This window comes from Sciurus carolinensis, chromosome X (assembly GCF_902686445.1).
Source record: "Sciurus carolinensis chromosome X, mSciCar1.2, whole genome shotgun sequence".
NCBI classification, from domain to species: Eukaryota; Metazoa; Chordata; class Mammalia; order Rodentia; family Sciuridae; genus Sciurus; species Sciurus carolinensis.
Window position 1 is genome coordinate 91,686,110 of NC_062232.1, and position 72,089 is coordinate 91,758,198.

Below are 72,089 nucleotides of genomic sequence, written 5' to 3' on the forward strand. Positions count from 1 at the left end.
TAAGTCTATTGAGCAGAATAGCATTAGGCATAGTTATTGGAGCCATTTGTGGGGAAACAAGAACTGAAAAAGCTGGGACATGTGCCTTTCCCTGCAACAGCTATCTGAAAGTAAAAGAAAAAAAACCCAGTAAGGATAGCAGGACTTGTGGAAAAAGGGAAACCATGAGATGCAGGAGGTGGGGTGACAGGTTGGGAAGAAGGAGAGAAAAGAGAGAGCGAGAGAACCTCAAAAAGTTGGCCCTTATATTTTTCCTTTAAAAGTGGAGGAAAATGTTTATTTGGATTAACCAAGAAAACAAAGGGAAATCTAATAAACACTGTAAGTTCTGCTCCCAAACTGTTTGTGTCAAATGTCTCCTTTGTCTGTGGTGTAGTATTAAGGAGACGAAAGAAAAAATCCTGGTGTTGTTTATTTGAAAAAAAAATGAAAAGAAAATTCCAATTCCAAGGGAAATATGCTTAATTTAATCATCTGGGGAAAACAATTGCATGAAGTAACTTTTCCTACTCTGCTGCGAAAGCCCCTTCTGACTCACCAGAGGGTCTATGATTCCAGCATGTCGCAAAAGGAGAATGTCAGATGGATTTTACACACACATGAATCCATTTAAGGGCAGATTGATAGGCAGTATTGTCCTTGGGGTGAGAAGCTCTGCCAGCCATCTAGCTAATCTTGGAAATTGAAATAACTGTGTTTGATCATTTCTTCCTCTGCTACCCCCACCACCCCACGGTTCCCAAGAAGGCATTTTCAAGAGCTTTGGCACTGACTCAACATCAGCCTTGATGATTTCCAGGAAAGGGACTGTTTTTCAAGTTCAAGAACAAGAAGAGAGAGATAAGATCCTTATCTTTTTGAAGAGATTAGTTATTATAGTCAAGTTCCCCTCTTTATTTTTATACTGGTATATGTCCCTTTGCTGAGAAATTGCTGATCAGCACCTGAAAGGAAGCTAATGGGGTGAAAAGACCTAGGAAATGATGTGAACCAGTCCTAAATGGAATTCCCAGACATACCCTTTACTGAGTATTTGATGAGGCAAGTTGCTTTACCTATCTGAGCTTCTTTCTTTCTTTCTTTCTTTCTTTCTTTTTGGAACAATTAGGCTAATGATAAACAGTACCCATCTCACATGACTATTATGATGTTTAAATGCTATTGGAGTATAAACGTTCAGCTATAATAATTAAAAAATAGCTAGGTTTAAAAATAAATCTATGTAATCTTACATGTCAGCAAGGCCTAAATAATTGAAGAGACATAGTTTGTTCATGGATCAGAGGACTTAGCATAGAAAATGTCAGTTCTCTTCAAATTTATCTGTAGGTTTTTTTTTTTTTTTTTTGTGGTGCTGGAGATTGAACTAAGGGTCTTGTGCTTGGGAGGCAAGCACTCTACCAACTGAGCTATATCCCCAACCCCACTATATGTAGGTTTAATGCAATTCATATAAAATCCCAGAAAGATATATTGCAGACACAGAAAAGCTTATTCTAAAATTTATGATGATGAAGATTCTAAATGACCAGTAGAGGCCCAAGCACAGGTCAGCTCCTCTACAAGATAGAATCAAACAATTGGAAAACAGTTGACTCTTGGTAGGTTACTGTGAGAGAACATTGAAGTTTAATACTGGACAGATGCTCGAGGAGCACAAAGACTCGGAAAAGTGGAACAGAGGGTGAAACAGAACTGATCACATGGTAGCATGGTAGAGGGCAGGGGTAGAGGTGAAAGAGGAAGAATCCAAGTGAGTAGTACTAGCACAGAAAACAGCACCTTTAAGATAATAAAGTTTGGATCTGCTTAGCAAACTGACTCGGGAGAAATGCTCTGCACTTTCCAGCTTATTCTCATGGTGCTGTAACAGGAGTCATATTGAGAAGGTCATGTCTGAGCTTACTGCTCTAGGAGTCAAAGGTATTTTCCTGCCTCCAGATTCCTGGTACAATATTATTACACTGGCAGAACAGGCAGCTGCCTTGATACTCAGTTTGTCCCCAGGAGAGAGCCTCTTACGCAAACCTGCTGACCATTCTATGCAGTGGGAAACCAGACTACAACAAGTAAGGGAAGAAAAGATCCTTCCCCTTTAAACCTGTGATTCAGGAAGCCTGATACAAGAGTCCAGGGGAATGACCAGTCACATGTGATTTCATGTGGAAGCTGTCTTAGAACACCAGTGTAGGAGATAGATAATTATATAATAATATATAATATATAATTATTATGGGGTTCCCAACCTCCAGCATAGAGAGTTGTGACTTCATAGCTTCTCCTGTCCTCAAAGTGTGTTGCACAAAGGTGCTGGAGTCTTTGACACCCTGCAGTGCCTGGTATCAGCCCTGCCCTTCAAATTAACAGCACGAAGAAGCCCAAAGGGAATATGTGCTAGATAAGTTCTGTATGTGTTAGTTTGATGATACATTTCAGTGTCATTGAAATGTATCGCCACTGTCAGAATATGAAGGCAAAATAACCCACGAGTAAATCTTTGCCTGGGGAGTTCTGAGTTCCACCTTAGCTTGGTCTGGCATGTAGGACAGCTAAGAGGTAGTCCAACTGGCTCCAACCACAAACCACTCCTGTTTGTTGCCTGGTGAGTACCACAAAGGAAGGAGAAAGGGGGTGAACATTTTGCTCTCTCCAAGGGATGCATGACCAAAGAAGATAGGTGTTAGTCAACTTTTCATTGCTATGACTAAAATACCTGACAAGAGTAACTTAGAAAAGATTTATATCTGTTCATGATTTCAGAGGTTTGAGTCTATGGTTGGCTGACTCCATTGATATGAGCCTGAGTTGAGGCAGGAGAACAACATGGCATAAGGGTGTGAAGAATAAAACTGCTCAGCTCATGGCAGCTGGGAAGCAGGGAGCAGGGGTGGGGCCAGAGACAAGATAAACCCTTATAGTGCACACCACCAGTGACCTACTTCCTCCAACTAGGCCCCACTTCCCAGTAGTCCTTTCAACCATTAATAGATTAATCCACTGATGAGGTCAGAACTAATCACTTCCCAAAAGCCCCACCTCTGAACACATGGGACTTCAGAGAGCATTCCAGATCTAAACCATAACAATATGGAAAGAATTTCTGATCAGCATAGGCTGTGAACATTCACTCTTGCATGCACAATCAAGCACCTCAGCAGAGAGAATACCTTTAATTTTTATGAAGGTTTTGTTATTGCTGCTTTTTGTTTGTTTATGTATATTTTTTCCTCCCTCTTATTATCTCTTAATATCTTTTCTTCTCTTAAATTTTCCTCTTTTTACTTTTTGATCATTTTCTTGCTTTCCCACTTTCTTTTTTAGTTAAAAAATCTCTGCTTTTCCATTTTTAAAAAGTTAACATTATTTTTTATTATTTTAAAAACTTTTGAGTTTATTCTATATTATTTTTCCCCTTTCTGCTATTTGGTGTTGTAATTGTGATTGCTTTTATTTTATCCTAATTCAAGATATAATATATATATATATATATATATATATATTGGTGTTAATGTTGTTAATGTTTGTTTTCTTCTTTCCTTGTGATTCTGGGCATCAAGCCTGTCACTTTGAGCATGTTGGGTGGGTGCTCTGCCAGTGAGGTACACCCCAGCTCAGCTCAGAGAAACTGCACCTTACTCTGGTTCATAATCTAACCCTGCTCAAAACTTGATGGATGTTTAAACTTGAAGAACGAGGGAGGGGGGCTGGGGACATAGCTCAGTTGGTAGACTGCTTGCCTTGCAAGCACAAGGCCCTGGGTTCAATCCCCAGCACTGCAAAAAAAAAAAAAAAAAAAAAAAAAAAAAGAATGAGGGAGAAAAAAGCCCCTTCCCACTGACAAGCCCCCATAGCTAGAGGGCCTGACATTCTGCTTTTAGACATTCACCCTCACAGCAACAGCAGAAAAATAACTCAATGGCTGTGGACACTATATGTAAGAGGAAACTCAACATAGGTCACCCCTATATCCTCTGGGTTCACACATTAATGACAAGACTAGAGTAGTATACACAGAGGATGCAACCCTTATATTCTGCTGTCTACATCACATTTGCCTGAACTAACAAAGGCAGCCCACTCTTGTGAGATCCACAGATGAAGAGGTTCTCTCAGGCTCAGGCACAGTACACATTGTATGAAAACCTATTAATCATAGCCAAAGAAGTCACAGAGAAATTAAACTATGAAGTCCAATTGGAATTAAACTCAATGCTTTTTACTGTTTAAATATAAAGTATTCCCAAAAAGTTCATGTGTGAGACAACAAAGGAATTTTCAGAGGTGAAATGATTAGATTATGAGAGTCAAAACCTAATCAGTGGGTTAATACACTTTATGGGTTAACTGAGTGGTAACTATAGGCAGGTAAGTTGTGGCTGGGGGAAGTGTGTCCTAGAAGGCTTGGCTACTGCTCAAGATGATGACAGACATTTGCATCAACCACGTGGTACAGGTCCTGCAAGAATTTAGGACATTGGAGTTAGGGAGTCGTAGAGGCTTCCACCAATATTTCAAAGGAAGGTCTGGAAAAGTGTAGCAGGATCAGAGTCCATTTGGGCTGCTCCTGAGAGGATGACGCATGATGATGTGGTCAGGAAACTGAAGCTTTGTTGGGAACCCCCAAAATTAAGAGATGCCAGTAATATGGGATATCTACTGAGAAAAGTCACAGAAATTGAGCATAAACAAGCCAAGATAGGCCATGTGGGCAAAGCTATAGGGGCAGAGCTGCATAAACCTGTGGAGGAAACATCACAATGGCACATACCCCAGATGTTGGACATGGAGTTATAGAAATTGTTTGCTCGCTTGAATTTTGGTCTTACTTTGGTCCCATGCCTTATTTATCCCTTGTGAAATGAAAATGTTTACTCTGTACCATTATATATTGGATATAAGTAACTTGATTTTGATCTTTTACTCTCACAGCTAAAAATTTCCTTGAGTCTCAGATGAAACTTGAACTTGAACTTTTGGGCAACACTGGAATTGTTAAGACCATGGGTACTCTTGGAAATGGACTAAAAGTAATTTGCATTGACCAATGGAATTTTGGGGGCTAGTGGTGGAATGTTATGTTTTATATATTAGATATCACCCCAAATCTCATGTGTGAGAAAACTCAAGAATTTTCAGAGGTGAAATTATTAGATTATGAGTGGTAAGCTAATTAGGGGATTAATCCACTAATATTGATCAACTAGGCAGTAACTGTAGGTATGCAGGTTGTGACTGGAGGAAGTAGGTTACTGGGGGTGTGTCTTTGGGGTTTATATTGGCAGGAGGAGCTATTTCTAATACCTGGTTACCATGTTCTGAGCTGCTTTCCTCCATCATGGCCTTCTACCGTGATGTTCCACCTCACTTTGGACCCAAAGCTATGGTGTCAGTCAAACATGGACTGAACCTCTGAAACATGAGCCAAAATAAACTTTTCTTCCTCTAAGTACTTTTTTCCAGGCATTTGGTTAACAACAAAGAAAAACTAACTAAAACAACACTATACAACAAACCAATATCCTAGGGCACATCATCAAAAGATGGTCACTTACTAGGAAAGCATTCACATAAAAATTAGAGAGATATTCATCTGAATAACTGCACAGATCATAACATAGAAACACAGAAATGTGAGAAAAAGTGGTAACATGATATCTCTTAAAGTCAATACTTCTCAAGCAACTGATTTCAAAGATATCAAAGTAGAGGAGAAGTTGGACAAATGATTCAAAATAAGTATCTTTAAAAAACTCAAAGAATTCTAAGAGTACACAAATAAACAGCTGAGTAAATTAAGGAGGACAATTCAGGACATGAATGAGCAATAAAATAAAGATATAGAGATTCCAAAAAGAACCAAACAAATATCCTGGAAATTTAAAGTTCAATAAGTCAAATTAAAAACTTAGTTGAAGATCTTATCAGCAGACTACAACAAGTGAAAGAACAAATATAGGTTGAAGAATTATTACATCTAGGTAGTAGTGAGTAAAAAATAAGAAGGAATCAACAGAACATAGACGATCTCTAGGACACATTAAAAGACCAAATACATGCATGCTCATAGTAGATGAGGAATAAGGGCTGTAAGTTGAAGGCATAGAAAACCTATTCAGTGAAATAATAGTGAAAACTTCCCAAGTCTTGGATAAGGCATGTACATCAAGATGTAGGATGCATATAGAACTACAAACAGACATGGCAGGAAAATAATGTCTCCACATTATAGTCAAACTGCTGAAAGTAAGTAAAAAAGAAAGAATAATAAAAGTTTCAAGGGAGAAAACAAATATCACATTTAAAAGCAAACTCTTCAGGATAAGAGCAGATTTCTCAAAAGAAACCACAAAGTTTAGAAGAGGATGGAAAGTTGTTTTTCAAGTTCTGAAAGAAAATAACTGCCAAAACCAAGATTACTATACCCAGAAAAGTTATCTTTCAGAATTGAAGAAGAAATAAAGACCTTCCATGATAAACATAAACCACTAAATCAGCACAAAATAAGATACTTATGGAAATCCTATACCCAGAAGAGGAAAGAAAAAATAAACATGAGAAAATAGGGAAGGATAAATCTCACTAGAAGAATAGATAAGCAAATGAGAATTAGGAAAGAAGTTAACATTAATAGAGAAAGTCATCAAAGTTCTGAGATCAATAAGAGAGAAAGAAGAAAACAGAACATCCAAAGCAACCAGAAGAAAAACAACAAAATGGAGGAACAAGTACATACCTTTTAATAATAACTCTGAATGTAAATGGTCTTAATTCTCCAATTAAAAGATGCATTTGGACTTATTGGATTAAAAGACGTACCATGTAAATCCTGCAAGAAACTAAAGAACAATACAAAAGATCAATGAAATGAAGAGTTGGTTCTTTGAAAACATAAATAGACAAAAGAAAGGGAGTTGAATAAATAAAATTAGAAATGAAAAATAGTAATGTTACAATGGATAGCACTGAAATTCATAGGAACCTTAGGGAATATTTTGAAAAACTATAATTGAACCAAGAGGATTTTAAAAAACAAACAGATCAATGATAAGCAATGAAATTGAATCAGTGATAAAGTCTTCAGTATAGAAAAGCCCATGGATAAATGGATTCACGACTGAATTTTACCAGATGTTTAAAGAAGAACTAATATCAATTCTCCTCAAACTATTCTATAAAATATATATGGAGGGAACTCTTCCAAAGTCATTCAACAAAGCAAGTATTACCCCACTACCCCAACCTGATAAGGAAGGACACAACAAGAAAAAAGAGTTAGCTATAGACCAATATGCTTGATGAACATAGATGCAAAAATCTTCAATAAATACTTGAATAAAATTCAACTACACATTAAAAATATCATGTGCTATAATCAAGTTGGTTTCATTCTGGGGATGCAAGGATAATCTTCAAATATGCAAATCAGTAAATGTAATACAGTACATAAGTAGAATGAAATACAAAAATCACATGATTATCTCAAGATGTAGAAAAAGATTTCAATAAAATTCGACACACTTTCATGATAAAATTCCTGAAAAAATTAGGCATGAAAGGATAACACCCAGACATAATAGAGGTCACAGATGAGTAACACATAGCCAACATCATGATGAATGGGGGAAAATGAAAGCATTTCTTTTAAAATCAAAAATAAGACAAGGGTGTCCAATTTTATTCAAGATGCTAATTGAAACATTGGCCAGAGTCATTAGGCAAAGCAAAGAATTAAAAGGGATACAAATAGGAAAGTAGGAAGTAAAAGTATCCCTGTTTACAGAAGGTATGAGTCTACATTTAGAAAATACTCAAGAGCCCAACAAAACAAATTCAACAAATTAACAGGATAAAAAAACATGAAAATTAGCAGCTTTTCTATATACCAGTAATGAATTACCTGAGAAAGAAATAAGGAAAGGAATCCCATTAACAATAGCCTCAAATATAAAGTACCTAGGAATAAATTTAACCAAGGAGGTGAAAGACTTTTACAATTAAAATTACAAAACATTGGAAAACAGAATTGAAAGAAGATACTAGAGGTTGGGTGAATCTCCCATGTTCATGATTTGGTAAAATATTGTTAAAATGGACATATTACTGAAATTGATCTATAGAGGTTTACCAAAACACCACTGACATTCTTTACATAAAAGAAAAAATAATCCTAAAATTCATATGGAAACACGGGAAGACCCCTAATAACTAGCAATTCTGAACAGAAAGAGCAATGCTGTAGGCATCAGTATAACTGATTTCTAAATGTACTGCAGAGCTATAGTACCAAAACAGCATGATATTAGCATAAAAACAGACATACAAACCAAAAGTACAGAATAGAGGACCCAGAAATAAACCCACAGCTCTACAGTCATCTGATTCCCAACAAAGCTGCCCAAAACATAAATTAGAGAAAATACAGTCTCTTGAAACAAATGGTACCAGGAAAATTGGATATCTACAAGAAAAAAATTGAAACTAGACTCCTGTCTTTCATCCTGTACAAAAAAAATCAAATCAAAATGTATGAATATCTTCCTGTAAGAACTGCACATTTAAAAGTACCAGAAGAAACCAAAGGGAAAACATTTGAAGATACTGGCACAGATAATGATTTTTTTTTTTTTTTTTGGTACTGGGGATTGAGCCCAGGGGTGCTCAACATGAGCCACATTCCGTCCTTTTTAATATTTTATTTAGAGACAGGTTCTCACTGAGTTGCTTAGGGACTTGCTAAGTTGGTGAGGCTAGCTTTAATCTTTCAATCCTCCTGCCTCAGTCTCCCAAGTTGCTGGGATTACAGGTGATCAGCATTGCCCCTGGCTAATGATTTCTTAAATAGGACTCTAAAAGCAAGAAATAACAATCAGATGTTATCAAAAAATGAACAAAGCAAAAACCCCCTCTGCACAGCAAAGGAAATAATACACAGAGTGAAAATGCAACCTCCAAAATGGGAGAAAAACTTTACCAGCTATTTGCCTCACAGAATATTAGCATCAAGAATACATAAGAATCTCAAAAAATTTAAGAACAGAAGAACAACTAATCCAATAAAAAATGGGCAAATGATCTCAACAGATACTTCTCAAAAGAAGAAGTAAAATGACCAATAAATGTATGAAAAATGATCAGTATCTTTATCAATCAGGAAAATGAGAATCAAAACTATATTGAAAGTTTATCTCACCCCCATCAGAATGGCTATAATAAAAACAAATTAACAAATATCGGCAAGGATATGGTGAAAAAGGAGCATTTATATACTGTTGGTTGAAATGTAAATTAGTGTAGCTTCTATGCAGAACAATATGGACATTCCTGAAAAAGCTAAAAATAGAATTACCATATGATTCATCTATACCACTCCTGGGTATTTGACAAAAGGTAATGAAGTCAGCATGAGAAAAGATACCCACATACTTATGTTTATTTTGGCACTATTCACAATAGCCAAGATATGAAATCAGCATAGGTGTCTATTAAAAGATGAATGGATAAATTAAATATGGCATATATACACAATGGCATATTACTTATACCCCCCAAAGAATGAAGTCATGTCATCTGAAGAATAATGGATGGAACTGGAGGACACCATGTTAAGTAAAATAAGTTTTCTGTCATATAAGGAACTAAAAAAGAAAGACAGAAAGAAAGAAAGAAAGAAAGAAAGGAAGGAAGGAAGGAAGAAAGAAAGAAAGAAAAAATAAAGAAAAGAAAAAAGAAAAGAAGAAAAGGAAAGGAATAGAAAAAGAAAAAGAAAAGATGACCTGGAAGTAGAAGGGGGGGCTATTAGGTAAGAATGAGGAGACAGGGACATTAGGGAGAGAGGAAACAAGGGAGGATTGAAGGGAGGGTGAGCATGATCAAAGCATGCTATTTGCATGTATGAAAATGTCACCATGAAACTCATTAATTTGTATGATTAATATGCATTAATAATTATATTTTTTAAATGAAAAAATAAAATTTATATGGAAAGCCATAGACCCTAGAATAGCTAAAATGATCTTGTAAAAGAGAATAAAGTGGGAAGAATTACTCTATCCTCTATTCAGATCGACTAAAGTTAAAGTAATCAAGACAGTATGGTATTAGACCATTTGACCCACTCCTCAGTATATACTCAAAGGACTTAAAATTAGCATACTACATTGACACAGCTATATCAAGGTTTATAGCAGATCAATTCATAGTAGCTAAACTACGGAACTAACCTAGGTGCCCTTCAACAGATGAATGGATAAAGAAAAGGTAATTATATATATATATATATATATATATATATATAAAATGGAATATTACTCAGTCATAAAGAAGAATGAAATTATGGCATTTGCCAGTAAATGGGTAGAATTGGAGACTATCGTGCTAAGTGTAATAAGCCAATCCCAAAAAACCAAAGGTCAAATGTTCTCTCTGATATGCAGATGCTGACACACAATAAAAAGACAAGCCACAAACTGGGAGAAAATATTTGCAAACCACATATGCCACAAAGGACTAGTATCCACAATATATAAAGAATTCATAATGCTCAACAGTAGAAAATAGAAAGAAACAAAAAACCCAAAGAAAGCAAAAAACAGGTAAAACACATGAAGAGATATTTCACAAGAAATAAATGTATATGTCAACTAGTCACATGAAAAGATGTTCAAGATTCTAGCCATTAGGAAATACAAATCAAAACCTACAAAGAGAGAGAGGATGGTGAATTAGAGGAAGGAAACACTTTCTAGAAGCTCCCCAGTATCAGACTTACAAAGCAGGAAGACTTTGTAAGCAAGTCAGCAAGATGGGAACCGAGGGAACTCACTGAAACGTAATACCAAACTATAAAAATCTATATTGGCACAGAAAGTCAGAAACTAGAAATAAGAACTAACTTAGTAGGGAAGCACCAGCTTGACTACTAGCAGTGGTAGTGAAGGGCAAAGGTTGTATAGACAAAGGAGACAGCATGGCTGGTGAAAATAGAAATTAAAAAATAAATAAAAATTGACTTGGGTTAGAGAGGAAGGCTGATTTTAATGGATACAGAATCAGTAGGGAGAACTGCTTACCTAATATTCCAAACTTAATATTCCAAACACAGAAAATGTTCCTGGGCAGGGAAGGCAGCCACCATGCTGTGTGTGCTGGGTGGGGAAATGCAGCACCAGTGCTGATGTAGTGCTGTATGTGTGCACCTGGTGGGGCAATCTGCTGCTGCTCCATGCACCTGAGAACAGAGACAGGAGATGGGTGACTTCTGAAGCCAACTTGAAATAATTTCCAGAAGACACCCAAACCAGAGGGACAGAATTAGGTACAATTCTGGACCAATTATACCTGGACCATTCAGGCTCTGGATCCCAAGGAAGAAAGTTACCTTTGTTGCTGGTGCTATGGGTGCCACATAGGAACATCTGCACTTTTTGGAAGACACCCAGTATTACATATTCATAGCAGTGAAGCTGAAACTGGTGGTGGTTTTGTCCCTACGCCCTAAAAGTAGATTTTACCAGAGACCCCAGACATCCAGACATCCTGCAAAGAATGGAGTATCCCAGAAAGAGGAGTTGAGAATAAAAAATGTGAATATCAATGCAACTCAGCAACTTAACAAGGCCCTAAGAAAGTTGGTGAGACCCTTTCTCAGAATAAAAATATAAAAAGGACTGGGAATGTGACTCAGTAGTTAAGCACCCCTGCATTCAATCCCTGTAACTCCCTCCAAACATATTAAGAAGATAATACACCATGATCAAGTGAGCTTCAACCCAGGGATGCAAGGTTGGTTCCACGTACACAAATCAATAAATGTAATTCATCACTTAAATAGAATTAAGACAAGAATCATATACTCATCTTAATAGATGCAAAAAAGGTCTTTAATAAAATAGAGCAAAAACATTCATGTTAAAAACAGTGGAGAAACTAGGGATAGAAGGAACTTAACTCAATATTATAAAGACTACCTATGACAAACCCATAGCCAACAGCATACTGAATAAAGAAAAATTGAAAGATTTTCCGCTAAAATTGGGAACAAGACAAGGATGTCCACTCTCACCACATCTATTCGATATAGTTCTCAAAACTTCAGTCAGAGAAATCAGGTAAGAAATTAAGGTGGAGAAATCAGGTAGGAAATTAAAAAGATTCAAATTAGAAAAGGATGACATTATCCTCTATCTAGAAGACTGAAAAATTCCACCAGAAGACTTCTAGGGCTGATAAATGAATTTAGCAAAGTAGCGGGATCCAAAATCAACACTCATAAATCAATAGCTTTTCTATACTCCAACAGTGATTCAACTGAGAAAAAAAATCAGGAAAACCATTCTCTTCACATTAACTTCACACAAAAAATAGAAATACCTGGGAATTAAACTAAAGAGGTAAAATTTCTCTACAATGAAAACTATATAACACTGAAGAAAGAGATTGAAGAGGCCCTCAGCAAATGGACAGACTTCCCATGTTCTTGGATAGAGAGAATTAATATCATGAAAATGATCATACTACCAAAAGAATCTTATACCCAGCAAAACTTACCTTCAAATTTGACGATGAAATAAGATCCTTCCATGATAAACAAAAGCTAAAGGAATTTACAAAAAGAAAGCCAGCATTACAGAACATTCTCAGCAAAATATTCCATGAGGAAGAGATGAAAAACAACGATGCAAATCAGCAACAGGAGGCGCTAGCCTAAAGGAATAGCCAAATAAAGGAGAAACCAAATCATGTCAAAAACAAATATGAGTCAATTGACTGGGAATACAAATCATATCACAATAATAACCCTGAATGTTAATGGCCTGAATTCATCAATCAAAAGACACAGACTGGCAGATTGGATTAAAAAGAAAAATCCAACAATATGCTGCCTGCAAGAGACTCATCTCATAGAAAGAGACACCCATAGACTAAAGGTGAAAGGATGGGGACAAACATACCATGCACACGGACACAGCAAAAAAGCTGGAGTATCCATCCTCATCTCAGATAATGTGGACTTCAAACCAAAACTAGTCAGAAGGGATAAAGAAGGACATTACATGCTGCTTAAGGGAAGCATAAATCAGCAAGACATAACAATCATAAATATCTATGCCCCGAACATTGGCTCATCCACGTACGTCAAACAAATCCTTCTCAATTCCAGAAACCAAATAGACCACAACACAATAATACTAGGCGATTTTAACACACCTCTCTCACCACTGGATAGATCGTCCAAACAAAAATTGAATAAAGAAACTATAGATCTCAACAACACAATCAGCAATTTAGACTTAACGGACATATATAGAATATACCATCCAACACAGAATGAATACACTTTCTTCTCAGCAGCACATGGATCCTTCTCTAAAATAGACCATATTTTATGCCACAAAGCTACTGTTAGTAAATACAAGAAGATAGAGATACTACCTTGTACTCTATCAGATCATAATGGATTGAAATTAGAAATAAATGACAGAATAAAAAACAGAAACTTCTCCAATACCTGGAGACTAAATAATACACTATTATATGATGAATGGATAACAGAAGACATCAGGAGGGAAATAAAAAATTCTTAGAAGTAAACGAGAACAAAGACACATCATATCAAAATCTCTGGGACACTATGAAAGCAGTACTTAGAGGAAGATTTATTTCATGGGGTGCATTCAAAAAAAGAAGTAGAAATCAACAAATAAACGACTTAACACTACAGCTCAAAGCACTAGAAAAAGAAGAGCAGACCAATACCAAAAGTAGTAGAAGACAGGAAATAGTTAAAATCAGAGCCGAAATCAACGAAATCGAAACAAAAGAAACAATCGGAAAAATTAATAAAATAAATAGTTGGTTCTTTGAAAAAATAAATAAAATTGATAAACCCTTAGCCACACTAACAAAGAGAAAGAGGGAGAAAACTCAAATTACTAAAATTCGGAATGAACAAGGAAACATCACAACAGACACGAGTGAAATACAAAACATAATTAGAAGCTATTTCGAAAATCTATACTACCAAAAGTAATATACAACATACAGAGTCAATGCAATATACAATTCAATGCAATGACGTTCTTCACAGAACTAGAAAAATCAGTCCTAAATTCATTTAGAAGAATAAGAGACTCAGAGCCAAAGCAAAGTTGAACAAGAAAAGTGATGCAGGAGGCATCACAATATCTGATCTCAAATTATACTACAGAGCTGTAGTAGCAAAAACAGCATAGTATTGGCATCAAAATAGATGTGAAGAGCAATGGAACAGAATAGAAGACACAGAGACAAACCCACATACTTACAACCATGTGATACTTGACACAGGTGCCAAATACATATTATATATGGTGCGGGAAAACTGGATATCCATTTGGAGAAGAATGAAATTAGATCCTTATCTTTCATACAGCACAAAAGTCAAATCAAAATGAATCAAAGAGTTAGATATTTAACTAGAAGAAAACATGGAGTCAACACTCCAGTTTATAGGTGCAGGCACTGACTTCCTGGAACAACAGGATACATAAAACTCAAGAAATAAAACCAAGAAGCAATATGTGGGATGGCATCAAATGAAAAAGCTTCTGCACAGCAAAGGAAATCATAAGGAGATGGAGAGAGAGCCTACGGAATGGGAGAAAATCTTTGCCAGCTACTTCTCGGGCAGAAGATTAATACCAGAATATATAAAGAACTCAAAAAACTCAATGCCAAACACAAAAACCAAATAACCCAATGAATAAATGGGCAAAAGAACTAAAAAGATATTTCTCAAAAGACCACAAATGGTCAACAGTTATATGAAAACATGTTTGACACTTCTAGTAATCAGTGAAATGTGTATCAAAACTACACTAAGTTCTCATCTCACTCTAGTCATGATGGTAACTATCAAGAATACAAATAATAATAAATATTGGCAAAGATGTGGGGGGAAACATACACTCATACATTGTTGGTGGAACTGCAAATTAGACCAACCACTCTGGAAAAGAGTGTGGAGATTTCCTCAAAATATTAGGAATAGACCCACCATATGATCCAGCCATCCTACTCCTCAGTATTTATGCAAAAGATCTAAAATTAGCATACTATACTGGTATACCCACATCAATGTTTATAGCAGCACCATTCAGAGTAGCTAAATTATGGAAACAACCTGCATGCCCATGAATAGAGGAATGGATCAAGAAAATGTGGTATATATACATAATAGAGTTCTACTGAGCAATAAAGAAGAATGAAATAATGTTGTTTGCTGATAAATTGATGGTAATGGAGAAAATCATGCTAAGTTAAATGAACCAGATTCAGAAAATCAAAGGTTGAATGTTTTCTCTCATATGTGAAAGTTAGAGCAAAAGCAGGGAAAGAAGGTAGTTGGGGAGGGGATCAGATATCATAAAGATATAAGACAGATCAGTGGAGGAGAAGCAGGAGAACAAGAGGGAAAGAGAGAAGAAGGGAAAGGGGAAGAAATGTGGAATGAATCTAACAGAATCATGTTAGAGGCATATATAAATGTGCCACAGGAAATTTCACCTTTATATAGAAAGTATCAATCAAAAATAAATAAATAAAGGAGTTTAAGGATAATCAGTAAAGTAGAGGAGGGAGAATAGGGGAAGGAGGAGGAGAAGAAAAGGGGGGAATGGGGATTGAAATCAAACTCCTTGCATGTATGATTTTTTTTGTACCAGAGATTGTACCCAGGGGCACTTAAGCACTGAGCCATATCCTCAGCCCTTTTTTGTATTTTATTTAGAGACAGGGTCTTGCTGAGTTGCTTAGGGCCTGGCTAACTTGCTGAGGCTGGCTTTGAACTCACAATCCTCCTGCCTCAGCCTCTTGAGCTGCTGGGATTACAGGCGCATGTATGATTTTTGTCAAAATGAACTCAGTTACTGCGTACAATTATAATGCTGTAATTTTAAAAAACCTACGAATATGGGCAAAATAAAGAGTAGTGAAAAAACAAATATCAGTAAGGATGTTGAGTAAACCAGATCATTCATACTTTTCTGGTGAGAAGGTACAATAGTACAGCCACTATGGAAACCATTTTATCAGTTTCTTAGAAAAGCACACATGCCATTACCATATGAAGAAAAATCGAGCTATTGGGTTTTTATCCCTGAGAAATGAAAACTTATATTGACACAAAAAGTTGTGCATGAATGTTTATGGCAGCATTGATATTTTTTTGAACTCAGGGGCACTCAACCTCTGAGCCACATCCTGAGGATGGCCCTATTTTTGTATTTTATTTAGAGACAAGGTCTCACTGAGTTGCTCAGCACCTTGCAGTTGCTGAGGCTGGCTTTGAACTTATAATCCTCCTGCCTCAGCCTCGCAAGTTGCTGGGATTACAGGTGTGTGTGCCATTGTGCCCAGCTCAGCTTTGCCTTTAATAGTCCCAAACAGTCACCCCAGAGCCTTTAACAGATTAACCAACTGTGAAATATCCATACAACGGAATACTACTCAGCAGTATAAAGGGATGGGCTATTGATATATGCTTAATGAAAAAAGTGAATCTCAAAAGGTATGTACTATATGATTCCATTTATATAGTATTTTGATATGACAATTGAAACAGCATTTTATGGATTGAGGGGTGGCAAGAAGAGGGGATGGTGGAGGAATGTAGTGCATGTGATTGTAAATAGGTGACAAATAGATTCTTGTGATGTTAAAACCCTTAAGTATCTTGGCTATGGTGATAGAAACAGCCCCTATCTGTGGTTAAAGTTGTATAAAAGTTAATACACACATACACACACACACAAATAAGGGGACATAGAAATAATATTGGTGGATTACATCAATATCATTGTCCTGATCATGATACTATATTATAATTTGAAAAGATGTCAGCCTTGGGGAAAACTGGGTAAATGATACATAGAATCTCTCTGTATTATTTATAACTGCTTGCAGATCTATAATTATCTCAATAAAAATTTGAATTCCAAAAGCTACCAGATAAAAAACTAACAGTTAGGAATCTTGAGTTGAGTCCTTCAAAACATTGATTAAATAAATTGAAGAGGACACACACACACACACACACACACACACACAAACCAGAAAGATATCTGGTGTTTACATATTGGAAGAATCAATACTGCTAAAATATTACCCAGAGGAATGTATAGATCCAATGCAATTCCTATCAAAATAACAATTACATTCTTCAGAGAACTGGAAAAATAAATCCCCAAATTTTTATAAAACCACAACTCTGAATAGCCAAAGCCATCTTGAACAAAATGAACAAAGCAGTTGGCATTAAACTACCTGACTTCAAAATATACTACAAAGTCATAATAATCAAAACAGCATGATATTGGCATAAAAACAGACACATTAACCAATTGAAAATAATGGATAACCTAGACCCTCACATGTTTAGTTATCTGATTTTCATTTCCTCACTTTTATTGGTGCATTAGTTATACATATTGACCAGATTTGTTGTTACATATTTGTACATGTGCACAATGTAACAATATAATTTGGCCAATATCACTCACCAGTCATCTGATTTTCAACAAAGGTGCTAAGAACACATATTGGAGAAAATACAGTCTTTTGGATGAATGGTGCTGTGAAAATTAGATATGAATATCCAGAAAAATGAAAACAGACCCCATGTGTCACCAGTTATAAAAATCAACTCAAAATGGATAAAAGACTTAAATGTAAGACCCTATACATGAAACTACTGGAAGATAACACAGGAGAAATGCTTTGGGACATTGAAATGGTCAATGATGTTTTAGAAAATACCCCCAAAAGCAGAGGAAACAAAATTAAAAATAAAAAAAAAACTGTTATTATGTCAAACCAAAGCTTCTTCACAACAAAGGAAACCATAAACAGAATGCAGAGACAGCCTATAAAATGGGAGAAAATATTTGCAAGTTATACACTGAGAAGGGGTTGATATGCAGAATACATAGGAACTCCAAAAACTCAATGGCAATAAACAACTTGATTTAAAAATGAGCAATGGATGTAAATTGACACTTCTCAAAAGAAGACATACAGATGACCAATGGTTTTAATGAGAAAATACTTCTCATCACTAATCGTCAGGTAAATGCAAATCAAAACCACAATGAGATATCACCTCCCTCCAGTAACAATGGCTCTTGTCAAAATCACTAAAGATAGCAAGTGCTGGCAAGGATGTCGAGAAGAAGTAATACTTGAGTACTGTTGGTGGGAATGTAAATGAGTACACCATAGTGGAAAACATTACAGAGGTTTCCCCACCCCCAAATTAAATATAGAACTATCATATGAAACAGTCATCCTAATACTAGGTATATATGCACAGGAAATGAAATCAGTATATCAAAGAGAAATCTGGACTTCCATGTTCACTGCAGCACTATTCACAATAGCTAAGAAATGGAAACCTCTAAAGTGTCCATCAACTGAAGAATGGATTTAAAAATGTGATACACGGGACTGGGGTTCTCAGTGGTAGAGTGCTTGCCTAGCATGTGTGAGGCACTGAATTTGATCCTCAGCACCACATAAAAATAAAAATAAAAAATAAAATAAAGGTATTGTGTCTATCTACAACTAAAACAAAATTTTAAATGTGGCACATATACACAATTAAATACTATCCACCAATAAAAAGGATAAAATCCTGTCACTGCCTGCAAAATAGATAAAACTGGAGATCATTAAGTTAAACAAGTCAGATATGGAAAGACAAATACCACATGATCTGAGTCACATGTGGACGCTAAAAAAGTTGATGTTGCAGAAGTTGAGAGTAGAATGGTGGTTACCAAAATCTTGGGATATTGTGGATTTGAGGGATGGGGAAACGTTGATCATTGGGTACCAAATGACAGGATCAAAAAACTTATTGAACTGTGGGGTTACTATAGATAACAATAATATACTGCATGTTTAAGAAAACAAGAAGAGAGAATTTTGAAAATTTTCTCCATAAAGAAAGCATAAATATTTTGGGAGAGTTTAGTCTATCACATATTGTTTAACCTGATTTAAACAATATACAATGAATATACAGTTGTTGAAATATCAAATGGTACCCTACTAATATATTTATGCATAAATTAAAAATTAATTAAAATGAAAAAATGGGTTTTAGCTCTGCCCTACCCAAGTCAACTCAACCTCTCCTCTCCTTGTAGCCCCAGACACTATCAAATTCCTTAGTTGCTCTATAGGAAAAAAGGCATACCTAGTTGTATCACAAATATACCTCTGCTATGATCTGAATATGGCCCCCAGATTCATGTACTGAAAACTTACTCCTCAATACAACATTGTTGGGAATGGGTCCTAAATAGCAGAGCCTTCATCAATGATAATGTCATTATAAAAAGGACTTGTGGTAGTGTTGTTATGGTTTGGATGTGAGGTGACCCCCAAAAGCTCACGTGTAAGACAATAGAAGAAAATTTCAGAGGTGAAATGATTGGGTTATGAGAGCCTTAACCCCTGATAAGGATTATCTGAGTGGTGACTATAGGCAGGTAGGGTATGGTTGGAGAAGGTGGGTCATTGGGGGTGTGCCTTTGGAGTATATATTTTGTGAGGTAAGCTTAGTTTCTCTCTCTGCTTCCTGATGTGATGTTCTAAGCTGCTTTCCTCTGGCACACTCTTCTGCCATGATGTTCTGCCACACCTTGAGCCCAGAGCAATACAACCAGCCATCTACAGACTAAGACCTCTGAAACCATGAGTATCCAAATAAGCATTTCCTTTTGTAAAGTTGTTCTTGTCAGGTCTGTTGGTCACAGCAGTGAAAAAGGTGGCCAAACCAAATGTTTTTTCTTTCCTCTTGTCCTTAACTTCCACCATGCAAGAATGCAGCAAGAAGGCCCTCACCAGCTGCCAGTTCCTTGAACTTGGATTTCCCAGCATACAGAACAGTGAGAAATATATTTCTGTTCTTTATAAATCAACAAGTGTCTGGTATTATGTTAGAATAACTCAAAACCAACTAAGTCAACCTCCAAAATCACTCTCAAATCCCTCATCTTCCCTTTCCTCTCTCCATCTCTTGTTTCCACCCTAACCCAAGGCACTGATCTCTCTCTTGCTTACCACTGCAGTAGCCTCTGAACAGGTAAAAAATTCTTTGCTCTGAAACTTTTTATTGTTGCTGTTGGGCATTTCAAATTCAACCTTAATATTACTGTCCAGTAATTGAATTTTTTCAAATTAAAAAGTCCAATAAAACATGGTAAAATGAGGGCAGGATTGGGGAAAACTTAAGATGCATTGTTTGTGTAAAACTAGTTACCATCAAGGTTTGGGCTGTAACTCAGTGGTAGAACACTTGCTTAGCATAAGGCTCTGGTTTGAATCCCCAGTACCACAAACAAACAAACAAACAAGCAAATAGTTTCCATCATGATGCTTTGTTTCTTAGTAGCCTCAATGTTCCTTTATATCCTCTGTATACTATCCATTAGTTTAGGAAGGTCATGATACTTGAATGGGGAAAAGGAAATCTACAATTTCTTCTAAAACATCTTTATTATTTGTTTTTTCTTTGTACAAAGCCTTTTTAAATTTTTTTGGTACTGGGATCGAATTCAGGGGTACTCAACCATGGAGCCACATCCCCAACACTTTTGTGTATTTCATTTAGAGACAGGATCTCGCTGAGTTGCTTAGGACCTCACTAAGTTGCTGAGGCTGGTTTTGAACTCATGATTCTCCTGCCTCAGCCTCCCCAGCCATTGGGATTACAGGCATGTACAACCACCACCGCGGGCATACAAAGCATCTTTTAAGACTATGAATTCAGATCTCATTACCCCCATCCTACCTGGTTACTGGGAATGTAGCAGTGCTCTAGGCTTGAGGCCCTCTGAAAGCTTACAGTCTTATGTATAAGGGAGCTAATTAAATAGCCAATAGCAATAATTTTTTAATTAAAATTTCTTAAGTGCCTTAAAGGTTGAGGAAGAATGTTGTGAGGGAGAAGATCCTTTAACCCCACTCATCACATAGTTGGTTCCTTTTCCCCTTTTTCTCTTTTAGTTTAAAAAAAAATTTTTTTAGTTGTTGATGGACCTTTATTTTATTTATTTATTTTTATGTGGTACTGAGGATCAAATCCACTGCCTCACACATGCTAGGCAAGTGCTCTACCACTGAGCTATAATCTCAGACCTCATTATTTTTAAAAACTTTTTATTTGTTCTCATTAGTTATACATGACAGTAGAATGCATTTATGCATTTTGATAAATCATACATAAATTGAGGATAATTTCTCATTTTTCTGATTGTACATATTAGAGGATCACATCAGTCATGTAGTCATATATGTACAAGAGGTAATCATGTCTGTTTCACTCTACTATCCTTCCTACCCCCATACCCCTTCCCCTCCCTTCACTCCCCTCTACCTAATATAAAGTAACTCTATTCTTCCCCAGCACCCCTGCAACTTATTGTGAATTAGCATCTGCACATCAGAGAAAGCATTTGGCCTTCATTTTTTGGGGGGATAGGTTTATTTCACTTAGCATGATATTCTCCAACTCCATCCATTTACCAGCAAATTCCATCATTTCATTCTTCTTTAAAGTTCAGTAATATTCTATCATATATATATGATTATATATATACATATATATATATATATCACATTTTCTTCATCCATTCATTGACGTGGCTGTGTCACTGTAGTATGCTGATTTTAAGTCCTTTGGGTATAAACTGAGGAGTGGGATAGCTGGGTCAAATGATGGTTCCATTCCAAGTTTTCTGAGGAATCTCCATACTGCTTTCCATAATGGTTACACCAGTTTGCAGTCCCACCAGCAATGTATAAATGTACCTTTTTCCCCACATCCTCACCAGCATTTATTATTATTCATGTTCTTGATAATTACCATTCTGATTGGAGTGAGATGAAATCTTAGGGTAGTTTTGATTTGCATTTTTCTTATTACTAGAGATGTTGAACAATTTTTCATATATCTGTTGATCACTTGTATATCTTTTTTTTCTTTGTTTTTTTTCTGTGAAGTGTCTGTTCAGTTCCTTAGCCCATTTATTGATCAGATGTTTGTGTGTGTGTATGTGTGTGTGTGTGTGTATGTGTTAAGTTTTTTGAGTTCTTTATATATCCTAGAGATCAATATTTTATCTGAGGTACATGTGGTAAAGATTTTCTCCCATTCTGTAGGCTCTCTTTTCACATGATTGTTTCTTTTGCTGAGAAAAAGCTTTTGGTTGGAATCCATCCCATTTATTGATTCTTGATTTTACTTCTTGTGCTTTAGGAGTCTTCTTAAGGAAGTTAGGCCCATGGCCAACATGGGTCTACTTTTTCTTTTAGTAGGTGCAGGGTCTCAGTTCTAAGTCTTTGATCTACTGTGAGTTGAGTTTTGTGCAGGGTGAGAGATAAAGGTTTAATTTCATTTTGTTGCATGTGGTCTTTTAGATTTTAATTTGAAAACAATTTCATTTTGGAACAAGTCTACAATGTATCTAGATGCAACTCATGTTGACATTTCTCCACCCCATGTGTTTTATCACTTGATTTTTTTATAAATTTAAAAAGTCATTAGAGAGTAAGCTGCACATATCATAACCCTTTATCTCCAAATACTGGAACCTGCATTTCTGAGGCATAGAAGTTGTTTCCTGCATAGCCACAGTAGTCAATCATAAGAATTTTCCACCACTGCAATTGTTTTATCCACTCTTTTATCTTTACTTAAATTTATCAGTTGACCTCAAAATATCCTTTATATAGCATTTCCCCCTTCAGTAGAGTATTTAGTAAGTACATACTGATTCATTGCTACGTCCCCTTCTTTAACCTTCCTTACTTTGGAATAGTTCCTCAACCTTTCTTTGTCTTTTATGACATTGACAACATTGAAAAATACAGTCTCATTATCATGTACTGAATTATGTTCCCCCCCCCCCAAATTTATGTATTATAGCCTTAACTCTCAATGTGACTGTATTTGGAAATAGGGCTTTGGAAAGGGTAATTAAGGTTAAATTAGGTTGTAAAGGCGAGTACCCAAACTCATCATACTGGTGTCTTTATATGAACAAAATATTAGAGATCTCTTACTATTTGCATGAGAACAGGGGAAGGGCCATGTGAAGATGCAGCAAGAAGGTGGCTATCTACCGCCCAAGAAAAATGGTCTCAGCAGGAATCAACTGTGACAGTATTTTGATCTTGAATTTCCAGCCTCCAGAATTCTGAGAAACAAGGGTCTACTTTTTAAGTCACCCAGTTTGTGGTATTTTGTTATGACAGCCTACACAGAAATATACATCCCATTTTTGAAATAAAATGTTCCTCATTTACAATTTGTTTGATATTCCCTCATGATTAAATTCAGATTATGTCAGAATACTATACAAGGAGATTGGGTTTATCTCAACATGTTACATAGGGAGGCATGCTTCTGTTCCTTGTTGATGATACTAGTTTTGATCACCTGGTTAAAGGGTTATCTGGTTTCTCTGTTATAAACTTGCTACTTTGACCTCAACAACTTAAGTGCAATCTATGGGGAGACACTTTAAGACCACATAAATACCTTGCAGCTTATCATGTTGGGTCCTTCATTCTTTTTAGTCTCAATGTCAGCTACTCAAAGATACCTTCCTTGATCATCCTTACCTAAAATGAATTCCCCTGTTTTGCTCTCAATTGTACTCTTCTTTTATTCACAGCACTCCAATTTGTGATGATGTATCAATTTGTGAGTTTGTTAATGTCTGTAACAAATTTATGCTAGAGTTTAAACTCCATAAATGTGGGGGTCAACTCTGTTTTATCTATTCTTTTCTCCCCAGTACATTATTCAGTGCCTGTGACATAGTTGGTGCTCAGTACATACATGTTGAATGAATGTATAAATGGATAAATGAATGTTATGTGTATTGTGGAAGGGATTTGTTGAATATACCTCATTGATGTCACCCTTTTGGAGAGAAATTCTCCAGTACAATCCATATTGCTTTTTTGTTTGTTTTTTGATGAGTGCCAGTATCTATACTTTATAGCTTCTAAACTTCATTTTCTTGGTGAGTTATCTACTATTTTGTAGACAAAACTAAAAATTAACCAATGTAATCCCCTCTGGAGGATTTGTAATTCAATAGAACACATCATTATGCAAGGGTGCCAGTATCTATTGGTAGAAAGCTTTTCATTGGCAGGTCAAACTCCACTGACAGATGTCTTTTTTTCCCACATTTTAAAATTGGCACATTACAGATGTACATAATTATGGGATTTGTTGTTACATATTCATACATGTACATAATATAATGATAAAATTGTGGCCAATTTTATCAGTCCCCAGCACTTTCCCCCTCTCTCCCCACCTCCCATCACTTGGTCCCTTTCCTCTACTGATCTCCCTTTGATTTTGAGGAGATCCAACCCCATGAAAGATGTCTAATGAAAGAAACCTCTCCAGTTCCCTGGAGATGACTCTGCAAAGAGTGACCCCTCTGGGAAATCAGGTTGGTTTACTTCCTCATCCAAAAAAACACCACCCTATTCTAGATGCGGATTAAGAAAGAGTTAGCTCCAAACAGAGCCATGAATTAGGCCAAACCTGTTGGAATTTCTTCCTTGGGCATATTTCTCCTGCCTTACAGGGAACCTTCTGCACCCTCACCCCAAGCATCTGGTGTCCTGCTGCTGCCCTCCCTTAATTGACCTCTCTAGGGGATACCTAACTGTTATACCTTCCTCTGCATTCATTATCACTTCTTAAATTAACTGGAAAATCAGAGTAAATTAGTGGTTATCCAAGCCTGGAAAGAGTAAGGGGAGATGGGGAGAGGTTTGTCAGTGGGTGCAAAGTTACAAGTAGATGGGCAGAATAATTCCTGGTGCTATAATACACTGTAGAATAAATATACTTAACAATAATGCATGTATATTTTACAATAGGCAGAAGAGAGAATTTTAAATGTATTTACCACAGACAAATAATAAAAGTTTAAGGTGATTAATATGCTAATTACCCTGATATAATCATTACACAATGTATACATGAATCAAAACATCACATTGTGCTTCATAAATATGTTCAATGTTTATATGTCCATCAATTTTTAAAAATTCATTATTCTACGAACTTGGGAAAATGGATTTTAAAGTAGGGGGAAATGAGTGGAAGGGAGGGGGGATGGGAATAGGAAAGACAAGAGAATGAATTGGACATAACTTTCTTACACTCATATATGAATATACGACCAGTGTAACTCCACACTATGTGCAACCACAAGAATGGGAAGTTATACTCCGGGTACGTATAATTTATCAAAATACACTCTGCTGTCACGTATATCTAAAAATAACAAATAACAAATAAAATAAATAAAGGCGACGTATCCTGTTACACCCTTGTCCCCGTTTTAATTCTCCTACATGTGCCTTCTGATACTGACCGTGCAATAGCTTGTTTTCACAGATGCTCTTATATAGGGAATAAGCAAAAACCAGTTCTACTAGTGAAAAGAGCATGCAAATCAACAGCAAACCGGAAAGCAAGCACAATATTAGGGGTGTGATGAGAGAGTGGTGAGACTGCTTGAGACATTTGGCTGAGTGTGGTCTGGTCTCAGGGATTGAAGAAGAGGCTAGATATTTAAAGTGCAACCACATTGATGATCGATGGTCATTCTTCCTTCTGACTCCTTCCTAACTGGTTGTCCCCCATGATCTATTCTACATCACATACATGTTCAGAATTGAAATGGCACACAAAGTCACAACTCACTTCTTCCAGATTGCTGACACCATGCCAGGAGGATAAGGTGGGGAAACTGCTCCATTTTCTTTGCTCCCACCATCAGTCAGTTGCTGGTATAGGAAACTCCCCATAATATAGATAGAAATCAGTGATGCGAACGTGACAAGAAAGATAGAATCCACATAGGTGGGAGATCTCTGGAAATAGGCCAGCCTGCTATCTATCTCAAAGAGATAGAAATGATCTTGAACTTCACCTCCCTCCTCAGGTTAAAATGACCCTCTAAGGTGTGTGGAGAGTATGAAATTATCACTACTGTACAATGCCACAGTGGTTGTCAGATTCACCACCCCCAGTTACCTCCACTGAAGATGTGAGTCTGATTGAGTGTCCCTACCACGGTCTCCTTCCCTTTACTTTTGCTGATCTGTACCAGGCCTGCTACAGAGAAGTGGTTACTGGATTCTGGTCCACACTGAACATGTAGTTGTATGTGTCTGGGCTTGGCCCTCAGTGCTCTCAAAACATTAGTTGAAGAGTGATTTCAGCAGATTCCACAGACCCAACTCTTTCGATGATTCTTTGCCCTTTTCTCTTGTTGGGTTGCATGGATTTTCTTCAGTTTGCCAGCATTCTCTTACTGCAACTGATAAGAGGATCAGCAGTAGCAATTCAGTCTTCCGGTAGCTCTAGATGGGGTACATCGTGTCACAGGAAAAGGAGGCAGGAAAAGCTCTGAATCCCCTAGTGAATTCCTGTTTGGAGCTGAGAAAAAGGGTCTGCCAAAGACCCCAATTTCAGAGATTGGGTCAACTCAGGACCTTTTGCATTATCTTTACACTGGAATAGGTAAGGGGAGAAAGTAAGATATAGTATGTGAAAGAACCTGCATAGTACCTGGCACATAATAGGTACTAAATGAAATGTCTCAGGGCTATAATCCCTGTTTCTAATTATAATAGCCCACTATAACTAATCTGAATATTATATTAATTTCATGTCATTAATGCACTGTCACATCCTGAGCATTTGCTTTTTGGTAGCTAGTGACTTCAGATAGCACAATGTTTTAAGCTCCATGGAATAAATTTTTCATGTTAGAATTTGAAGCACAATAACAAGTTAGTCACATTGGATATTTTTGACAGCTACCTAGACATTCATGTTCAGAGTACTTGTTCTATAATCTAGTTGAGATTCAAAACACATTTATAATGGTTTCTTCTTGGTAGACTATTGTACACTCAGTTGATGTCAGTTCCTACAGTCTCTACCTAGAAGGATTATATTTAATGTTTTAAAATCAAGCTCAGTGCTCCGTGTGGTGGCACACACCTGTAAGCCCAGCAGCTCAGGAGGATAAGGCAGGAGAATCACAACTTCAAAGTCAGTCTTAGCAACTTAGTGAGTACCTAAGCAACTTAGCAAGACCCTATCTCAAAATAAAATATCCAAAAGGCTGAGGATGTGGGATGTGGCTCAGTGATTAAATGTCCCTGGGTTCAATTCCTGGTTCAAAAAAAAATCAAGTTCAGATGTATGACTTGCTTTAGGGAATGAAATAAGAACAAAAGTGGAATGTGTCATGTCTAAAGAAATTTGAAGAATCAGTGCTTTTCTTTGCCACTTTGCCTTCTCCATATGTTGTGTTGACTGGCAACATCCCACGTGACTCTTTAATTAGCTGGAATTCCAGAGTGAGGACAATTAAGATCCCTATGACTAGAACCATACCCCAAAGTGCCCTCCCGCCGACCTATGTTGTACATGTGGTATGAGCAAGAAATAGACACTTATTATAAACTACTAATATTTTGAGATTGCTTCTTAATGATGCATAGCCAAGCTTGTCCCTGCTTGGATGACTTCTAAAGATGCCAGAAGAGCGATTATAAGCAATTCATTTGCACATGATTCATAACTCTTCCTTGAATTTGAATTGAGGGGTCAACTTACTTCTTGCTTTGATTTTATTATAAATATTGAAAAAGCCTGAGTGACAGAGCTCAAGAAGTCCAGGTGTGAAAGGTGGTCCTTCCTCTTAAAGACAAAGCCTATTCTGTGACTAAGCACTCTCTCCTTTTGCTCTTGCTCCCTTGGTAATGAGGTACAACCTCTGAGCTGGCCCCCTGAGGTCCTAGTTGAGTGGCTGTCAGTACTTTATGGAAAGCATATTGTAAATCTTCACTTTCTCTCATCATAAACCAGTGTGAGAGTTGGCATCTGGGTTGCAAGTGGAATTTTCTGCTTTTAGTGATTTGACACTTTGGACCTTTTGTTACAAATCCAGTTTTAATTTTCTTAACATAGTCCAGGCACAGCACATAAACCTCTGCACCCTGGGGAGGCCTGGATGGTTAGTTCCATTAGAAACTAAGTTTTTTTATTCTTATTATTTTACTTTGCTGAAATTGATTACAAGTGTTTTAATAAGTATCCAGTTGATTTTCTTGTCTGGGCAGTTCAGGGACAAGGGGACACCAAGCTGTTAGATCACACAGTAACTGGTGAACTTGGAAGGCCCTGTAAAGGAAAGGCCTTACTAGATTGGTGGAAAACAAAGCGCTGACTACCAGTGCTTTCCATAGCTTTCAAGTTTGATACTTTCAGAGTCCTTTGAATTCAGAAAATTATAAGTGAAACCTAAGTACCCAATAAATATCCAATGGGTACATGTCAGACCTTATTTTAGTTAATCTCTCAGTCTTCAGCATTTAGCACAGATGACCAATCCCTCATAGTATATATGAGGTCCTGGGTTCCATCCCTAGCACCAAAAAAAGAAAAAAAAAAAATCAGCATTCACCATGGTTCTTTTCTGTATGTAATCTTGTTATCACACTATCCTTGGCCAATTTTACTCAATTTCATTACTTTAGCACAATTTCTATACTGTCTTTGTTCAAATTTCATTCTAAAATATTAGAGCTATACATTCAAATACCTACTGACCATCCTAATTTAGACATCCCAAGAGTATCTGAAAATCAACATATCTAAAGGACTATAGGATCTCCTAATCCCTCTGTTCATCAACTTTATGGTTTTTGTTTTTGTACCAAGAATTGAACCCAAGGACACTTAACCACTGAGTCACATTCCCAGCCCTTTTAATTTTTTGTTCTGAGACAAGGTCTCTCTAAGTTGCTTAGGGCCTTGCTGAGTTGCTGAAGCTGGCCTCAAATTTGCAATTCTCCTGTCTCAGCCTCCCAAGTGACTGGGATTACAGGTGTGCCCCACTGTGGTTCCTGTCCTCCTTTATGATTTTTACTTCAATGAGGACACCACCATCTACCCAGTTACCCTAACGAGAAATATGAATATTATTCACTAGCTCTTCCTCAACATACATAGTTAATACTTAAATAATGATAACTCCCAAAGCTCTCCATGTAAGTTCCCACGTATTAACAATATCCAAAGAGATGTTCCATAGGTATCTTAAAGTCAAAATTTTCCAAATATAATTCATCTTTTCCACGTTCCTAGTATACTTCGTCTGCTTCACCTCTCATCATACTTAAATATCATCCTCACCTTACATGCTCCGTACTTTAATTCCTCTGTGAATTTACTTATGCTGTACCTTCAGCCTAAAATGTCTTCTTCATCATGATATTTGCTACTCATGCTTCAGAGTCTAGAACTGATACCACCTTCTCTGTGAAGCCTTCCATAAGGCTTTATAAATCCATTTTTCATCTGTGTTTATATATATGATTTATATATAATATATATCCTAAAACATCACATTATAAAAAAATTGATTTTTCATGTTTGCCTTTCCATTAAACTTTAAGCTTCTTTGTGGCAGGGACCTATTAATCTTTGTTTATCTCGGACCTAAGAGCAGACTTGACATGAAGTTGGCCCTCAATTCAGATCTTTGGAATGAATGAATACAGAGAGGGTTAGAGACTACTTAGGCTTGAATGGAGATGGTTAAGAAATAACTTAATACATTTCTTCAAGTAACTATTAATCCCTTACATTTGTACAGCTTTTTAAAATTTCAAACCATAACCAGGCACATTACTTTATGTTGTTCTTAAAACAACCCTGCAAGGCAGGGTAGGAATTATTTCTTGCCTCTTACAAGAAGCAAGGAAACAAAATGCTCAAAGGCATCCAGTTACACTGTCATGGAACTGTGATTATAAGTAAGGTTTTTGATCCCTATTCAGTGACTTGAAGTACTAATATGAGGATGAGAAACTTGTTCCTGAGTTCTATAATTGGCCAAATTAGAGAAGACAAGCTTAATTACCATAAGTAGAAAACATTTAATTGTATGTAAAACTAGATACTGGATTAAGCAACTGGCAGAGGTTGTAGTTCTAGGTCCCTGAGCAATTAGAAAACTCATTCAGCACCATGGCTCTCTGATAATAACAACAGCTATGATTATACTGTGTTTCAGGTCCTGCAATGAGACTCTCTTCATTTAATTCTCAAGGCAACCCTATGAGATTTCTTCATTTACAAAATAAGAAAATTGAGGTTCCAAAAGTTAAGCAAAGTGCCTAAGGTAATATAACTTTTATTTGGCAGAGATGGAAGTCTAGGTCTATCTGATTTCAAAGTTCACATTTTTGGTCTGCACTTTAAAAAGAAAATTAAAATAGACTTTATTTAATAGAGTAGTTTTAGGCTCACAACAAAATTGATTGGAAAGGACAGAGATATTTCATAAATCCTTTGTTCCTTCATATGCACAGCCTGCCTTGGTATATCTGGCACCAAAGTGATACATTTGTTAAAACTGATGACTCTGCTTTTTATGTCATTATCACCAAAAATGCATACCTTACACTGTGGTTCACTTTTAGTGTTGCATACCCTAGCGGTTTGGACAAACATATAATGATGTATTCCACCTATACATCCCTCCCTGCCCCCAACCCCTGGCAACCACTGACCTTGTTATTCTCTTCCTAGTTTTGACTTTTCTAGAAATATATGTATTTGGAATCATACAGTAATTAGCCTTTTTAGTTTTCCTTCTTTCACTTAGTAGTATGTATTTAAGATTCCTCTGTGTCTTAAAAACAGACACATCAAACAATGGAACAAGGTAGAGAACCAGAAATTAACCCACATGTTAATGGTCAATTGGTTTTTAACAAAAGTGCCAAGAGCACAAAATAGAGAAAGGACAGTCTCTTTTTTTATTGGTTCTTTTTAGATACACATTACAGTAGAGTGTTTTTGACATATTATACATATATATAACTTCTCATTCTTGTGGTTGTACATGACATGGAGTTACACTGGTTGTATGTATTCATATAGGAGCATAGGAAAGTTATGCCTGATTCATTCTACTGTCTTTCCTATCCCCAAACCCTTCCTTTCCCTTCATTCCCCTTTGGCTAATCCAATGAACTTCTATTCTTACTCCCTCATTATTGTGTTAGCATCTGCATATCAGAGAAAACATTCTGCCTTTGGTTTGGGGGACTGGCTTATTTAGCTTAGCATGATAGTCTCCAGTTCCATTCATTTACTGGTAAATGTGCCCTTCAACAAATGACTGGATAAAGAAAATAGGGTCTGTATATACACAATGGAATATTACTCAGTTATAGAGAAGGATGAAATTATGGCATTTGCTGGTGAATGGAAGGACAGTCTCTTTAATAAACAGTATTGGGAAAACTGGGTATCCACATGCTGAAAAATGAAATTGGGCCTTTATCTCATATTATAGATAAATATCAAGTCAAAATGGATAAAAAGCTTAAATTCAAGTTCTGAAATGACAAAACAGCAACAAGAAAATAGGGGAAAACTCCATGACTTTGCCCTGAGTAGTGATTTTTAAAATATGAGCCAAAAAGCACAGTCAATGGAAGCAAAAATAGAGAAATGTGGTTGCATCAAACTAAAAATCTTCTGCATAGAAAAGGAAACAATTAGAATGAAGAGACATCCCACAGAGTGGAAGCAAATATTTGTATAGATATTTCTCAAAAGAACACAAATATCCAATCAAGTATGAAAAAAGTTCAGTATCACTAATCTTTAGGGAAATAGAAACTAAAATTACAATGAGATATCATTTCATTCCAGTTAGAATGGGTCTTATCAAAAAGACAAAAGTTTTGGAGAATATGTGGAGGGAAAAGAACACTTGTGCACTGTGGGAGTGTAAATCAGTACACCCATTATGGATAGCAGTATGGAGGTACCTCAAAAAACTAAAAATAAAATAACCATATGATCCAGCAAGTCTACTGCTAGACAATAAATGAAATCATTATGTTGAAGAGACATTTTCATTTTCATGTCTATTGCAGCATTATTCTTAATTCCTAAGATATGAAATGAAACTAAGTGTCCATGAACAGATGAATATACATACTATACAGCCTTAGAAAAGGAAATTTTGTCATTTATGACAGATTGGATGATCCTAGAGTAAGTTATACTTAGTAAAATAATTCAGGCACAGAAAGACAAAAACTATATGATCTTATTTATATGTAGAAGCTAAAAACATTGAACTTAAAAAAGTAGAGAGTAGAATAGTGGTCACCAGAATCTAGATGAGTGGGGAATGGGGAGATGTTGGTCAAGAGGCACAAAATTTTGGTTAGGCAGAAATGTTTTCAAGATATATTGCACATCATGGTAACCATAGTTAAATAATAATGTACGTTTGTGAATTGAGCTGCTATAAACATTAATGTGGCTGCGTTACTGTAGTATGCTAATTTTAAGTCCTTTGGGTATAAACAGAGGAGTGGGATAGCTGGGTCAAAAGGTGGATCCATTTCAAGTTTTCTGAGGATTCTCCACACTTCTTGGGGCGGGGGGATGAGAGAAGCATGGAGGAACTTTAGATTATGTAGAGGGAAATTAGAGGGAGGAGGGGGCAGGAGTGTGAAAGATGGTGGAATGAGACAGACATCATTACCCTATATACATATACGATTACATGCATGGTGTGAATCTACATCATGCACAACCATAGAAATGAAATGATGTGCCCCGTTTGTGTACAATGAATCAAAATGCAGTCTGTAAAAATAAAAAATAAAATTCTATCTCAGTAAAGCCATTTTTAAAATACAAAAAAAATGTACGTTTGTAGGTTGCTAAAAGAATAGTTCTTAAATGTTCTGACTGCCAAAAAAAGATAAGTACCTGAGGTAATGGATGTGGCAGTTAGCTTGATATAATCATTCCACAACATATACATATATCTACACATCACATTGTATCCCATAAATGTATACAATTATTACTTGTCAATCAAAAATAAAATTTTAAATTAAAAAAAGAAAGAAGATGAAAGATATTGAGGACAGGAGGCAATAGACTGGCTAATATTCAGGAATGCACTTTACAAAAACCAACTATAACTGCCAATTTGTTCTTCAAAGTGTTTTCAAAGCGTGTATCACCTCATATACATGTGATAGTTGTCAAATAATACCTCATTTTAAAAAATGTTTTCCTCCTCCTCCTTCTTTTTGCCAATCAAGTTTATCCTCAAGTGAACTTCCTATTCATAAACTTTGCCCATTTTTTCTGTTAATATGCTTGTATTTTTATTATTCATCAGAATTTCTTTACATATTATGGATACTAATTATTATGGTTTAGATGTGAGGTGTCTTCCAAAATCTCATGTGTGAGAGAGTACGATTATGTTCAAAGGTGAAATGATTAGATAAAGAGAATTGTAACATTATCAGTGGATTAACGTAGGCAGGTAGGGTCTGACTGGAGGAGATAAGTTCCTGGGGGGAGTGCTTTAGGGGTTTTTACTTTATCTCTGCTAAGTGGAGTGTTCTCTGCTTCTTTTCTAAAAATATTTTTTTGGTTGTCAATGGACCTTTATTTTATTTATTTATTTATTTTTATGTAGTGCTGAGGATCAAACCCAGTACCTCACACATGGCAGGCAAGCGCTCTACCACTGAGCCACAACCCCAGCCGCTGTTCTCTGCTTCTTGATTACCATGTCCTGAGCTGCTTCCCTCCACTATGCCCTTCCGCCATGATGTTTTGACTCATCTCAGGCTCACAGATATGGACTTGGCTGGCTGTGGACTAAACCTCTGAAATCATGAGTCAAAATAAAATTTTCCTCTTCCTAAGTTGTTCTTCCAGTTAGTTTGGTCACAGCAACACAAAGCTGATTTAATCACTAATTCTTTTTTTAATCTATGTATTTCAAATACCTTTTCTGGTTGACATTTTATTTTATTTGTGAGAGATTTAAAATTTCATATTGTCCAATCTGTCACTTTCCTTGATTTGTGTTTTTGTTTTATTATGCTTTAGAAATCCTGATGTTACAATATCTAAATGATTTTTTCTTTTAATAATTTTGCATTTTATTTTTCATATGTAAGTTTTTAATATAGCTAGTATTTCCTTTCCCATTTGGTGAAAGATAGGGGTCTAGTTAATATTTTAATATTTTATGTAAAGCAAATATCTCATTCTGATTTACTCAACAGTTTATCTTTTCTCTACAATCTGCGAAGTTAACTGTATCATACCCCAATTTCCATTAAATATATGAATCTATTACTGGTCTTTATTTTCTGTTCCATTGATGTATCTGACTATTCTTGTACAAATAATATGTTATTTAAATTACCATGGTTTATATAAATCCACTTTTTTGGCAAACAAGTTTTTTGATATTATAATTTTTTTCTTGGATGTTTTTTGACTTTTGTCCTTCAATACAAATTTTAGTATACTGTTGTGATTTGTTGAGCATTGATTTATATTTATGGATGAGACTGGAGAAAACTGTCAAGGTTTATCTCAGTATTTTTAGGTCTTCTTTTATGTCCTTCAATAAAGTTTTTTTATAGTCTGCATAGAGATGCTGTGTATATTTGTGATCTACCCATTTTTTTAGGTACTTTTATCCTGCCTATAGTCTATACAATCATTCAAACTGAGGGAGGAGTCTTAGTGCAACCGTGGTGAATCACATGGTGGGGCAACTTTGGTTTACCCACCCATGCAGTTTAACAGTATCCTGTGGTCCTGTTATATCTCAACTCCAGAGTATGGTTTCTACATTATGATGGACTAAGCCTTAATGACTATATGACTTGGTGACAGAACTCAGCTCATAATATAACATTTTAGATACTTATTACTTGATATTCCATAGTTAAATACTTCATCTCTTGCAGCTCCAGCAGCATGTCCAGAGATGTTTCTCCACTGCAGATGGCAGGGTCTTGCCTGAGAACCACTGAGACCTGTATTGTGGTTTTCCCTCTGGAATTTGTCGTTAACCTCACACTGCCTCTTTCCCTGTTGCCCCCTTCACAACATAGGGTCTTTCAAATTGCACACCTTGCACAGAAGGACCACTTGAACCACAGCTTCAATCTGCTACAGGGGCCTATGTTTTCCCTAGTGTAAGAACCCAGAAACCACTCTGGATGCGGGAACTCACATAAGAGAGTTTATTAAGCAAACAGGCAGAATGTCTCCCTGCAGAGTAAGAGAGAAAATGAGAGGAAAAGAGAGAGAGTGCATGCGAGAGAGAGAATGAACGCCAGGAGGAGAGAGCATGAAAGTGAGGAGGAGAGAGAGAAAAATGGCAGGGGAGCTATTCTTAAGCAGTGGAATTCCACGGGGCTAACAGGGGACCAATAATGGAGAAGGATACTTGCAGGCTGACTGATGAACCAATAGCTAGCTAGGATGTTCACAGATTGACAAGCTAGGTTGTAAATTGGGAGGTGGGAAAATGCCTGCAGCATAAAGGGAGGGGGAACAGCTTTATATTATACCTAGTTTGACTTAAGATTAACAGCATTTTCTGTCACCTGGTATATGGACCACCGTGGAACGTGTTGCCTCTAGAACCCAAGGAGGTCTGTTTGGTGCTGTTCTTCCTCCTTTGTGGTAAGGAATACAAGGTGCTGCAAGGAATCTTTTGCTATGGAAGTGATATACTGGCATATTCTGAGCCACAACTCCAGTCACTTTTATATTTTATTTAGAGACAGGGTTATGTTTAGTTGCTCAGTGTCGAAGTTTCTGAGGCTGCTTTTGAACTCACAATCACAGGAATGCACCACCACATCCAGCCCGGAATTTCTTTCAGTCCATGCAGCACATGCATGCTTTGCCAACTCCTCAAGCATATTAAGCCACCTCTTTTTCCATTGTGACTAATCAGCATGATGTCCACAATTTTATGTGATGTCCTGAAATGGGCAGATGTCTAGATCTGTCCAAATTGTATTATGACAGAGCAGAAGAGTTAGAATGAAAGTGGGGCAAAATTGTGAATGTCTGTTTTTTCATTTCACACAGATAATGATTGTTTCAGATGTTCTTTTCTGAATGGCATAGAAAAGAACCCATTGTCTAAATTGATGTCCACAAACTATGTACTTGAGGTCACATTAATCTGCTCTAGTAAAGATGCCCATCCAATATCATAACCACAATGGCCAATGCTCAACAAAAATAATAATGCACTGACTTGATAGACTTCCTAATTTTGAATCATTCTTGTATTCCTGGATAAATTTGGTTATGAAGGCGTTCACTGTGTATTTACACCAATGGATTTGTTAGATTCATTAAGGATTTTGTTTTTCATCTTTGTTGATAAGTGAGACCAACCAATACTCTTTTTACTTCTTTTTACTGTATATTGTTCAGTTTCAGCATCAAGGCAATACCAGTTAATTAAATTAGATGAGCCCCCTCCAAATAGTTATTCATTATTGCACTGAATAGTTTGTAAAAGATGACATTACGAAGTCCTTGAGAGTTAGGTAAAAACTCACCTATAGCAGGTGAAGTGGCATAAGCCTGTAATCCCAGCTGCTCAGGAGGCTGAGGCAGAAGGATCGCGAGTTCAAAGCCAGCCTCAGCAATTTAGCAAGGCCCTAAGCAAGTCAGCGAGATTGTGTTTCAAAATAAAATACAAAAAAGGGCTGGTGATGTAGCTAAGTGGCTGAGTGCAGTGCCCCAGGTGTCCGACTCTGGTACCAAAAAAAACGCAACAAAAACCAAAAACCAAAAAGCTCACCTATAAAAACTACCTTGACAGATCCTTTTCTCTCCCCCTTTGGAGTAATATTTAAAACTATGAATTCGATTTCTGTAATGATCTTTAGTATATTCATATTTTTTATTTCTTCTTGAGTCAATTTTGTTCAATTAAATTCTTATAGGAACCCGGGCATGGTGGTGCACACCTATAATTTCATCGGCTCAGGAGGCTGAGGTGGGAGGATCATGAGTTCAAGGTCAGACTCAGCAACTTAGGGAGGCCCTAAGTAACTTAGTGAGACCATGCCTCTAAATGAAATATTAAAAAGGGTTGGGGATGTAGATCAGTGGTTAAGCATCCCTGGGTTCAATAACTGGTACACTCCCAAGTTTTTTTCTAGGACAGTATTAATCTCTTCTCATCAACATATATCATTATCATACATAGTATTCTTAAAACTTTATATGTATTTGTCTCATTTCATATTCCTAATATTGTTTGTACCTTTTTTTTTCCCCATTGGTCATACCAAATACTTGACTTTTTCAAAGAATGAACATTTAGTTTTACTAATCATCTCTATAGTATGTCGATTTTCTGTTTTATTAATCTCTGATTTCACCTTTAATATTTCTTTTCTACTGTGTTCTTTGGATTTATCAGTGGTGTGATAGAGTCAGCTCTTATCAGTGAGCGAAAGTCAATTATTATATTTTCAGAAAATTTTCTTCCTGATTATTAAAAAATCACCATTACCAAAAAATCAAACTATGTAAAATTAATATTAAATAAATTATATTAGAAACAAAGTTAGTGAACATTCAAAACCTACCACTTCTTAACTTACTACATTTTACTATTATTTATGCTCCTGATGTTATTTTTATCGATTGTATCTGAAAGGAGTAGATGCTACATAATTGTGTGCTACTGCCCATCTTTTCCCAGTTATATCACGTTGGCAGCTTATAAACACTGGCCATGGTTAGAGTATTGTAAATGCTACATAATAGGGCTTGATTTATTGTTTTGTTAATTCTCTAGACTTCAGAAATCTGAGACAGGAGGATGACAAGTTTGAGGTCAGCCTCAGCCACTTAGAAACACTGTGTCTCAACATAAAAAAGAGGGGCTGGGGGTGAAGCTCAGTGGCAGAATGCACCTGGATTCAATACTCAGCATTGCAAAACAAAATGACAAATAAATATTGATAATAGAAATTGAAGTTTAAAATGCATTGTATCTGTAGCTATTGCATTTCAATTACACAAAAAATTAGGAAATAATCTTCCAGTATTTGACGCAAGTATTTGAATAAGCAAATAAGTTATTCATATCATGAGAAAGTAGGTAAATGTTTTCTACATGTGCTTTAAAGAAACATTTAGTCTTCAGTTGGTGGGTTCAGTGTGTGTGTGTGTGTGTGTGTGTATGCTTTTAGAGCAGTTTTCAGCTCATGGAAAAACTGAGTGGAAAATACAGGTGCTGACTTCCTTAACAATTTCCTCGCATCTCTTCTGACTGTAGGGTGGCTCAGCGAAATCCATTTTGTTAACACCAACAATTAGTTGTTTCACACCCAGTGTGTAAGCCAGAAGGGCGTGCTCACGGGTCTGCCCATTCTTGGATATAGCAGCTTCAAATTCACCAACACCAGCAGCGACAATCAGGACAGCACAGTCAACCTGAGATGTGCCTGTAATCATGTTTTTGATAAAGTCTCTGTGTCCTGGGGCATCAATGGTAGTCACATAATACTCGCTGGTCTCAAATTTCCACAGGGAGATGTCAATGGTGGTACCTCGCTCACACTCAGCTTTCAGATTATCTAAGACCCAGGCATACTTGAATGAGCCCTTTCCCATCTCAGCAGCTTCCTTTCAAATTTTTCAATGGTTCTTTTGGTGATCCCAACACATTTGTAGATCAGATGACCAGTAGTGGTAGATTTGCCCGAGTCAACATGTCCGATGACAACGATGTTGATATGAATCTTTTCCTTTCCCATTTTGACTTCGATTTGGCAGTGGTTTTCATGACATCTGTGTTCTGGCAGCAAACCCTTTGTGAGAAAGCTCTACTATGTATTTTTCTATCCCCCTTTTTCTTTTAATTTCTTGGTGATGTGATGTTTTATGTATGTTTCTTTTCTTTTTTTTTTTCCTTAGGAATCAGAGATTGAACCCAGGGGCACATTACCACTGAGCCATATCCTCAGCTGTATTTTGAGGACCTCAATAAGTCACTGAGGCTGGCTTTGAACTCATGATCCTCCTGCCTTAGCCTCCTGAGTCACTGGGATTACAGGTGTGTGCCACTGTGCCCAGCTTTTATGTATCTATCTTGATAGGCAACATATAGTGGAATATATCTAATCCAAGTGTCTCTATTTAAAAAAGGTTTTTAAGCCATTTAAACTTATTGTAACTATTAATATATTATTTTTCTTTTTCTGGTTACCCTGTTTTCTTATTTTATATGACATTATCTAGGGGCATTGATTTTTCAGGTTGACTTCATTTTCCCCTATGCCTTGGAACAGGGACCATATTATTACTGTCCCTAGGCCAATGATTAGATTTCTTTCAAAGGAGACACCCTTTTCGATTTCTCACTTTCCATAGGTATACCAGTTCTAACTCTATGCCATACCCAGAACTTGCAATTCTGACTCCTGTCCTCTCTTAAGCATTAAAATTTGAGGTCCTATGAACTATATCTCGTATATTTGTCTCTTTGAGCCACTAGTCTTCAAATCATAATTGCAATTTGGGATATTTCTTTGTTTCTGGTGTATTTCATTTCTTGCTGTCAAATTAACTATATATTCAAACTTTAAATATCAGGCATTTCTACATGTCTGAAATGTGTGATTTTATGTGTGTGTTGATGGAGTGTTAGATTACTTCCTCCATAAGCCGAGGCTTTGATCTTAAATTGAAGAAAAAGCCTGTGATTTTAACCACCAGGCTCTACTGCCTCCCAGTGTTGTTTTTCTTCTTAGGTTTCCAATATCTTAGGTATCCAATATGATGCTTCTGTGCATTTTATAACAGAGACAGAATCCATGACATACACTTTCTCCATGCAATAGACACATCTGTCACATTTGACATTATCAACTATGAAAAGTTAGTTAGCAAATTAAATATCCTTTATTTTCTAGATGAGTCAACTGTTTACTTCATTAGCTAACAGTTTGTTTCCCAGTTCAGGACCCTAATAAGTAAAGGTAGTATTTGTTTATTTTAGTTGTATAGAACCTTCCAAGGGGCCCCAGGGAACAAAACTCAGATAGTTTCTTCATATGAAAACAAGGTTCAAAATTTAAAGAAGAAATTAAAACTTGGTCCCTTAAATTTAAGTGTAAGCAGGACCCTGTAGATGTGCTAATTGTTTTTTCCTGTTGCATATTTTTTTGAATAATATATTTAGAAGGGTGAAGATCAACACCTGTTCCTCAAGTGGCTCTGTCTTGGATAGGAACATTTGCCTCACCCTGTATAAATACACATATGGTGATTAAGCTGTCAAACATTATAGGGGACTTTTTAAGGTGTGAGGACAATGAAACACTCTGGGAATTTATCACTGATAGTCACCCAGATGTCTACCATCCACATTGCCAGTTATTTCTTTGCTTATTCATTTTTATTAACCAGTCTTCAAATGGCCCACTAATGTTGTGGCATTTGAGGATTCTCTACCAAATATAGTGCTTGAACTAGAGGATCTCTTACAAAGATCCCTCCCAATTCTGGCATTTTATGGGCTCAAATTTCATTGCCAGTTTCCATGACTGAAAATAGCTATCACATTACATAAAGTGCTTAGGAAAGTGTCAATGCTCATGTTTCTTGCCACTCCAGGACTTAACATAAAGCTATTTGTCAGTAGTGAACCCTCGGTGCCCCAGGGATTCTCTAAGGAAAAGGAAAGAAACTAACATCTATTAAGTTATCACAGTGTGTAGTATTACCTCAAAGTTTATTGCCTATAAAGGAGGTGCTATTATCATTGTTTATACAAGAAATTGAGTTTGAGGTAATTTAATTGACTTGCTGGATATTGCAAATCTAGTAAATAGTGGAGATGAGATTAGAATTAAATATTTTCTGATTACAAAGTCTTGTCACAACCCATGTAGCTTTGTCTATTCAACCATCAATTTATTCACTCATCATTTATTTTACAGCATCTGTGACATGCCAGACAGGCACCGTGGACACAATGGAAAATGAGATAGACAAGTTTCTTGTTCTTGGTCATGGTTCATTTACAGCATGAAACTATCTTGAATGTGGCAGACCACAGGACAGTGAGCATCCTTTTGGCTATGGTAATATTCAAAACATATGACTTGTTTTCAAAGATCCCAGAAAGCCCTGGTATAATCTCCTTAACTGGTTAACACTGCTTAGGAAAGGGACTAAACTTTTTTTTTAATACTGGGGATTGAATCCACTGGCACTATACCACTTAGCTACATCCCTAGCACTTCTTATTTTTGAGATAGGGTCTAGGTTGCTGAGGTTAGCCTCAAATTTGTGATCCTCTTGCCTCAACCTCCTGAGAAGCTGGGATTATAGGCATGTGTTACTGCCCCAAGCTCAGACTAATCTTTGATCTAATCATCTTGTTAGGACCACAAAAAGATCCCATCTCATTTGAGCAAAATTGATGGCAAAGTGGTGTGAGAGGAACTTAACCTTCTCACCTACACAGCCTCTAAAAACAACTCTATTGAAGTTTATTAACCATAAAATTCATCTATCTTAAGTATACAATCCAATGTCTTTTCTAATATATGCAGAGTTGTGCAAGCATTACCACAATAAAATTTTTGAACATTATCATCACCCCAAAAATAAACTGTATAAACATCAGCAGTCATTCCCTAGTTCTGCTCTCCCTTTCCTGCTCCAGATCCAGGAAACCACTAATCAACTAATCTGCTGTCTCTATGGATTTACCTCATCTGAACATTTTACATAAATAGAATAATGTAACATATAATACTTACTGACTGACTTCTTTATTTAACATAGTGTTTTCACCATTTATCCATGTTGTAGCATGTATCACTATTTCATTCCTATTTATGGACAAAAACCCCATTGTTAGAATATAACATATTTTTTTCTCCATTCTTCAGTTGGTGGACATAGGGGTTGTTTTCACCTAGTGTGAATAATGTTTTTGTGATCATTTGTGTACAAATTTTTGTTTGAATACCCATTTTCAATTTGGGGTATATGTATCTAGAAGCAGAATTACTGGGTCCTATGGTAAGTCTATGCTTAAATTATTGAGGACCCAACAACTGTTTTCCTGCAATGACTATACCATTTTGAATTCCCATTGAAATGTGTGAATAACCCAGTTTCCCCACATCCTTAGCAATATTGTTTTTGGGGTACTAGGGATTGAACCCAGGAGTGCTTAACCACTGAACCACATCTCCAACCCTTTTTTATACTTTTTATTTAGAGACAGCGTCTCACTGAGTTGCTTAGGGTCTTGCTAAGTTGCTGAGCCTGGCTTTGAACTTGTGATCCTCCTGCCTCAGCCTTCAGAGCCACTGGGATTATAAGCGTGCACCACTGTGCCCAGGTCACCAACATTTTGTGTCTCTTTAAGCCTGCAGTGCTTTAATGATAGTAATAATAGCAACCATGATCATAATATCCAACTTTTATTGTGTCATTCACTCTTGCAAGCACTTTACATTAATTCACAGAATCTTAATACAAACCCTATGACATAGGCACCTTGCCTTTCAGATAAGGGAATTATGGTACAGAAAGAATAAGCAAATTGCCTAAGATGACACAACTGAAAAGGTCAGGACCAAGATTTGAATCTAGAAATTTTGACTCCAAAGTCTGCGCTCTTGAAAAATAGTTAACAGTGAATCTAATGCTAAATGCTCACATTCTGTATGTTTTTGACCCATTTTCTCATTTTATCTGACAAAAATTACTGGTGAGTTAATTAGCATTTTATCACCTTCCTCTTAAAAATGAGGTGGGTAAGCCATAGAGAGGTTAAGTAACTTACTCCATATTGCATGGCTTGTATTTGTGAAATTAGATGCTAATCCAGATCAAGCATACTTAGAGTCCCTTTAATTTTTGAACAGAACTGAAGTTCAAGCTGTTTCAGTGACAAAGGTGGAAGGGAAAATAGAACTCATAGGCAGTCATTACTGTTAGGGGTTGAAGCTCCAGGAAATGGGAGCTTCAACACTAGTATACTCCCAGTGACAGTGGCTTGCAAGCATTTGCAATTAAAAAGTGAGTGAAAAATTAGTTGAGAGATTCAGGAGAAACTTGGTGCCATGGGGGATTGGGGGATAATATGAGAAGCACTGTCCAAAGAAGAGTGGGTTTTCCATTGAATTGTCACCAACAGTTGCAACTGGAACCAAAACAGAAGCACTGAATTTCCTGTAACATGATTTTCAATTGTACTTTTGTTTTAAAAAACTAAGGTTTACATTTGGTATTTTGTTTTTTCAGGCTAAGAAATTAGGGGCACACTTCCTGGGCAAGTACTTCTTTCATGAACAAAAAATGAGGATGTCTGGGAGATGACACATTTGGAAAACATGAGGTAATAACTGTAACTAAGGCTAGACATTATAAGCTTAAGGTCGATTATTTACTTTATCAAATTTACAAAGGTGACGTAGCAATTAAGATTACAGTGTACTGTTTCTCTGAGTTCTTTCCTGTAAGGTTCCACTTGCTTGCTGTGTAACTTTAATTAGTTGCTTAACATATCTCTACATCACTTTTCCCATCTGTAAAATGGGCACCATAGTACCTACCACAGAGAATTGTGGTGGAGATTAAATGGGGTAAAATGTAAAGAATACTTTAAACAGTGTTTGGCATGCAGCAAGATCAATAAGTGTTTACTGCTCATGTAATTGTAGTAATAATCATTAGTATTATAGTAAGATAATACCAAATGCTATCACACATGTGAGGTAATATCATAAACATTAAACTGTATATTCCTCTTGACCCTGCAATCCCACTTTTGCATAATTATCCTAAATAAACAAGTACATGTTTGATTGAGGTATGTTCACTACATCTATGTTTATATAGTGAAAAATTGGAAACTGTCCATTGATAATAAAGACCTACGTGTCTTGATGAGGGAGAACTTTTATAATGTATTACCAAGTGAAAAAGGTACATTATAATTCCTACTTTTGAAAAGTATGGCCATATACATGATTAGAGAATGGTCTAGAATATTAATATATTAGGAGTAACTATCCATTGAGTTTTTGATCATTTTTATGACCTGGCTTATTTATATCATATTTATTTTTTTCCAATGAGGAGATATTATTTGTATGTTTTTAAACAGTGATTTTAAAAACCAAAGCCTGATCCTCCTTACCTGGAAGCAGGCTTGTACACTAACAGATGCAGCTCAGATTATATATGCGGTGCTTTAAATTCTTCATGGTCACGGGGGAAAGAATCTCAATTCAAACATCAAGATCTGCCTTCTGGTCCTTGCTGTGTCAGTTCTACCTATAAGCTGCTGTGGATTTGCATAAATTAAACACCCGCTGGATAGGTGCCATTGTCTGTAAAAATGGAATGTGATCAGCGTGGGGTGGGAGGGAGAAGGAAAATTTGCCTTTGTTTCATGCACCCTCTTCTTGTTAATGCTCATTCAAGACTGCTTTGACTGCAGCTCCGTTGTGGTTTGGTAATTTCCATGGCTTTTTTTTTTTTTTTTTTTTACAATGGGGAAAACAATTTAAGCAGCATTTTCTTTCGTGAGAGGCACTCCTTAGGAAAGAGATGTTGGACAGCCCATCACATGCCATGGGATGTGTGCGAGTTTGTAATCACCTAATTTTCGAGTGAGAGCTGCCTCTACAGACCGCTGGTCTAGTGTTGCCTGCTGACCTTTTGGGAAACAAAAGGCTCATGCCCTTTTTGTAGTTCGTGTCATGAAAACAGTGTTTCTTTTTCACATTTTCCTCTATCATTTTGAGAATTTGTAAATATTTTGAACACTTGAACTCTGTATTTGCAATAATAAAAGTGCTTGAGTGGTTTTTATTTTTTCTTTTTATTGATTTTTTTTAGTTATACATAAGATTAGGATTCATTTTGTCATAATTATAAAAGCATGGAATATAATTTGCTCTAATTCAGTCCCCAGTACTTCCCCTTTCCCTCCCTTCCTCCCTCTCCCTGTTCCTTCCCTTCAATTCTACTGATCTTTCTACTATTTAGTTATTTATTTTAAATTAGTGTCTTGTGTTTGTACATGGTGGTGGGATTCACCGTGGTGTATTCACATACGCACGCAGGAAAGATAGGTCAGATTCATTCCACTGTCTTTCCCTATCCCATCCTTCCTCCCTTCCCTTCATTTCTCTTTGCCTACTCCACTGCTCTTTCTTCCATTTTGATATTCTACCCTTCTGAGGTGGATGTCCAGAATACCCTCACACACAGCAAAATTTTTAGTCTAAGCCAAGCTTTGCCTCCTATAGTCATTTGTCTTTCATTCATTTAATTATTGAGGAATTGCCATGTTCAAGGGAACATACAAACTCTTCTTACACACCATTTTATGAAAAGAGAAACTCCACAGGTCTAATAGGTAAGTCTGTGGTTAAATGAGAATTGGATTCATTCATCCATCTATTCACTTGACAAATATTTATTGAGCATATTTTATGTCCCAGGTAGTGGTTTAGGCTCTAAGAAACAATAATGAGCTGGAGCTCACAATTTAGTGAGGAGAGAGATACAATAAATACATAATTTAAGGTTAGTTAGTGATAAGGGTTGTAAATAAAACAAAATGGATATGGGAGTGCTTCTTTAAATAGGGTGGTCAGGGAAAACTTTGAGGAGGTGACATTTTGAGCTAGTAGCTAAATGGAAGTAAGTAGAACATGATCAGAGACAATCCTAGAGTTGAAATACCTATGAAATATAGTGCATGAACATGCATAAATGAAGCCATTATCTAGTGTTTATTCCCAGAATTGGTTGGGACTCAGGACAGAAAGGCCTCTCCCCCTATAAAAGGAGAGATGATCATGGGGAGGTAAACAATGGGAAACATTTTACAGAAACAAAATCAACAGCTGGAACTCCTATCTTCTTAGGCTCTCAGGCTCTCTGTTTCTGCAATGGCTGAGTTACTTGTTCCTGCTAACCTTCTCTACTCTTCCTCACTCTCCTCATTACACTCAGTAGTATGAATGAAGTGCCCAGAGGAGCTCCAGGTTGCACAGAGCAAAGTCTTAAAACCATAGGACTAGATGCTTTAAAAGACCTGCCCCATCAGGTGGCCATTTCTGCTCTTAGGAACAGGGGTACAAACCAGTGGTGGGGGGGAAAGGGAAAGAAATCAGTAAACCTAGACGAACATCAGGGAAGACATTCTCAAGACAGAACACACTCTGAGCAAACAGGGATGTAGCTGTGTTTGTGGTCCTCCCATCTTTCTTTTTGAATCCACTTATTTTCCAACCTGGTGCCCCTCCTGATTCCATCCAAATGCTGAGTTCATTCTCAATGAACTGTCCACTAATCTACTCAGATAGAGTAACTCATAACATCTCAAAGCACTGGGCTGTAAACTAAGTAGCCTAGAACCCCAGTGGTTTGAAGTGGTACTTTAGTAGCTGATATGGAAGATGAGTGGGGTGAATAAGCAAATCGACTTTGGGTTTCCCCGGCCCTGCTAAACAGATCAATTATATCTGTATCTGCTAGACATACTGGCTGCTAAAAAATGGTCCATTTTCTTTAAAAAATAATTGTCATGTTAAATTGTTACCCCTTCTGGAAAGCAACAGTGTACAGCTAAGAGTTAGGGTTCAAGATGAGGGAGCTTGTATTCCATCCGTTTCATCAAAGCAATGACTTTATGCACATTACTTAAAATTATCTGAATTTGATCACTGAAAATTCTGTTTTCTCATAAGGTGGTCATGATGAGGTGATAGTGTTCAAAGGGTTTTGTACAATGCCTGCCACATAAAAAGGACGCAATAAATGTTAGCTTTTATTAGCTACATATATTAAGGTCCCTAGTCTCTTACTACCCAAAGTGTTGTCCATGGACCAGCAATATCCCCTGAGAGCTCATCACAAATGCAGAATCTCAGGTCATGCCCCATACCTACTGAATCAGAATCTGCCATTTAATGAGATCTGCAAGCAATTCACAAGCACATTACCATTTGAGAAGCACTGGTCTAGAAATCATTCCATACCAAAACAATATTTCTTGATATTTTAGGTATTTTAGGTGATTTTTAGGGGGGGCATTAGGGGTTCTTCCTAGTACTCTTCAAATCACACCATGTTAAGTATTAATTTTTCAACCAAGAAGGCTCTTATTGCAAATGAAGCACCTGGCTACCTCCAGAGAATGAACATACTCATATTTTAAGGTACAGTTCAAGTGTTCCCTCCTCAATGCAGCCTTTCCTAAAATACCAATTTCACACCCCCACAGACTCATGGAACTGGAGAATTTTTCCTTTGTCTTCCTTGTGACTCTGAACTGACTTCCTCATCAGCAACAAAACACCTACAAGCAGAGTTGCACATGAGATGTGTAAAAATGTTCTCTAGAATTGAACTAAACTACCCAAGAACTTTTGACCTTGCTGTATAGGGGAGAGGGAATGCAGACACATAATTCATTGTGCCAATTGAATTCTACCTCTTTGGATAAATATTGAAATGTTTATGTTTTAATTTCACTTCCCCTCCTCTTATAAAATATGGTGTCTGTGGGGAGTGGAGTTGGAGGGAATAAGCCTTTGTTTCATGCTCATTCTTCTAGGTTGATACTGTTATGTGCTATGCAGTGGCTGGTGTGGAACAATCTCTACATCTGTGAAAAGCGATGTTCAGGGTGTCCCTCTTTGGTCTTTTAAGGACTTTACTGATAGCACCTATTGCTGAAATACATGTTCTCAGCAATTTGTTTTTAGTCATACAGCGACCTGATTTTGAAGCCCCTTATTCTAAACACAGGCTTTTGGTGGTTCACTTGTCCTCTTTACTCCTTTAAATTCTGAATTTTCTGCATGTCAGATGCAATATTAATTTGATATGAAGACCTCTGTGATTTCTATTTTTTTCTTTTTCTTTCTTTCTTACTTTCTTTCTTCCTCTCTTTCTTTTCTTTCTTTCTTTCTTTTTTTTTTTTTTTTGGTACCAGAGATTGAATCCAGGGTTGCTTAACCACTGAGCAACATTCCCAGCCCTTTTTATCTTTTATTCTGAGACAGCATGCCTGTAATCCCAGTGGCTCAGGAGGCTAAGGCAGGAGGATCACAAGTTAGAGGCCAGCCCCAGCAATTTAGCGAGGCCCTAGGCAACATCTGTGATTTCTATTAATGATGAAATCATGTGTGTGGTCTATATTTATAATAAACCTAAATCCTAATGAGAAATTAGTGAAAATTAGGATGGACTTTGTCTTTGTGTACTTTGTTTAAGCTTGGACCCCATTTTTTTCTTGAAAAGTTGTCAATAGACTAAAATCAAAACCTAATATAGGGGCTAGGGAGATAGCTCAGCTGGTAGAGTGCTTGCTTTGTAAGCACAAGGCCCTGGGTTTGATCCCCAGCACCCAAAAAAAGGAAAAAAAAAAACCTAATATGACAGTCAAAGCTAAGCAATGAATTATTGGTATATACCCTTCCCTAAAGGGCAGAAATCTATAGATGTGATGAAACTTACAGCATCAGGACATTCATGGAGTGCAATATACGCCAGCTAAATGGTTTTTAAATGAATATAGCATTATACTATTTCCTGGCACTGCTTTGTTTTCATATCTGTCTCCTGCACTAGGTTATAAGGCCCTTAAGAGCAAGGACTGTGTTTTAGTCATCTTTGTCTCTCAGGAGCTAGCTTGACACACGGCAGAAACTCAGTAACTGTCTAACAAATGAATGAGCAAATGAATCACCTTTGCCTGCAAATCTGCGGAAGCGAGCAGCCTGCTGAGCCATTCACCATTCAGCTCCTCTTCACAACTGCCCCTGTTGCAAGCTCCCCATCAGACTTAGCTTCTCATTTCAGTAACAATGCACTCTAGCCCTGTGCTTTGAGTCCCTCTTCCTTTCAGTATGTATACATAGGCACACACACACACACACACACACACACACACACACACACTCACAGAAGGAGAAATCAAGTAAGGAACATCCACTTGTAACAATTTTGGTACCCACTATTCATTGGATATATGACTGCGATGCACTTCGTATGTCCCCACCTTTGAATACAGGGCTGGGATAATGAAGCCAGTAAGCCAGACTGCTTCACAGTCCTCCACATTGGGTCTTACAGTCAAGTATAGTTCCCTTTGAACTGTGCTCTTGGGTTCACAGAGAGTACTCATGGAGAGTCCTCAGAAGCTGATGTAGGGAGACAAATCTGTCAGAGGTCTAGGACTCCTCCTTTATCCAGTGTAGCTAGATTTTTTGTCTTTCATATACTGAATTTCATTTTTAGAAAGCATGTCATAAGCTAAGAAATATTTACAAGCCACTGCCCTAGGGGAAGACCCTGACAATGGAAGTGGTTCTAAGCCTAACATCTCAAAATCACCTTCTTGGAAAGGCAAAGGAAGAGCCTATGCATCAGGATTTAGTCTGAACTAAGAAAAGCTTCTCTTACAGTTCAAGTCTTTGGGGAATGAGATTTTAGAGGATAAAGTTCCTGTCCCCTTTGATGTCTGGGCATCAGGGCCTTTCTGTCCTTGACGGGTGTAGGGGAAGGGGCTGACAGGAGAGAAGCTGTGTGGCTTCTGTCCCCAGTTGTGGGCCCCAGCCACAAGGTCTACAGGAAGGAGATGTGGATTTTCAGAGAATGGAATTTCCCGAGTGGTTATGCCACAGACGCCAAGCTGATGCCTTCTCCCTGGCACCCTGCTTCCCTCCTCTGCCTTTATAAGTGAGATGGCAGAGAGAATCAGGAATGCAACCTCTCCAAGGCCAAAATGTGGTTAATTCCATTGATGGCTGAAAATCAAGACCAAAATCCTTAATACAGAATGGTGCCCTTTTTAGACTGCCTTGTTTAGATGGGGAGTGCAAATTGCATTAAAAAAATATGGGGTCTGTGGAGACTGTTTGGAAACACATGAGGCACATGGTGGGAAAACATTTTCCCCAAGAGCTGCCTTTTTCAGGATTGCATTACTTTGTTTGCTCTTGAAGGCAAATGTGGGAACAAAGAATTTGAATTTGATTGGCTAATCAACCACCTTCCTTCCATTGCCACCCCACCCCCCATTCTTGGTAAAGTTCAGACAGTGATGGTGGCCCAGTCTGAATGGTGAGGGATGAGATGAGTGAGGACATAACAGGGGTGAGGCCCAGTGACTTCTGCCTAGTGTAAAAGAAGTCAATTTCTTTCTCTTTCATTCATTCATTCAACTATTTCCTGAGTGTCAACTATGTGTCAAGTACTTTGTGAGGTACTGGAAATGTAGAGGGACACAGGAACAGTCTCTGTGTCCTTGGAGAATGAACAAGTTATTGTAGTTCCATACATTTTAGTTTCCTAATTTATAAAATTGGGTTAATATGAGTAGTTAGATCACAGGTATGCTCAACCGACATTTTGTAAATTTTATATCAAAAACAAACCTCTTCTACTCACCTACCTGCTTAAAACCTTATAAATATTTCAGGAAAAGAGTACTACAAAATTAGTCAGGAGAGGTCCATAGATTGCTACCATGGCTGTGGAATTTATCTGTAGGAATTGCCTCTAGACTTCAACCTGTGAATTTGGACAGTCTGCCCAGGGATTTATTGCCCCTGTTCATTAGGGGTCCTCGGTTTCACAACTCCAATTGCCTTGTGCACTGGTGACATTCTAACCCAGTTAGCAATCTGTTTCCTGATTGACTTTGGTCCCCAGGGGCATCATGTCTTTATAAAACTCAAATCTTGGCTCCTCTCAGAAGTTGAAATATTAGTGATATTGTTTCTGACATGAGGACTTCTCTAACCCTAAGGTCACTTGCTTCAGGTCTTTTTTTTTCTTCTTCAGTGTAAGTTAGAGAACACCCTGAAAGCTGGCTTAGGTGAGCCTACGCCTTTGGTGCCTTATTTCTATGCCAAGGAAGAAAGAGGAAAATTAAATACAATACTGTGCTTAATTCAGGTGATAAACTTTCTAAACATACACAGATTTGGTAAGAAAGAACTGAGCTGTAATGAGCTACCTCTCTTTTGAATGTGCTTAATTTTTCTGTTTGATGATGACTGAAACTCTTGTCTTTGTAGAATTCATACATTAATACAGTAAATAGACTATGAGATTATGCTAAAGGCTCCTGGGGAGCTGTATTTTTTGGTATAATTGCATAACCTATTTAAAATACCTACTGTGGGCTAAGGCTGAAGAACAACACCGATGAGTTTGGTGGGAAGCCCAATCAAAGGCATATAGCAAGGTAGTTAAGAGCATAGGCTCTGGAGTCTGGGTCCTCAATCCCAGCGTAGCTAATATGTAAGCAAGTAATTCAAATTCTCTGAGCCTCCATTTCTTCAACTTCAGAACAGGGTAATTATAGTAACCACCCTATCAGGTTGTAATAAGGTTCAAAGAAGTGTGGTGAATTATTGAACTGTTTACCTATATTCTTTGTCCCTTCTTGCACGGACTCTCTCTAGAGAATAGTTACATATCTGTGTCCTGCTGATTGCAGGCATGGTCATAGAACTTCATGTGACCAATAAAATATGAGCAAAATTGACATGTGTTGCATTTAGGTACCTTTTTCTATGATTAATTGCTTTTATTTTATTTGTTTATTTTAGTTTTGCATCTCTGTGTATTTTTTATTAGTGCATTGTAATAATACATAATATTGGGGTTCCTTGTGACATATGCATATAGGCACATAACACAATTTGCTACAATTCATTCTCACATATTTCCCCTTTCCTTTCCCTCTTCCCTCTCTTTGTTCTCCTTCCTCTATTCTTCTGATTTTCCTTCTATTTACTTAAATGTACTTCTGTTTTTAAAGTGATGCACTATATAATACATCAAAGTGAGATTCATTGTGGTATATTCATACACACGTGTAGCGTAATTTGTTCAATTTTATTCCCCAGTGCTTCCTCTTTCCCTTTCTTCTTCCCTATCCTGTACCTCTCCTCTACTGATCTCCTTTCTGTTTTAATAAGATCCCTATTTTTAATTCATTTTTTTCTCTAGCTTCTGCATATCAGGGATAATATTTCACCCTTGACTTTCTGCGACTAGCTTATTTTACTTAGCCTGATGTTCTCCACTTCTATCCATTTACCCACAAATGACATAATTTCATTCTTCTTTATGACTGAGTGGAACTTCACCATGTATTTTTCTTTTTAAAAATATATATACGTAGATATATTCAGCTGTTGATGGACCTTTATTTTATTTGTTTATTTTTATGTGGTGCTGAGAATCGAAACCCCATACCTCACACATGCTAGGTAAGCACTCTACCACTGAGCTAAGGCCCCAGCCTTTCACCTTGTATTTTCTTAATACATTCATCTATTGATGGTCACCTGGGATGGTTCCACAACTTAGCCATTGTGAATTGTACTGCTGTAAACATTGGAGTGCATGCAGCACTATAGTATACTGATTTTAATTCTTTTGGATAAATACCAAGGAGTGGGATAGCTGGGTCATATAGTGGTTCCATTCCTAGTTTGTTGATCATCTCCATACTGATTTCCACAGTAGTTGTAATAATTTGCAGTCACACCAACATTGTATATGTGTTCCTTTCTCCCCACATCCTCGCCAGTATTTATTATTATTTATATTCTTGATAACTGCCATTCTAAATGGAGTGTGATAGAATCTCAATGTAGTTTTGATTTTCATTTTCCTGATTGCTAAAGATGTTGAATATATGTTCATATATTTATTATTTGCATTTCTTCTTTTGAAAAATGTCTGTTTAGTCCATTTGCCTGTTTATTGATTAGGTTGTTTGGTGGTAAGTTTCTACATTCTTATTCTATTGTAGATATTAATTCTATGTCAGAAGAGTAACTAGCAAAGATTTTCTTCTATTCTTAGGCTCTTTTCTTTTTTATTTCTCAAGAAACAAAACAATGAAATATATTAATTTGTTTATTTTTTTATTTTTATTGTACACAAATAGGATACATATTGTTTCTCTGTACATGAAGTAAAGGCATACCATTTGTGTAATCATACATTTACATAGGGTAATGTTGTTTGATTCATTCTGTTATTTTTCCCTCCCCCCCACCCCTCCAACCCCTTTTTTCCCTCTATACAGTCCCTCCTTCCTCCATTCTTACCTCCTTCCCACCCCCCACTATGTGTCATCATCCACTGATCAGGGAGATCATTCGTCCTTTGGATTTTTGAGATTGGCTTATCTTACTTAGCATGATATTCTCCAATGAAATATATTTATTTTGACATGTCCTCTGATCTAAAGAGAAAGATGTCAACAAACAAAACCAAAAAAGCAAAAACAAAAAAACAAAAACCCCCAAACAAAACCTAGGACATACATATAAGCATCTACTTCCTATGAACTCAGATAATCTAAAAGAAAAAAAAAGGGCAAAGTTCTGTTCAACAGAGAAAATTAGCTTTGTTTTTGGAAGAGGTTTCCACATCCCATTTGATGTCCCCTTCCTCTTGCAGGTACTTAGGCCTTCAGAATAACAGTTTTTCCCTGGTCAGCCCCTGAACCTTGGTTTTTAGTTTTTGCTCTGTAACTTGAGTGCATTTTTCAGCATGTCAGGCAAAATCAGAAAGCAGATTTTGCTGCCACAAATGTACACCTATTCCAGTTATGCTACTCTGCTGTCTCTGTATGTGACTGTGATGTTGGACATCTGGCAGTTCATGTTGTCCTCCACTTCAATGAGCTTACCTTGATATACCTCACTGGTGTTCCTCTCACATTTCACAGTGTGGCCCTTGGCCTCATTCAGGACTTCAATCAGCATGCCAATAGACATCTTGGCCAGAAGAGAGTTTCATCCTCAGCCTCTCCTCACTGGTGGTGGCCTACTCCTCCTTCTCTATGATGTGGCAAAAATTGATGTCACATGAAAGCGTGAGGCAAGCAAAATGTAGGCTCTCTTTGGACACTCTTGTTTCATTTGCCCCGAAGCTTTTTAATTTGATGCCATCCACTTACTGAGTCTAGTTTTATTTCTTATGTTCTGGTCTTCTAATAAAGTGGGTGCCTGCACCTATATGTTGGAGTGGTGACACAGTGATATCTTCTAATAGTTGCAATTTCTGGTCTAATTCCTAGGTTTTTCATTCACTCTGAATTGGTTTTTATGAAGGGCGGTACATAAGGGTCTAGTTTCATTCTTCGACAAAGGACTACCCAGTTTTTTTTTTTTTTTTAGCGACATTTGTTAAAAAGACTATCTTTTTTCCACCTTGATTTTGGCACCTTTGTCAAAATGAAATGACCATATCCCCATGGGTTTGTCTGTGTCTTCCATTTTATTCCACTGGTACTTATGTCTGGTTTTATGCGAGTACCATGCTGTTTTTGTTACTACTACTCTGGAGTATAATTTGAGCTTGGGACTGTAATGTTAGGCAGACAATTGAAGAACCAGTGTGCAATGTGTTCTGTTCTCCTTTCCCTCTGCTGTGTAACTGCAGTGTTCCAGATGGAGGTTAGTCTATTAGCTTGGGATCTGGAGTAAGGAGAGTATGGAATAGAGGCTCAATTAATGCCAGAAAAACACAGAACATGAATGAGAAATAAACACTCATGAATCACAACTAAAAATTTACAGTTACTTGTTAATGTATTATAACCATACCTATCCTGACTGATACAGGAAATGGTAAATAAGTGTTAACTATTATTATTAAGCAAAATATTCCTCTTTTACATTCTACACAAAATTCCAATATATAATGATAGCAAAAAATATATTAATTCAACTGGCTACTTCACTACCACTAATGGTTTTCAAATTTTCTCACTAAATTTCCCTCTTAAATAATAGGACCTCAATATATGAAACACACAAAAAGAATTTTGTTAATACAAATTTATATGATAACCAAAGTATATTTATTTGTGGAAAAATTAACCTAATTTGCTCCATATCTTTATTTTTATTGTTCATTTTAGTTATATATGATAGTAGAATGTATTCTGACATACCATATATACATGGAGTATGACTTCCCATTTTTGTGGTTGTACATGATGTGGAGTTACACTGGTTGTGTATTCACATATGAACATAGGAAAGTTAATTTAGTTTCGTTCTACTGTCTTTCCCATTCCCATCCCTTCTCCCTTCCCCCTGCTCTGCCCTGTCCAATCTAGTGAACCTCCCCTCCTTCCTCCCACCCCCCATCCCCACCTATTGTGAGTCAGCATCTGTAGATTCAGAGAACATTTACCCTTTGGTTTTGGGGGATTGGCTTATTTCACTTAGCATGGTAGTCCATCCATTCACCAGCAAATGCCATAGTTTCATACTTCTTTAAGGTTGAGTAATATCCCATCCTGTATTATGTGAAACATTTTCTTTCTCTATCTGTTGAATGGCACCTAGGTTGGTTCTATAGCTTAGTATTGTGAATTGAGTTGCTATAAACATTGATGTGGCTGCATCACTGTCATATGCTGATATTAAGTCCTTTGGGTATAAACCGAGGAGGAGGATAGCTGGGTCAAATGGTGGGTCCATTCCATGTTTTGTGAGGAATCTCCATACTGTTTTTCATAATGGTTGCACCAATTTGCAATTACACCAGCAATGTATGAGTGAACTTTTTCCCCACATCCTTGCCAACATTTATTGTTGCTTGTATTCTTGATAATCACCATTCTGAGTGGAGAGATGGAATCTCAGTGTAGTTTTGATTTGTATTTCTCTAATTGCTAGAGATGATGAACATTTTTTCCATACAACTCTTGACCAATTATATTTCTTCTTCTGTGAATTGTCTGTTCAGTTCCTTTGCCCACTTATTGATTTGGGTTGTTTGGGTTTTTTTGGTGGTAAGTTTTTTGAGTTCTTTATATATACTGGAGGTTAGTGCTCTATCTGAGGTACAGATGGCAATGATTTTCTCCCATTCTGTAGGCTCTGTCTTCATGTTCTTGATTGTTTAATTTGCTCCATTTCAATCCCCAATACTTTCCCTTTCTCTTCCTTCCTCTCTGCTGCTGATCCCCTGCCTCTACTCTACTGGTCTCCCTTTAATTTGTTTATTTTTTTTTAAAGTTGGTGCATTATAGTTAAATATAAGAGTAGAATACATTTTGATATATTTATACATGCACATAGAATAATTATTTTCTATTTCAATCCAAAGTTCCTCCTCTTTCGCATCCTCCCTCCCTCCCCCTGGATACCCTTCCTCTACTCCACTGTTCTCCCTTCTGTTTTCATGTGATCTCTCTCCTTTTTATTCCTTATTTCTCTCTGTCTTCTGTATATAAGAGAAAACATTCAACCCTTGAGTTTCTGACTCTGCTTTATTTCACTTAGCCTGAATTACATTAATTAACACCTTTGATTTAGTGTCATTTAGAAACATCCTAATGTTATTATATTTTATTCAAAAACCTGACAAAAATCACTGAGTGTGTAGAAAGGGGAAACAGATTTCATGTGTAGAGTGGGGTATAAAAATTATTTAGGGTGATTTTGATTCTAGGCTTCAGGTTATATACCTAAATGGAATCACAGAAAAATTATGTGGTAGTGGGAAATGACTTAATCTAAGAAAGGAAGAGTTTAAACTATAGTTTGTCTAGACCAGCCATATTGCAGGATTGTTATTTGTAGAGAGCAGAGTTACATTGGTTCTTTGGGATGTAATGAATAGTGGGGGAGAGAAAAAGAAAGCCACTCCACTATAATTTAAGTGATAATAATCATGGATGCTTCAGAAACATTTTCCTGATTCTTTTTTTTTATTGTAAACAAATGGGATACATGTTGTTTCTCTGTTTGTACATGGAGTCAAGGCATACCATGTGTGTAATCATAAATTTACATAGGGTAATGTTGTTTGATTCATTCTGTTATTTTTTCCCTTCCCCCCACCCCTCCCACCCCTCTTTTCCCTCTTACAGTCCTTCCTTCCTCCATTCTTGCCCCCTCCCTAACCCTAACACTAACCCTAACAATAAACCCTCCCACCCCCCATTATGTCATCATCCACTTATCAGCAAGATCATTCGTCCTTTGGTTTTTGAGATTGGCTTATCTCACGTAGCATGATATTCTCCAATTTCATCCATTTGCCTGCAAATGCCATAATTTTATCATTCTTTATGGCTGAGTAATATTCCATTGTGTATATATACAACAGTTTCTTTATCCATTCATCAATTGAAGGGCATCTAGGTTGGTTCCACAATCTGGCTATTGTGAATTGAGCAGCTATGAATACTGATGTGGCTGCATCTCTGTAGTATGCTGATTTTAAGTCCTTTGGGTATAGGTCAAGGAGTGGGATAGCTGGGTCAAATGGTGGTTCCATTCCAAGTTTTCTAAGGAATCTCCACACTGCTTTCCAAAGTGGCTGCACTAATTTGCAGCCCCACCAGCAATGTATGAGTGTACCTTATTCCCCACATCCTCGCCAACACCTGTTGTTGCTTGTATTCTTGATAATCACCATTCTAATTGGGGTGAGATGGAATCTTAGGGTGGTTTTGATTTGCATTTCTCTTATTACCAGAGATGTTGAACATTTTTCCATATGTTTGTTGATTGCTTGTGTATCTTCTTCTGTGAAGTGTCTGTTCATTTCCTTAGCCCATTTGTCGATTGGGTTATTTGTATTCTTGGTATAGAGTTTTTTGAGTTCTTTATACATTCTAGAGATTAGTGCTCTATCTGAAGTATGATTGGCAAAGATTTTCTCCCACTCTGTAGGCTCATTCTTCGCTTTGCTGATAGTTTCCTTTGCTGAGAGAAAGCTTTTTAGTTTGAATCTATCCCAGTTATTGATTCTTGCTTTTATTTCTTGTGCTATGGGAGTCCTGTTGAGGAAGTCTGGTCCTAAGCCAACATACTGAAGATATGGACCTACTTTTTCTTCTATAATCTGCAGGGTCTCTGGTCTGATTCCGAGGTCCTTAATCCATTTTGAGTTTAGTTTCATGCACAGTGAGAGATATGGGTTTAGTTTCATTCTGTTGCATATGGATTTCCAATTCTCCCAGCACCATTTGTTGAAGAGGCTATCTTTTCTCCATTGCATATTTTTGGCCCCTTTGCCTAGTATGAGAAAATTGTATTTATTTGGGTTTGTGTCCATGTCCTCTATACTGTACCATTGATCTACCTGTCTATTTTGGTACCAATACCATGCCGTTTTTGTTACTATTGCTTTTTAGTATAGTTGAAGTTCTGGTATTGTGATACCCCCAGCTTCATTTTTCCTGCGAAGGATAGCTTTAGCTATTCTGGGTTTCTTATTCTTCCAGATGAATTTCATGATTGCTGGCTCTATTTCTGTAAGGTACATCATTGGGATTTTAATTGGAATTGCATTGAATCTGTATAGCACTTTTGGTAGTATGGTCATTTTGACAATATTAATTCTGCCTATCCAAGAACATGGGAGAACTTTCCATCTTCTAAGTTTTCTTTAATTTCTTTCTTTAGTATTCTGTAGAGGTCTTTCACCTCTTTTGTTAGGTTGATTCCCAAGTATTTTATTTTTTTCGAAGCTATTGTAAATGGGGTAGTTTTCCTAATTTTTCTTTCCAGAGATTCATCATTATGTATAAAAATGCATTAGATTTATGTGCATTGATTTTATATCCTGCTACTTTACTGAATTCACTTATGAGTTCTAAAAGTTTTCTGGTGGAATTTCCTGGTTCCTCTAAGTATACCATCATATCATCAGCAAATAGGGATAGTTTGAGTTCTTCTTTTCCTATTCGTATCCCTTTAATTTCTTTGGTCTGTCTAATTGCTCTGGCTAGAGTTTCAAGGACGATATTGAACAGAAGTGGTGAAAGGGGGCATCCCTGCCTTGTTCCAGTTTTTAGGGGGAATGCTTTCAGTTTTTCACCATTTAGAATGATATTAGCCATGGGCTCAGCATAGATGGCCTTTGCAATGTTAAGGAATGTTCCCACTATCCCTATTTTTTCTAGTGTTTTGAGCATGAAGGGGTGCTGTATTTTATTGAATGCTTTTTCTGCGTCTATTGAAATAATCATGTGATTCTTGACTTTAAGTCTATTGATATGGTGAATGACATTTATTGATTTCCACATGTTGAACCAACCTTGCATCCCTGGGATGAAACCCACTTGATCATGGTGCAGTATCTTTTTAATATGTTTTTGTATGCGCTTTGCTAAAATTTTGTTGAGAATTTTTGCATCGATGTTCATTAAGGATATTGTTCTGAAATTTTCTTTCTTCGATGTGTCTCTGTCTGGTTTAGGTATCAGGGTAATATTGGCTTCATAGAATGAGTTTGGGAGGGTTCCCTCCTCTTCTATTTCATGGAATACTTTGAAAAGTATTGGAATAAGTTCTTCTTTAAAGGTTTTGTAGAGCTCGACTGAGAACCCATCTGGTCCTAGACTTTTCTTTGTTGGTAGGCTTTTGATGACTTCTTCTATTTCATTACTTGAAATTGGTCTATTTAAATTGTGTATGTCCTCCTCGTTCAGTTTAGGCAATTCATATGTCTCTAGAAACCTGTTGATATCTTCGAAATTTTCTATTTTGTTGGAGTATAGATTTTCAAAATAGCTTTTAATTATGTTTTGTATTTCAATCGTGTCTGTTGTGATATTTCCTTGATCATTTCGAATTTTAGTGATTTGGGTTTTCTCTCGTCTTCTCTTTGTTAGTGTGGTAAGGGTTTATCAATTTTGTTTATTTCTTTTTTTGAAGAATCAACTATTTATTTTGTCAATTTTTTGTATTGTTTCTTTTGTTTCAATTTCATTGATTTCAGCTCTAAGTTTAAGTTTTTCCTGTCTTCTACTACTTTTGGTGTTGGTCTGTTCTTCTTTTTCTAAGGCTTTGAGCTGTAGTGTTAGGTCGTTTATTTGTTGAGTTTTACTTCTTTTATTGAATGCGCTCCATGAAATAAATTTTCCTCTAAGTACTGCTTTCATAGTGTTCCAGAGATTTTGGTATGATGTTTCTTTGTTCTCATTTACCTCTAAGAATTTTTTAATTTCCTTCCTAATATCTTCTGTTATCCATTCATCATATAATAGCATATTGTTTAATCTCCAGGTGTTGCAGTAGTTTCTGTTTTTTACTCTTTCATTTATTTCTAATTTCAATCTATTATGATCTGATAGAATACAAGGTAGTGTCTCTATCTTCTTGTATTTGCTAACATTAGCTTTGTGGCATAATATATGGTCTATTTTAGAGAAGGATCCATGTGCTGCTGAGAAGGAAGTGTATTTGCTCTTCGTTGGATGGTATATTCTATAAATGTCCATTAAGTCTAAATTATTGATTGTGTTTTTGAGATCTATGTTTTCTTTGTTCAATTTTTGTTTGGAAGATCTGTCCAGTAGTGAGAGAGGAGTGTTAAAATCACCTAGAATTATTGTGTTATGGTCTATTTGGTTTCTGAGATTGAGAAGGATTTGATTGACATACATGGATGAGCCACTGTTTGGGGCATAGATGTTTATGATTGTTATATCTTGCTGACTTATGCTTCCCTTAAGCAGTATGAAACGTCCTTCTTTATCCCTTCTGACTAACATTGGCTTGAAGTTCACATTATCTGAAATGAGGATGGATACCCCAACTTTTTTGCTGAGTCCATGTGCATGGTATGTTTTTTCCCATCCTTTCACCTTTAGTCTATGGGTATTTCTTTCTATGAGGTGAGTCTTTTGCAGGCAACATATTGTTGGATCTTTCTTTTTAATCCAATCTGGCAGTCTATGTCTTTTGATTGATGAGTTCAGGTCATTAATATTCAGGGTTATTATTGAGATATGATTTGTATTCCCGGTAATCTGGCTCATTTTATTTATTTATTTTTGACATGACTTGGTTCCTCCTTTATTTGACAATTACTTTAGAATAGTTCCTCCCTTTGCTGATTTGCTTCTTTGTTTTTCATCTCTTCCTCATGGAATATTTTGCTGAGAATGTTCTATAATGCTGGCTTTCTTTTTGTAAATTCTTTTAGCTTTTGTTTATCATGGAATGATTTTATTTCATCGTCAAATTTGAAGGTAAGTTTTGCTGGGTATAAGATACTTGGTTGGCATCCATTTTCTTTCAGGGCTTGAAAATGTTGTTCCAGGCCCTTCTAGCTTTTAGGGTCTGGATTGAAAAATCTGCTGATATCTGTATTGGTTTCCCCCTGAATGTAATTTGGTTCTTTTCTCTCACAGCCTTTAAAGTTCTGTCTTTATTTTGTATGTTAGGTATTTTCATTATAATGTGCCTTGGTGTGGGTCTGTTGTAATTTTGTGTATTTGGAGTTCTATAAGCCTCTTGAACTTGATTTTCCATTTCATTCTTCAGATTTGGGAAATTTTCTGATATTATTTCATTGAATAGATTGTTCATTCCTTTGGTTTGTTTCTTTAAGCCTTCCTCAATCCCAATAATTCTCAAATTTGGCCTTTCCATGATATCCCATAGTTCTTGGAGATTCTGTTCATGATTTCTTACCATCTTTTCAGTTTTGTCAACTTTGTTTTCAAGGTTAAATATTTTGTCTTCAATATCTGAGCTTCTGTCTTCCAGGTGTTCTATCCTATTGGTTATGCTTTCTATGGAGTTCTTAATTTGGTTTATTGTTTCCTTCATTTCAAGGATTTCTGTTTGGTTTTTTTCAATATCTCTAACTCTTTATTGAAATGATTTTTTGCTTCCTGCATTTGCTCTTTTACCTGTTGATTGTTGTGATCATTCAATGCCTGCATTTGCTCTTTCATCTCCTCGTTTGCTTCTCTGATTGTTTTAATTATGTACATTCTGAACTCCCTTTCTGTCATTTCTTCTGCCATGCTGTCGTTGGATTTTATTGATGTAACATCTAGATTTGTTTGGGGCATTTTCTTCCCTTGTTTTCTCGTATTGTTCAGGTATCAGTGCACCACTGAGATATTGCAGATTTCCTCTATTGACTTATAATGTCCCTAAAGCTTTGTAGTATATCCCCTCTTATCCTTCAGTAGCCTGAAGTCTTGGAGGAAGTTGATAATGCAATGCTCTGCAAGGAAGCTGCCTCTCTAGGGGTGGTGGCCCTCAGGTGGCGTGTATTCCCTGCTAGTGGGCAGAGGTGCCTCCACTTGTTGACCAATGGTCATCCAAAGGGGAACTAAGCTGCGGGCTGAGGCAAGGCCTGTTTGTGCTTGTGTCTCTGGTTTTACCGTCCTTGTGGGAAAACCTCACCTGGTGGGGGAGACTCACCCAGTGCGGATGTCTCGCTGGTCAGTCCCAGAGGTTCCTTCCCCTCAATCCACAACTACTGCCTGGGCTGGGCTGCCTTCCTCTGCAACGTTCCCAGGGGCCCGGACCTACCTCCTGGGCCTGGGAGCCTCACCCTGCGCAGACAAGTCTCCTTAGGCTACCTCTCCTCAGCAAAGCTGCCCGCAGTCCTGGAACCTTTGCTCCGCCCCTAGGCGTGTCTCTGTGTGGCTCTTCCAGCAAGAAGCCGCCTAGGTCCTGGGACCCTGCTCTGCACCTAATCGCCTGGCTGTGCAGCCCCTCCTCTGAGCAGCCACCTGGAGCCCCGTACAGACGCTCCGAGCCCCAGCGACCTGCCACACGCCTCTTCCTCCAGGCAACCGCTCACTGTTCCGGTGCGGTCGCTAGGAGTCTAAGCAACTCACTGCGCGCCTTCTCCACCCGACAGCCACCCGTAGCCCTGGTGCAGTCACTCGGAGCCCAAGTGACCCTCCGCACTCCTCCTCCTCCTCCGGGCAGCCCCCCCGGGGTGTTCTGAAGCGGTTGCTCTGAGTCCAAACAGCTCGCCGCGCAGCTCCTCCTCTGGCAACCGCCCGAGGCTCTGATGCAGTCACTCCTAGATCAAGCGTCCCGCCGGGCCTCTCCTCCTCCTCCGGGCAACCCCCCGGTGTTCAGAAGCGGTCGTTCTGAGTCTAAACAGCTCGCCACGCAGCTCCTCCCCAGGCAGCCACCCGGAGCCCCAGCGGCTGCTTGAGTCCAAGCGCTATGCTGAGCCGCCTCCTCTACGATGATCCCAGTTGTCCGTGTTTACCGCTCCAGCGGGGGGAGGGGCATCTCGCCGAGCAACTCCACTTCACAAATTCCCTGCGTTCCGGGGCTACCGCCCCATCCGGGACGCCTCCCCAATGGGAGAGACTCACCCGGCGTCTTTGAGTTGGTCCCAAGTCACTCACTATCTCCTCTTTTGAATCCTGAGTCCTGGAGCAACAGGAAATGCTGCCACCCTGTAGTCCGCCATCTTGAGCACCCCTCCTGATTCTGAAAGGTCCTGACAATTGATAATCTCTAGGGACATTCCTATAAAAGGGAAACATGTGAACAGTGAAAACCAGAAACTCTTTGGGAAATTTTCTAATAAAAAAATTCCTAGTCCATATTAATATACAAATTGCCAAGTTTCTCATAGCATATATCCTCCTCATAAAGAGTAAGTGCTCTTTTCATGTGGGACTCTGGAAGAAAAGATCTGTCAGGCTTCAAATTATGGAGCCTCCTGGAGGAAGAGCTTCAAAGCATGAGGCTCTCATAGTCCAGACAGGTCTCAAATTCTTCACTTCTCCTCCCAGTGACAGGTGGGGTTTGTCTACCTTTCCTGCACTTGAATATCTGCCCACCTTAGTGATAGTGGTCTATTCGGCACAGGGATTTGTGCTGTGTGACTTGGAGGTCAGGTCTATGAGGGAATGCGACTTCTGTCTGTTTCTCTGGAACATGTGCACTGGAGCCCTGAACCACACTGTGAGCAACCTGCCTGGAGGCCTCCGTGCTGGGAGGCAGCCCACACCAGCCCACATGGAGAGACCACAGAGCGGCTCTGTGGCCACATAGAGACAGACTTCTGGTCGGTCCCCACCTGCCCCAGGGAACTGCCCCAGCTGCCCAAGGGCCACTCCCCCAGCTGATCCCCCTCCACCCCAGGGACTCTAGACTTAGACATATTCAGCAAAATCCTTCCTGAAATCTTGACCCCCTCAAATCAAGAAAGGTACAAAATAGCTCCTCCTCACTTTCCACTCTCTCTAGCATGTGCCCTTTCTCTTTCCCTTTCTTTCCCTCTCATTTTCTCTCTTACCCTGTAGGGAGACACTCTGTTTGCTTAATAAACTCCCTTATGTGATTTCCTGTGTCCGGCGTGGTTTTCATGGGATTCCTTACACTCCCTAATCTCATTTTCTCTGAATCACTTCTTTAAAAGTCCCTGTTCCTGCTGATGGGCAGAATTGCAGCCTTTGGGACAGGAGTCTTCTGTGTTTCTCCTTTGCCAACAAAGCAATAAACCTTTCTCCTTTACTCAAAAAAAAAAAAAAAAAGAGTAAGTGCTCTTTTGTCCCGCTCTACAACAGATCAATGGCAGGAAACACCTGGGAAACAACTTAGAAATCCAGTGGTTGCCTAGTTGTTCAGTTACCTTTTGATTTTGCCCCGTTGAGATTGCCTAGGTTTTACTCTACCAAGTGAAGTCCCTTACTACATGTGACATTTGATGGAATGGCATTGTAACCTGATTTTTGACTACTCATGTCTCCCTCAATCACTGATGTATAAAGATCCTTCAGGCCAGGCAGAAAGAGTGTGGCCAAACAAGAATATTTTTTTTTTGATGTTTAGGGACCAAAATATTGAATTAAGAATCAAGAGCAAAGGTAAACGTTACCTTGTTACTCTAGCTTCTCTGGCATGGTTGTTTTGGTTTAGGCAAAAAAAAAATATTTACCATTTAAAAGGAGATGAGTCAATTCTGAAACCTTTCAGTGTTTTGGTCGCTAGATACTCCAAGAAGGGCCTTTGTCTTACCATGTGTGCCACTTTTACATAGAGAAAGGATTTCATGGACATCAGTCAAGGAGCTTGGCAAAAAAGCAGCATTTATCCTGTCAGCACAAGGACATGTGTAAACCTAAGAAATATCAATGAGATAATGGATAAATAAATTGAGGTACATTATTAAAATGGAAGACTATAACCATAGTACAAATGAATGAACTTGAAGTACATGTATCAACTATTAATTCAATTTAAAACTTATTTACTATACTATATTGTTGATATAAAAATTAACACGGTATGCCAGGCAATGTGGCATAGGGCTGTAATCCCAATGTTTTGAGACACTGAGACAGGAGGATCCCAAATTCAAAGCCAGCCTCAGCAATTTAGCAAGGCCCTAAGCAACTCAGTGAGAACCTATCTCTAAATAAAATACAAAAATGTATTTTAAGTAGTAAATAGTAGTAAAGTAGTAAGGGCTGGGGATGTGGTTTAATGGTTAGGTGCCCCTGGGTTCAATCCCAGTTACCAAAAATCAAAACAAACAAACAAACAAAAAACCCCACCAAGATGTAAAGTAATAGTTTATGTTGTTTAGGGATATATTCATATGCAGTAAGAGTATAAAAAGAGGACACAATCTCCAAGATAGAGGTTGCCTCTGGAAAGAAAGGGAAGAAAATGGAATTAGGGAGGAATATACAAAAGGCTTGACTGTATCTATATTTTATTTATTAAGCTGAGTGGTGGGCACATAGGTGTTCATTATATTTTTCTCTGTGTCTTTACAATATATTTATATTATTAATTAATTAGAAACATCACTCAAATTTCCTCATTAGAACAGTCCGTCTGACAGAGATCCATCTAGTTCCAAGGGTCACTCATGTGGACTATTGAGCTATTCCATAACTTGGAGCTGGAAGTTTCACAGAACAACAAAACTTGTGCTGACCCCAGAAAATGCAGGCCATTTAATGCTACATCCTCAAAAGTGGGCTTTCAATTGTAAATTTTCTGGGACATGGAAGTAATTAACACCTTATAACTGATTTAGACAGACATGGTGGCTGGGTGATAGGACAAAAGACATGTTGATTGGTTTTGAGGAGGACAGAGATTGTACTAGAGCAGTGGCCAATAATTTCTTTTAATGAGGTTCAATTTAGGAAAAAATAAAATGTTTATTAGACACCTTTCCCCCTTATTTTAAATGAAAATATCTTTGTTGAGTTCTAACCTGAATTATTCACTTTAGAGGATAAAATAATACCAATGAGATCATTAGTTCTGTCGCTAAAACATTACTATCCACTATCTAGCCATATGTGAGGGATAGCTACCAGAGGTACCTTTCTAATATTTCATCTAGAAGTTAAATTGTGAATATGTCATAAGGTTGAGTGGCCATGTGAGGCCTGGGTTTTGGTGAGCAGCTTATCACGGGTCTAGAACAGGGGATGAAAACTATCACTCGTGGGCTTTAGCAGGTTATGGTCTGTTTTGAAAATAGAGTTTTATTGGAACACAGCCATGCTCATTTGTTTATGAATTGTCTGTGATTGCTTTTGCATTACAAAGGCTCAGTTAAGTATGAGAGAGACCAACTGGCACACAAAGCCTAAAATATTTACTATGTGGCTCTTTTGAAATTTTATCAATCCACGAACTAGATTATGAGGGACTGACCAGCAAGACAAAACGGTGTGGGGCAGTGAGGCAGTAGATGGAAGAAACAGAGGAAGAGCAGCTCAGCTCCCAGTTGGTCATTTCTCCAATCTACTACCAACCAGCTCTACCTGCAGTGATTCTGAGGATGTTCCAATCCATTTCCCTGCATGACCCATCCAATAAAGCCACCAGTTGCTACCTGTTTTTTTTCCTAGGGCTTTCAGACCTAGGCAAACCCAAATCCACTAATTATCAAACTCTTGATGTCCTCCCACCTCTCAAATACACTCCTCTACTTATGTTCCCATCTCAGATGCCAGCAATTTGAATCTTTCAATTGTTCAGGTCAAAAGACTTGCAGTCATTATTCATTTCTTTTTTTCTTTTCTTTTTAATTTTTAATTTAAATTGACAAACTATAGTTATATATATATTATGGGTGATGTTATGATTTATGAATATAATGTAGAATAATTAAATCTAGCTAATTGACATACATATCACCCTGAGTACTTATTTTTCTAGTGAGAACATTTGAAATTTACTTAATGGTTTTGAAATGTAAAATACATTATTACTTACTATATTCACCATGTGTACATCTCATAGAAAAAATCCCTTACACCTCTTCTCTAACTGAGCCTTTATACCCTTTGACAGTTGCTTAGCAGCCAAGATATAGAAGCAACCAAGGTGTTCATCAATGAATGATAAAGAAAATGTGGTGTATATATGGAACATTATAAAACCACGAAAGCATGAAAACCTGTCATTTGTAATCATATGGACAGATCGGGAGATCTGCTTATGCTAAGTGAAATAGGTCAGGCACAGAAAGACAAACACTGCACCATCTCACTTATATGTGGAATCTTAAAAAGTCAATCTCAGAAAAAGGAATAGAAAAATGGTTGCCAGAGGCTGAGGGGATAGGGAGAAAAGGGTAAAGGAAAGATGCTGATTAAAGGGGACAAAGTTTTTAGTTAGTCTGATGGAATAAGTTTAGTGATTTGTTGACTTCTAGCTTGCTTTCTTTATATCATACATGACAAATATATTAGAAAATTTAGTCATCTCTACTTTCCATGTGTATCAGAATTTGAGCTCTTCTCTTTTCTGCACTGTTAACTTTCTGGTCAAAATCACAATACACTTTTACCTTGATTACTATAATTCCATCTTAATCATCTTCTCACTTCCTTATAGTCTATCCTCTAAGTAGCAGCCAGAATGATCCTTTTAAAACATAAGTAACATTATGTAAACTCCTTTATTGAAAACTTTGGCCTCCCATCTCACCCATAATAAAATTCAAATGCTTAGCTTATAAGGAGCTCCACCATCTGGTCCTCTTCAACCTCAACTCTTACAAGTTCCATTCCTTACATCATTTCTACCATACTAACCTCCTTGATATTCTTCCATCATATAAGACCTTACCAGATGACCTCCCTTTCGCCTGAAACAATTCCCCCATGGCTCTTCATATAACTCAAGTCTCTGTTCCAATGACATCTTCTCCATGACATCTTCCCTGATGTATATAAAATCATAACCCCCCACCATCAAGTCTAGGACTTTCTATTCCTCATAGCTTTGCTTTATCTACCTTCATAACACCCATCATTCTTTGACACAGTATTTATTTATTAAATTAACTTACTTATGGTCTGCCCCCAACCCCACTAATATATTAGCTCAAAGAGGGTGAAGATATTTGCCTGTTTTCTTCACTGAACTAGCCTAGAACAGTGTCTGGCTTATAATAGGCATTCCAAAATATTGTTTAATGAGTTATTGGGGACCAGATTCTAGTGGAAGTCCTATGGGCATTGAAAACCTCTGGGAAAATTCATTAATGTAATTACTATATTTTTTCCAAAAAAGCTGCTTGACCTACACATCTCTAAAACGGAACAGGTAAGAAAAAGCCAGAACTTTAGGTTTCTGGGTCAAAGGCATGGTGGTCCTCTGGCATTAGATACTTTAGCTTAAATTTAAAGCTTTGTTTTGCTTAGCTTCTGGAACATCCAGTTAGTTCCTGGGAGCCTATCTTCCCCCCTCTGCATACTCCTCCTCTCCATGCAGAAGTTATGATTCAGTTTACTTCCTTAATACATACTGCCTCATTTAGAGTAGGTGGGGAAATTGCTTTCTTTTTTAAATTTCTTCATTCCATATGAGCTTGTCCCATCTAGTGAGCTATCTGAAAACATATGAGCAGCTGTGGTGGCAATGGCAGTGACATCAGAACACTAGGCAGCTCATTAGGTTCTTTATTTTTTTGGACAGTGCTGGCAATCAAACCCAGGGCCTTATGAACACTAGGAAAGCCCTCTATCCTGAAATACGCTCCCAATCCATCGTAGGTACAATGAAAACTTTCCCCTGGAGCCCACCTTTCAGCCTCAGGCTTCTCTCCCTCCCAAGGAGCAGTCTGTCTTTTATTCACCTCAAGACAGTTTGTGGGGATAAAATAATCTGTGACAACTTGAAGTTGAAGTCAGCATTGTGGGATAAAATAGGTTTAAAATAAATCTGTGAGGCCATAAACTCTTAATGTTCCAATCTTCCAGCAGCCTGGGGATGCTGGAGTAATTCCAGTTCAAAACACTACTCTTCAGTTGCCAACTCTATGGAGACAATGGCCATTTTTTCCCCCTCTTATCAACCTGAATAATTATTTTGTGGTCGTTGCGCCCTTTCACCATTTCCTTCCCTTAAAATCTCCCAGGAGTAAGAGTAGGTCAGATGGGCACAAAGGGTCCACTTGTGTTTTACACCTCAGAGCATGCCTTGCCCTTCAGGAATAATTGTTTTTAATAGAGGCTCTGATCAGGAGATGCTCAAGAGGTACAGGATCTCTTGCTTGCTGAGGTTTTCTAGTGTCAAGCTCATCATCACCACTTGCTGAGGAGATCGGTTTGGTAGATTCATGATTTAGAACCCTGGGAACCAGAAAGAACATCAAGATGCCTTGTTAACCATTCTCTTGCTTGCAGACATGTAAATGAAAAAAAGTCTGCTATTCAGTACTATGAAAAAATCTTGTAGGCAGTAGTAATTGTATGACCTGCTCTATTTTTCTGTTGATAATTAGAAGTGTTTTTTATCCTCCAATAACAAGTATTTCAAACCCATTATAAATAATTCTGACAGGTCTACTTTCCACTCTTTTCAAAGTTCATATAAGGAAACCTCCAAGCATGTGAAGGTCTCAACCAAGGACCTGAACTCTAAATTTTCCTGGATGACAATTATATCACAAAGTCAAGGTGCCGTTGGTATTACTTTGTTGATACTTTCACTTTGGCAGAGATTTAGAACACTTGTTTTCATGTCCCTTAGAGGATGGTATTTCATTTATTTGTCTATTCATTAATTAACTCAATAAATATTTATTAAATACCTACTATGTATCATGAATATTTTCAGATACTAAGAAAGTTCAATGGTGAGGATAAATAAACAAGATTCCTATCTTTGTGTTCTTTACTGAGAAAGACAGGTGTTCATTAATCATATGGAAATTATAAATTTTACACTGTGATAAGTGAAAGAAAGTTTCTATGAAAGTAATTCTTAGGGTGAGTCCTAAAAGATGAATAGGTATTAAATAAGTAAAGAGAATAGGAACAGGATCTCAGGTAGAGAAAACAACTTGAACAAAGGTACTGTGATGGGAGGGGAGCATGGTAAGTGTGAGAAATTGGAAGAAGCACATGTATCTGGAGTGCGTAAAGTCATGGAGCTAAAGGCCCATGATGATGCTTCAGAGACACAGGACAAGGTAAGAGAGTCCAGAATCCTCTGAGATGGCCCTCAAAGACCTCTAATTCTTGGGATTTGAACCCTTATGTAATCCTTTCCTTTGACTATAAGCCAGAGTTAATGATTCAGTTCTAACAAATAGAATATGGCAGATGTGATTGTATGTTGCTTCTGACAATAGGTTTGTTAAAAAAAAAACTGGCTTACAAGGGTGCTCTCCTATTTTCTTTTGGGTTATTCACCCTGGGGTAAATTTCTGCCATTCATGAGGCAACTCTATGGGGAGGCACACATGGGTGGGCTTAGCAGCAGATCTTCTAAGCCAGTTAACAGCCATGCGAATGTGCATAGTAGCATGTCCTTCCCCAGTTGAGCCTTCAGATGAATGAAATCACTATTGACACCTTAATTGCAGCCTTATGAGAGTCACTGAACCAGAATCATATGGTTAAGTTTTTCCTGAACTCCTGATCCCCAGAAATTTTGTAGTGGTCATTGTTGTATCAAAGGACACTGTCAATAGAGTGAAAAGCAAACCATTGAATGAGAGAAAACATTTTCAAATCATATATTTAATGAGGGGCTCATATTTATAAAATATAAAGAGCTGTTATAGTTAAATTATCAAAAAATAAGCCAAATAGGTAAAGTATTTGAATAGACATTTCTTCAAAGAAGGTGTATGAATGGCCAATAAGCCCAGGAAATGATGCTCAACATCACTAATCACTAGGGAAAAGCAAATTAAAACCACAATGAGATATCTCTTTATATCCATTATGATGACTATTATTATTGTTATTAAAAACAAGAAACCAAAATAAACCTTCTCCAAAACCTCAGTAAATAGCAAGTGTTGGTAAGCATATTGAGGAAGTGGAACCCTTGTGCACTATTGGTGGGAATATAAAATGGTGTGACAATGAAAAATGTGGTTCCTCAAAAAGAATTAAACATTATTAAATGATTAGGCAGTTCTATTTATATGTACACACCTCAAAGAACTGAAACCTGAGAATTTCATAGATATTTGTACACTATTATTCATAACAGCATTAATCATAGTAGTCAAAAGGCAAGGGAAAAAATCCAAACATCCACCAATAAACTGTGGTCTAGACATAAAATGGAATATTATTCAGCCTTAAGGAATGAGACACTGACACATGGTACAATGCGGATGAACTTTGAAAACATGATGCTAACTGAAATAAGACAGACAAAAAAGAACAAATACAATATGATTTGCTTATGTGAGGTACTTAGAGTAGTCAAATTCATACAGAAAGAAAGTAAAATAGTGGCTGTTAGGGTTTAGGGAGGGAGAAATAAGTAGTTATTTGATGGGTACAGGGATTCAGTTTGGGGTGAGGAAAATGTTCTGGAGATGGATGATAGTGTTGGTTTCACAACAATGTAAATATATTTAATGCCACTGAACTGTACACTTAAAATATATACATAACATACATTTTATGTTATGTGTATATCACCACACTAAAATCTTTCAAAAAGACTTTCTGTCTGCAAAAGTGTTTCCATCTTGGCACATTTGCATTGGCCTCATCCCAATATCCCACTGTCCAGGATTAAGCAGCCTCCTTCCAATTCCCTCAGCTCCAACTAAGTTAAAATCGCCATGACACCAAGCCACTGGAAAGAATTTCTTTGTAGGGCTAAGTTTCCCAGAGATTGGAATGTCTGTAGTGATGCCACCACAAATCAGAGCTCTGTAGACTCTGCAGGCCAAAGAATTCCTGAATATCCCCTGGCAAATCTCCCTACCTCCTCACATCCATTTCATTGCTCATTGAAATATTCATTTTTACCATTTGCTATTTGTATGGCATTTTAGATTGTACACAATACCTTCT

General features: G+C 37.3%; 3 pseudogenes; all 3 read right to left on the bottom strand.

Moving 5' to 3' along the window:
* Positions 1-25,775: 25,775 nt before the first annotated feature.
* Positions 25,776-26,463, bottom strand: LOC124971604 (cation-dependent mannose-6-phosphate receptor-like; annotated as a pseudogene).
* Positions 26,464-29,891: 3,428 nt separating this feature from the next.
* On the bottom strand, positions 29,892-38,766 carry LOC124971605 (elongation factor 1-alpha 1-like; annotated as a pseudogene).
* Positions 38,767-53,432: 14,666 nt separating this feature from the next.
* Positions 53,433-53,811, bottom strand: LOC124971606 (small nuclear ribonucleoprotein Sm D3-like; annotated as a pseudogene).
* Between the last annotated feature and the right edge of the window lie 18,278 nt (positions 53,812-72,089).